At 35.2% G+C, this 72,089-nt stretch overlaps 1 protein-coding gene across 1 annotated transcript; it reads right to left on the reverse strand.

The window, feature by feature from the left end:
• Positions 1–3,547: 3,547 nt before the first annotated feature.
• LOC129256291 (homeobox protein Hox-A10-like) lies at positions 3,548–19,787 on the reverse strand. The gene is made up of 2 exons (XM_054894535.2): positions 19,115–19,787; positions 3,548–4,056 (listed from the first exon to the last, which is right to left on the reverse strand). Exons 1-2 carry the CDS (start codon positions 19,632–19,634, stop codon positions 3,548–3,550), a joined length of 1,029 nt encoding a protein of 342 aa, XP_054750510.2. The 5' UTR covers positions 19,635–19,787.
• Between the last annotated feature and the right edge of the window lie 52,302 nt (positions 19,788–72,089).

The following is a 72,089-nucleotide window of genomic DNA, read 5'->3' on the forward strand; positions in this document are numbered from 1 at the left end:
TGTTATATATTTTTATTGTTGATAATTATTATACATTTAGTTACAACCAGCACCATCACCAAAATCATCATCATCATCATCACCATCACCATCATCATCCTCATCGGCAGCAGCAGCATCGTCATCGCTAATATTAAAGGACAACTTATGGGGGATCGTACTTTATTCAAACGATATCTTATATATTAATTTCATTACATTTCAAATCACTCTGTATAATATGGGGGACATTTATTTATTTCGTTGATATTAAAATGTTTTGTTAGAGTATTTTGTAATCAAGAATTTGTCTTGATTAGATAAAAAAGAGACATCAACCTCATGGAAATAAGATTATTTTAAAACATTACACAAAACTGCTTCATGGTGATCAAAACTTTAATAGGTCATATACATGTATACATTGATACACTGCCTATAGACTAGGCAAAATAACATACGTGTTCACACACTACAACTTTTTACAAGATGAGATTTGTTGAAAAGTGGAGACATTATGTACCTGCCGATACATAAACTAAACATGTCTTTGGTTTTGTCACAATGCAAGGTATAATACAGATCTATCTGATTGTTTATCTTCATTTATACGAACTAAAAAGTAACAATAATATTATGTAAGTTCAACTTTGAACGTCATTTTCAATGATTTTTTTTTAAACAAAATGACTCGCAGTCAATAAATACAAAAAAAAAATTCCCCAGCCATCCGGCGCGGATCCATGAATGACAAATCGGGGGAGGGGATTGGTGGAAAATAATTTTGTTTTGCTAGGCATCCAAAAGAGGTCAACGGATAAAATCATATAAACAATTGCCCCCCAAATTTTGATAAGTATAAAAAACGGGGACAAATGGGGTGGGGGGGGGGGGGGGGGGTAGAGTTTATCTCCTCCCAGAATCCACATCTGCCTGGCATTTTACACAAAGAAAGCCTATATGTGTCACAGGATCGCATGTTTTACAATACATCATTAAAACAAAATATTTTTTTGTTGTTGAAAGAGAAAATCTCCAAAACTAAACGGATATTCAAGTAACCCTATTACGACATATAAATTCACCCGTATCAAAGGAAACATAATGCTCTACAACATAATCATATTCATAGTGTTATATCGTGTTGTTTGTCTCAGGGTTCAGCCAGCTAACAATCCTCCAAATTTATCATTCAAATAGATATATTAAAAAACAACAACGGTTTACCGACGAACCACAAATGCTACTCTACATAAAAACAAAAAAATGAATGTTAAACAATCACTCCGTTGCATTAGAATATTGGGAAACAATCATATGAATAAAATACACATTTACAAAAGTCACTACATCTATGTAGTTTATACATCGACCAATGGCAAGAATGAAATGAATGAAACATATTTATTTAACAATCAGTGATGCAAAAATATCAATTTTTATAGCTTAGTGGGCAGCATATTAATGCTAAATGAAATCGCAATAATAACTGGCGGGCCCCCACAAAAACACCTCTACCTAAAATATTGAAGACGAACAAATACATCAGAATTGACATGGGAAGTGAACATATCTTTAAAAAAAATGTCAGGTGCTATGTAGGAGATGAGAGAAAAGAGAGCAGATTGTGGTAATAATTCAATGTAAGTATGGATGTGATACACTATTTACATGATAAAGGAATGACAATGGGAAGGTGTATTCACACTTGAATTCATAACTACTCCCTCCACTTTCTCCTTTGAACCATTCTAAACAGTATAAACAAGCAGCGAATATGATGGTGATAAAAAAAACCCTGCTTGCTAAGTAAGCATGAATGCTTGCGCATGAATGCTTGTTAAGCAAGCAACCACAGGACCTAAGGTTTAGGGTCCTCTCCAAGGGACCTGGTAATGAGGATAAATGCATTTCCAAAGGGTACAAGTGAACCAAATGAGAATTTGGTTTATTAATCGAGTCTACACAACTAGAAATGTATTTCGTCGGAAGGCCAGTTATTTCTATCATTAATGAAATCTAATTAAAATCGTTTTTAATTGACTCTATTAAGCATGTTAAGGTCATGAAACTAACCTATAAATTTACATTTTTACAACCATTTTACCATGATAGTGTTTATCTTCGAACAAAAATATTCATAAAGTATCTCCACAACTGAAATATGGCTCTCTTCATGATATATGTGCACTTGAGATTATTATTTGAATGCTCTGAGCACCGAAGTGACAGCCTCTGGTATACATCTATTGGAGAAAGTCTAAGAAAAATATATTTTTAACATTTAAAGGGGCAATTAATGTGACAACACTGGTGCATGCGCCTACACCATGTTGACAAATGTAACTTACTCCTATCAGATCAAATGGTAGACAGTTGCATACAGATGTTCTCAGCATACCCAGTGTGATTAGTAAAGTTAAAAAGTTGACCCTTTGTTTTTTAAGTGTGGATGACGTAACAATATCAATCTTTATAAAATAAAATAAGCTAATCAGTTAAGAGTTTTGTTTACAGATTAAAATGTCACATCGACTACTTGCATCGCTCATTCTCTTTATCAATCTATTTTTTATTTTATCATTATTCTATTGCGAGAATTTGATGGTCTCAACGAGCACGGTCAATTCTCATACATATTGAAATTATTCATTTAGCGTGACAAAGTAGCAAATAAGTCATAATTGTCATGATAAGAAATATTTTTATTAATAAATCGTGACTACTACCATTTGCTAGTTTTATTTTATACATCATATATAACACTATTATAGTGCCATTTGAATTTATAAAAATATTGATGAAACGACCTCTCCAATTTGATTTATAATAATAAATTTTAAAACATAAAGTGTACTAAAAAGGCTACATGTCGTTATAAAAACTGTAGAATGCTTTGTTAAACCATACCAAGGAGTTGCTTCTTGACCATTCCTAGAAAAAGAAATTAACTGTAAACTATAAACATAATCATACACAAAAATGACAAATGCGTAACACAGTTATCTACTGTAACTGCAAAACATGTTGATTTTGTGGCATGTAAAATGAGAACGACGAAAGTAAGAATGAAATTCTTTTATTGAATTTCCGCCAACCATCCTTAATCGTTGAGTGAAAGAAAATTGATTTTCTGTGTATTCTTATTACGCATTCATTCATACAAATCTAAACAAGCATTCAAATAAAACTTCTACTCCATCCATTATCGACAATACGGACGGGAGTTGTACCAGCATGGATAGAGAAGAGTATGTTGCTTGTGTATTAAAAGAAATCTTGATAGTTTCAATTAAATCAAATTCAATTTTGTCAATGATCTTTCGTGGACGATGGTGAAAATAACCAACAAGCTCTTCAATGTTCAGTCACACAGGTTATGCACACCCAAATCTATCGATGGAAATAAAGCATAGATTTGGCCGCTTGAGTCAGTTTCGTAGGTCTGACTGTAGCATATTGGTAGAAATCTGTATTTTATTTTAGTCACTATTTTTGGTCTCAGGTTTTATGTTTATTTTTTCTCAGCTGTGGTCCATCTTTGATTCGCATTCATTCCGTTCGATGATTAGATAGCTGTAATGACATGATGTTGTAAAGCACTGTGCTGCTGTAATTCGATCAACGGGTTCGATTCGTGTGTGCCTCCACCGCCACCGCCGCCACCGCCCACATAGGCATGGTGGATAGCGTTGGGTTTGTGTATCAGCTCGGTGGCGCCTGCGATCGTGCAATGGTCCCCGCCTTTCGACTCTAGATGGTGGTGGTGGTGATGATGCTGTCCGGAGGGGTGGTGCGTCTGATGTTTCCTCTCGTTATCCTCCCTTGCCCGCATCTTCTTCAGTTTCATCCTCCTGTTCTGAAACCAAATCTTGACCTGTCTCTCGGTGAGGCTCAGTGCTCTTGAGATGTGGGAACGCCGGTCCCGTGTGAGGTACATGTTGTAGAGAAACTCCTTCTCCAACTCGAAGGTCTGGAACTTTGTATATGGTTTTCGTTTCTTACGTGTTCGGACGTTGGGTGGTGGCGCCATCCAGGTGTAGCTGGCGGATACAGTCTGGTGACCCACACTCTGATCTAAAGTATATCAAGCAAACAAACAAGAAGGAAAATCAATTAAATAATTAATGACATTTTAGGGTATATAGCAGGGTAGGCCTGTTCAATTATGCAAAACTGCTTTCCAAGGGCGCCCTGCAGTGCAACACATAACCCATCATCATAGCAATTCAAATAATTATATGACCATGATGAAATCAACATGGTTTTTCTAAAATACAACAATCACGAAGAAATATTTATGAAGTCGTTGATTGCAAGAACAAGGACTATCGTTTGATGAATTATTTTAACATAGGTGCGTTTTAGACCGTTTCATATATAAATGTTATAAATGCATTGGAAATGTTAATTCCAATTTGAAAGAACGAACCAAGTCGTTCGGTATCTGCTTTGTTTGGGTTGATTCGGAGCTTGACCGACCTTGGTATCTGAGATTAACTTTTGTAGTCCAAAGTCAGAGAGTCTTTTTTTTTAAATAATCCATCAATCTAAGATTATTTGACACTGAATAAGATACTTAAATACATGTTAGGTTTGATTAATAATACGTATGATGTTTTGATAAGGTGAAAATGTATTACGCAACCATGAATATGATTAGTCCAGAAGACTGTGTGTATTCTTTACAAAGACATTTTCCATACTGGAAATCAGTAATTAATAAAACATATTCTTTAAGAAATTGTTGGTTTTAGGTGCAAATAAAAGACAGGTGTGCTTGGTAGTTAAGGCCTTCCTAAGTGACTATATATTTTAAAAATTTGAATTCAGATCAACTGAACGAAAATCATAAAATTCAATCTTATTATTGTGGGAAGGATGCACCTCTTTGCAAATGTGCAATTTTTGTACTTTCCGATAACTAAATAGGTAAGATGGGTCTTCAAATTATTTAATTTAATGAGAAAAATGAAAACATTACTAAGAAAGAGCGGTAATTCAATCTCATTAATGGACAAATTGAAAATTTCATAAAGGATCATCACTTGATAGTCTTTACAATGTTGAAATATCGGATGATCGCAGGGATTTTTTTTTTGCTTTTGCTTTTGGTTATTGTAGTTCAATATTATTCACGTTTTCTAAACTTTACCAGTCGTGAACGATGAAACTGGGCTGGAAGTGGGCAGGGGGGTTTTGACCAAAGTGCCTGGAATGAAGTACTATTTTTGGCTATGAATAATGTAATCATTTTACATTACTTTGTCCAATGCATCGACCTAAAAGAAACCCATATATTTTTATGATTCAACGATTAAGTTTGTACGATTATCAATAAATTTGATAATTTACCGAAAAGCTCCCTGTCATGTAAGCCGCAGACTGACACGTGAGTTTAGATCTTCCACCTAAACAAATTTTGTCACCAACGCTTACAAAGGAAGTCAGATAAAAGCTACATTGACAAGTTTTGATCACCATTTATATTTTTGATTAACCTGCAATGAAACCAGACGTCGGTGTATATTACAAAGGGAATTGGACCGTGCAATTTGGGGAAATTAAATAGGTCAACCACCTTATTTGTCAAATCCGTTCTCTCAGGTCAATCGGCCCCAGTCGTCCAATTAACGCAGAAAATAGAAGCAAGAAATTATCTGTCACGATTAATTATCCACCATGATCGTCAGTGAGAGGATGGGGATGATGTCAACAATGATTAGTGATGAAACTGTTCAGGAGTTTTACCCGACATTAGGGGTAATGCGACACCCCTCTTATTCAAACTGGGATTCATCTTGACACCTCTCCTGGGACCACTCCCTTGAGAATGAAGGGTACAGGCTACCGGAGATGTGGATGTCTGACCAATCCACGGACCAATGAAGCAACAATTGAAAACATTAAACTGCCTGCAAGCCACATCACATGCTATAGGGGATTCCCCATGAAAATACGTGTATGCTGTAGACAGCCGATTTCCACTACCTGTGATTTGCAGACATTACTTAATTAGGAGAAGGTTAAGAGCAATTGGTCGAAAATGACCTCTATTTACTGTGAATATAATTTACGATACGATATTGCAGAGTGGGGATGAAAAAAACTTCTAAAGGTTACCTCATACACCTGCATGTGTAGGCCTACACATGTTTTTGTGTTTTGTTACACAATTGAAGCACTCCTTTTTTGTTTTTACTTTGAGTCAGACTTAGTAATTTGTGGCGGATAAAAACTTAAAAACTATGAAAAATATGATAAAATATTTACTTTGATGTGAATGTCTCTAAACAAAGATACTCAATTCATTTGTATTTATCCACCAAGTGCCATTTTTACCAGTTTTATGACTAAAGGTGTTTTTCGCAAAATTATAACACCATTACAACATAATATTTTTTGAGTGAAGATTTGATTTAAATGATTTGTCTCAATGCTGTAAGACAAAACAAAACAATACAATTTTTTCGATTAATAACACAACATATATGTGATAAAACACGTGAGACGACTTGAGAAACGACAAAATTACCAAAACTCATCGCTATTTTGACTAATTGGATTAAATTAAATTAAATTCAAATAAACATTTATTTAATGACTTTAAATCCCATGAAAATTAAACGCTACAAGTATCTCACTATAATCTCTTCATTCGTTTCCATTTAATTGATAAAATCATAAGTCACCACCAACAAACTATATAGGCTCGATAATTAAAGAGTGTATGTATGTCCAAATGCAGTATCTCGATAATTTCGGTTATGAATAGAGTGTGCTACTTAAATGATCTCATCTGATATTTCCTGTGATGTCCACGTGTCTTATCTGTGTCTTATCTGGTATAACCAAAGCATTACTCATTTTGTTCATCACATCATGACACAATGATAACTCAGGTGACGCTCGAGTGATCATGCATCGTGAAATAAAATTGCAATTATTATAAATGTGTCATGATTTTTGTTCCGTGCTCCAAATATGGGGAGGGTTATTAATTGTATATAGGTTGTTTGATTAGAGCAGTATCAAATGTAATCGTCGCGATCATCTGATCACAGTGTAATGATTCTACACATATGCAGCTTCCTAATATAAATTATCACTATAAGAGGTTTATTAATATGATAGCAGAAAATGAAATTTCATAAGGGACTGTTGAAGGAGTTTTAATTTATTTCCAGGCCTAGCCCTCCCAGTTAAAAAATTGCTTTGAATAAAAATGAGGAAAAAATGCATAAGAAGCAGAACAATTAATACACATCATTAAAAACTGATTTAAGATAAGAAAAATATGAAATTTTATAATTGTGCTTTCATAAAAACAATTATGCATCTACTCCGTCATTTGCATATTCCCTTCACATAATGAAGCTAAACTCCAAAATGTCATATCTGTTTTACGGTTCCATGACACTTGCTCCGGCGACAATTGCTCCGCTCTAAATACAACACACTAACCTACTAGTCCATGCCTTAACCTAACCTTAAACCTAACATAAAATAATATTGCAACCCTAACCCTACATCTAAGACAAAATTAAGCCCAGAGCAATATTGTCGCAGGGGCAAATATCGTGTCACCTATTTTTACAGCCGTTAATTCATGAGCATCTTTATGATCATTTCTAAAAATTAAAATATTTGATAATTAATATGATGAATACAAAAGAATTAATGAGTATATTATATAATCAATTTTCTAATGTCATTGTTCCCAGTTTGATAAAAGAGACTCAAAAGTAATTTCTGTCGTCTATATAAGGTCAGCCCCTAGCGTTTATCCGCCACTTTTTCACCCTAGAATCATGATCTGAATCATGATTCAAATCACGATTCTGCAGAATCACGATTGCGTTTAGTCGAAATTGAATATAATCATGATTAGAATCACAAACATGAAACACGAAAAAAGGGGCGTTTGGAAAGACGTTTCTGCAGAATCACGTACGAAAATGTTCGAATAAACGATATCGTGATTTGAATCATGATTATATGACCTCACTGTGTCGGGCTACTTTCGGTTCGACTCTTGCCAAGCTCAGCTCATTGTATGTACATGATTACTCTGCATGCATTTCTTGTCATGTCCAAGTTCTGTGTTGGTCATCGCATCGTCCACTACTTTTCATTTTTTGGTCATGTCTTCAACTTCAAGTTCTAGTAAATGAATTAACTGGACAGACAATGATCTCAGTTGTTGTTGAGTATAGAGTGTCAATATTATATTGGATCTACGCTGAAATTCACTTCCGAACACCATTTTTGATAAATTAACAAGATGAATAGAAGCACATGGACCCTATATGATAGAAGTAAATAAAATTAGGTATAGACTGAATTCTGGAAGCAAAAGATTTTTCGAGAGCCGAAGCACGTGCGAAAAACTTCCTCTGTCAAACTGCGCACTAGTGATGCGCACTGGATTGGCCCGAATCTGAGGAGAAACAGCATTGGAATGAAGGTCGTCTAAACGCTGATTCTGTGATATCGTGATTCATGTTTGTGTTTTGAATCATGATTCGAATCATGATTCAAATCATGATTCTGGCTTGAGGTCGCATAAACGCAGCCTTAGACATGACATGTTCCTATGTAATTAGTATTATGCCAGCCTGGCATTATATCAGCCAATAGCTGATTCTTCGATTGTTCTTCCATACTTATGATTATGTATATATCGGCCTACTCATGCATATCCATATTTGTTTTGAAAACAACTTGTAAAGTATGGGATGGGGCTTAAATTCTAGAATACATTACTTGCATATATATATATATATATATATATATATATATATATATATATATGCAATATATATATATGCAATGATGAGCCGTTGAAAAAATAATTTTACTTACTGTACCGACAGAGGGCGCTAAATCTGATAAAAGAAGGAATCATATTTTCATAAAGAACCAGTAAAAAAATGATATGTTAGTAATACAGGAAAACCTGAATTGAATAAAAACAAAATGACAAGGAGGAAGGATTCTCTAATCCCTTTTTAGTCCATCAGTTCAGTTCTTAGAATAAAAGGATGATCAACGAACCGGGTTCGCAAAGTCTACGGTTTATCCACCCCAATCATAGAAATATACACTGTAAAAATGAAGTGCTAATTTAGCACTTACAGTGCTTGTATAGTGACTGCACTACGAATGCTGATTTTCTAATTTAAATTTGAACTAGAAAATCAGCACTTGTAGTGCAGTCACTATACAAGCACTGTAAGTGCTAAATTAGCACTTCATTTTTTACAGTGTAGGACACGTGCCAGAGAGGATTGGATGCTCATCTTAAATTTGCAGTTTTTAAATGATATATCATTCTAAAAATGCACTAAAGTAGCACTTGAGGCTGCAAATCGTTTAGCATATTATGTATGCATATACCACAATGAAATATGACATTAAGTTGCCAGTTTACTAAAACTTATAAAACCCTAACAAACAACGTGATTTTCAGTCACCCTTTGATCATGATCTGAAAGGTAGAAAATTCAATGGAATTAGGCAAAGTGTTTCTCGAAAATCGCATATACTGTACAGACGATTTGATATCTCGGACTACCATGATATCCTTTGATATTGATTAATACTAATGATAATAATAATAATAATGATAATAATTATAATAATAACAACCATAATGATAATAATAATGATAATAATAATAATAATGATAATAATAATATTAATAATAATAACAATAATAATAATAATAATGATATAGCTGTTTTAAAATAGCGATTATATTATGTACGATATGTTAATCGCTTAATAGGTAATTATACCGGTCGTCTAATTTGCACTATACTAAATCAAGTAATTTTCCTACACTATGTTAAGACAAAATAGTTAGAAATGTCATGGTGTAGTAGTTTGAGTTTCTCTTCTTATAGTCAGAGGGTTGTGTGCTCGAATCCTACCGCTTTGACAAGACGTCCTTTCCACTTAGCCAAATACCCGGGTGTTAAACGGGTATTCGGTATGATAAGAAACCCATGCAATATCAAATCAAGATATCCAATGAGTTCCTTGTATACCCCGGCCTTAAACAAATTTGAAACCATTTTGTCAATATGGCACCTTAAAAATGACGTTTGCCTTTACCCATGCGTGTCACACAACTCCCGTTAATATCTAAGGTTATCGAATTTTACGACAATAATTATCTTCTTTTTTTACAAGGGTCATTAACCATTAAACCATAATTACAAGAATTACCAAAGTCATATACATTCGAGTCGACTACCCAGTCCAAATAAGAAAAGGTAAAGTATGAAAGTTGCTGAATGTTGTCAAAGTTTAGACATCTCCGATTGATTAATGTTATTGATCAGTTTCTCCAAAAGTGATTTGACTCATTTACATCATCAAGTTACATGACATTACTAAATCGATGACATATTCAAATTATGAATGTTTACACTGATTGGGATTTGCGTGATATGACAGACTAAAATGTGTTAATATTTCACCCGTCGAATGTCAATGTCCGTCACCACTGCCATAGATCTATATATTTTGGGGGAAATTGGACTTACCAATGTTTAAAAAATGTCAATTTTTTTAATCCGAATATAAATTTAATGACTTTCTGTGCAATTTAGGTAATATACCCTTATACCCTTAGATCAAAACCGAAACACGGTGCATAAAATGCAGTAAAGTAAATAATAAAACATCCTTCCACGTCTAAAAATGTCATTCTATTCTGTCATGTTTCAAGGTTTTTCACATTTTCAATGAACATTAACTGTCATCATCTAAGCTGCTATCCCAATAAATTGAAAGTGTGTATGATGGATATTCCTTTCCCATGCACTGAGTGGAATGATAAACTTTCCCCTCTATACCAACTCCACAAGGGGTTGTTGCTTGGGTTAAACAGGTGTAGAATTAGGGCACTTCTGCTGAGCCCCTTTACTTCACACAGGGGTACATGATATTGTGATATTAAATACAATCCCATGATGTCCCCATTAGGCCATCTTTAGTAAGGGACCGTGGTAATACCACTGTTACACCAACGAAATCGACTCTTTTAACAAAAAAGAGCACACCTAGTTACCAAGAATGCGTATAGCATTTTCATTTAGCTGAATGCAGGATAAGAGCATTGCCGATTAAAAATGCCTTACGCATGGGCATATAGGTGCTGTGGCCGGGGATCGAACCTTTGACTTCCCACATATAGTCAGGCGCCTTAGACCACTCGGCCACGGCATTTCCACTCTAGACCGACGACAGTTATCTTCTTATTTCCGATGACATGCAATCGGTCTTTAGTCGGTTTCATTGGTGTAACTGAGCAAGACTAATAACTCCGAAGAGTCCAATGAACATGATAAGACAAAGATATAGCATCAAACAGGGATGGGTACATCGCCCTATCGTGGTCTAAGGGGGTGTTGCAAGAAAATATTTGCAATCAATCGCAAAATATTCTGTAGCAATTTTACAATTTACTGATCACTTTTAGCCACAGCAAATCAGATTACACTCCGTGTTTCATGGAGCGGATTAGCAATCAATCGCAAATTTGTAATTACTTGCATGGCAAATGCTTGATTTCAGGAACGAAAATACACTTGCAATTGATCACAAGTTTCTTGCAACGCCCCATTATTGTCCGTTATCACAACATCGATCAGTTATTAGTCTGCAAGCACATACCCCGATTGAAATTTTGATCAACAAGTGGGTCTCCACGCAAAGACTAGCACATACAAAACGAGCTGTTTCAATTCTGAGCGAGAGGGCCTTCGGTACACAATGAACTATAGGCTGCACATTCAGACCCATAACTCGAGTGAAGGGTTTGCACAGCAGACTAATTAGTTATTACCATGGGGTACCCTAGTCATTTTCATTTTTACGGACTGGTTTTTCTCTTGAAAGTTGGTAGCACCTCACATGTCTTCCGTGTTTTGGTACGCAAGTTCGTAACCTTTATTTGCACTTGTCCTCATATCTATGTCACTATGTAGGCCTATAGTTCTGTTTCCTCCATTTGCTTATTCGCGAACTCTCCATTCCTCAGGGTTGCATTACCCATGTCAATCTATCGATTTAAAAGTAAATTTATCTTGTCATAAATATCAAATAAATATTTATAGATATTTATTCCAATCCATAAAAATTTACACGTGATATGCAATTTCGGAGGGGTAATAAAAATAGTTCTCTTCAGAATTGATAACAGTCCATTCAATAGCATCTCGAACATGCAGAATGGAAGAACGACCATAATAAATGTTGAACAATAAATATCAATCTAATTGTTTCTTGTGCCATAAGGGGAGAACGAGGTATGTGCGATGATAAATTTGACTATTGTTCAGAATAAGAATATGAAATAACTGATTTACATTCATTGGTCTTTTCCTAAATGATTTTAGCGAATTAACGACCCTTTAAACTCTTTGATTTTTTTAACTACATATACTATTCGACTGCTATTTTTTCAATATCTATAACTATTTCTTTCACATAGCGAATATCATTTATGGCATTCAGGACAGTACTTAGAGGTCAAGTCTACACCATGAAAATACTGACTTGAATAAATAGAGAAAAATCAAACTAGCATAGTGCTAACAATTTTATCAAAATCGGATGTAAAATAAAAAAGTTATGGCATTTTAAAGTTTCGCTTATTTTCACAAAACAGTGACATGCACAACATAGGTGAGTCAGTCGATGATGTCCATCACTCACTATTTCTTTTGTTTTTATTGTTTAAATTATATAATATTTCATTTTTTATAAATTTGACAATAAGAACCAACTTGACTGAACCATATAGTATTAAACAAGGCTAATTATGTTCAGGGAGGAATTAATCGTTGTATCACTTGACAATGAGGAGAAAATTAGAATATTTCATATTTCATATAATAAAATAAAAAAAAATAGTGAGTGGGTGACGTCATAGTCTCCTCATTTGCATACCAGCCAGGATATGCATATATAACTGTTTTGTGAAATTAAGCAAAACTTTAAAATGTCATGACTTTCTTATTTTACATCCGATTTTGATGAAATTTTCAGTGTTATGTTTGTTGGATTTTTCTCTTTTTATTCAAATCAACTATTTGTTGGGGTGGACTCGTACTTAAACCATATCAGATGATATAGGATACTTTGATACAAGTTGTGTGAATTCAATCTATCTATAGCCATGATAGTCATTTAACTATAAAGACATATTCAGTTTGATATGAATATGATTCGTATGATGGTAGAGAAGAAGTAATCATTGTGATTTTTAGTTTCCACAATTGGCAAGGTTTATCTTGTCAATTTTTTAATGGACACGAGTGAATAGACAATAAAATTATTACCTAAACACAGCTAACTGTAAAACAATTGTATTCTTCATAGTCCATTTGGTCAAAAAGTATAGTTTAGTGAAACATACAGACAAATCTAAATCATGTGGTATTAATGATATCAGATCTTTTCTCAGGACCAATGTCATTTTTTATCATGCTCTATCACTTGACACTTATAAAAATCAACAGCAATCCGAAATATAAGAATATTTTCCAAACCCTCCGAGTTTTAAGTTTGGGTTTATAATTCACCCATAAGTGTGTGGTCATTACATTACCGTGGTATTCAACGTTCAAAATGAAAATAGGCCCCTTACATTTAAAATTCAATGATCAGTGTTCAAATGGCCACATTTTAAGTAATACAAACCACGATAAAGTTGAAATAGTGTTAAAAGTCGTAAATGAATATTATCATTTTGATTTTAGATGTTGAAATAACCCTATACAGTGCGTATCAAAAAAAAGTTTACACTTTGAAAAAGCCCTGGGAATTCAAAAATATACAACATGAGGGTAATTTTTTCACATATTATCTTGGGTTTGGGTCTCATCCATCCAATGAAAGTAAAAGTTTTGACAAAATGTTACACTTGAGTGAGCACTGTCCATTTTTGTAAAGCTCGCAGAAATCTGTTTGCGCAGAAATGCTCGTTTTCACGCTGTGTCAAGGGGAAAGGGCGAAATTAAACTTACCCTGCGAAACATTTTCATACATTTCCCTTGCACTTTTGGTCAATTGAAATAAAACGAATACATTCAAGCATTTTGTTACAATTTTGCCACCCAAATTGAAATGTCAACACTTAGTAAGCACGACCTTTACCCTTTTTGTGCCAGCTGGATCTGAGGACATAACTGAATTTGAACAAAAGTTTATATCAGACATCTCCAGCATTTTTTTCACTGAGTTTTTATCATTTAAAGTGGGTTTACATTTCATTTTTCATTAATACTTGTTTCTCCACACTTTTCCCAAGCTTTACGATGATTAACAAAATGAAAGTGAAGCCTAAGCCATTTCATATAAATCCCCAAACTTAATATTTATTCATTTTATTCGCAAAGGAATTATTGAGCAACTTGTAACAAACGATTAGGTACAACATTACAATGTCATACATAAAATTGTACATCATTTCTAGAGCTTGCTCTAGATTTACCAATCTTTAATCCTCGTCATGTAAATTAAAAATAAATACTTGCGTTTATATCGTAAAATATATATTTTTCGGGGGAAAATTACAATCAATATAAAAGTTTAGGATAAACTTGTAACTGTGTAATGAAACGACCTATTGTCATGATTGTGTTAAATATGTTAAATCAGAATATTAACATGATTAGAATACACACCATTTGTGTCAATGCATCTTTACCAAAGCAGACAGGGGATGGGTTATCAAAAGAACATGGGGAGCGTTTCATGAAACGTTTTGCCAGTGATTTTCTCTGATTAATTGTTTCTCAGTCAGTTGTTCTTCTGAAATGAAAATTAAAATCCCACACTTCAGCTTCTTATTTTGGAGGTTGGTAGGAAATTCTCCACCAGCAGAGTACGAGTACCCCACCACCCCCCGTTCCCTATTTCAGAGTCCCTATTACTTGGCTATCTTTTAATGTCGTATGGGTGTTAAGTTACATGCTGTATACTCCGCAGATTTGTTGCTTTATTTTTTTTTTTTACGTGTTTTTAGAAAATTGCCATTTGAATACCGAGAACATGGTGAAGGGGGCCAAACCTTACCGGCATCATGAGCAATAGTTCCTTTGTCTTTGGCATACCCCGTCATTTCCATTCCTTTTTTATACACTGTAATACCATTATTTATTTTGTTGTAATATCAAACAATATTGTCATCCATAATGCATCTGCCCACTAATAATTTCTTGCATAACGATACATTAATATACTTGGGAAATATCTAAACATGCATGTCTGAAAACTAAACTAAAAAGTCCCATAAATCTTTTTAACAGACGTCATTTTCTTATTGCTGTTATTGTCGCTTTCTTAAAAAAAAACACTTCTTGCAGTATTGCAATTTAAAGTGCACATTTCTCTTTACTTGATTCGCTTTAAACATGTTAAAACAGAGAAATTATAACCATCGAACCCCTTGATAATCTTTTCCCGGAAGGGCAAACACTTAAAAAGCAAATGAATGTTGAGAATAACTTCTGGGCGGAGGCATCAAAAGATATTTGTCCAAATACACACAATTCACAACTGGTGTAGCTTTCTGTTTGTTTAAATCCCCATTTTATAAATCATTTTCAATTAAAAGCGATCCAACCTCTTTCCGTTTTGGTCTGATCCGATTAGAATCGAGTGATTGATCAAGCAAAGAAGAAATAAGCATGTTTAAATCTCAACAATAACGATTTTGCCATCGTTATTCACTCAATTGTGTCAAAAGTAGGAATTCAGTGGTATGTTGGTCTTAATAATTAGAAACAACATTATTATCATGAGAAGTTAGTACAGAAAAATTGATAATGATTGTATGTCTTAATGACGGGCATCATACTGTGATTGCACCCAAAAGCTGAGCTGTGATTATCACGACGATGGACAGTATGTTTAAATGAATACATTGATACTGATGATATATTAGTCGGTATTCTTTTTCTTTCGATCTAAAATGACCGATTCGAATGTAATGCTACTTGGATAAATGTGGTTATAAGCATTCAAAGCTCAGTTTGCTCAGAGAGTCAAAATGCACTCCCGAATATTTTGAAGCATATTCAAGATAAATCAGATAAAATAAATATCAAACAAAATAAATATCCAAAGTCGATATACATAACACATCACATTCTTACATGCAATGATTAAACATGGAATATTTCAAGTTAAACGAAGGAATAGTAGGCCCATGTCAAAAGTATATAAACACATGGCCAAATTTTAGGGATAGAACAACATTTAGACAAAAAATCTGGAAAAGAATAAGTAAATAAATCTGAAGAAAGCTAAATTTAACACAGGTTGCAATTCATTGTCAGATGAAACATGTAAAATGAAAGATTTTCCATATTTCATAGTGCCTTGTGAATAATGTAATCTCAAAACACATGTGTGAATCGATTTCTCTTTAATTCAAAGGGGGAGGGGGTAAAATATAATACCAATAAAAAAAGCCCTAACCATTAGTTTTATAATGACCTTAAGCAATGGTTGATAGGAAATATATTTTATCTATGTATTTTGGTAACGATTACAGGGCACTCCTTTAACTGTATTTGAAATTTAAAAAATAATTATTATTGTGGTATTGTGGCCTTTTGCTAAACAATTACTCATACACTTATGTTTGAATTGTTAAATTTAACATCTTTAACATTGCATTTATTTCATTGCACCATTACCCCTTTAATCTGATTTTGGTTTCAATAATTCATTGTTGCTGTTGTAGTTGATTTGTAATGACCAATGCTATGTGAGGGAATAATTTGTTCTTTGAATAAAAAAATGTAGTATGAATTAAATATTTTTTTTGCATTGAACCTTTACCAATTCGATTTTTTTTAAATGTAGATTAGATCTTACCAAACATATCTGAGAAACAAAATATATAAAAGGTAAAGCCATGATCACTTACATTACTCCAATCATGTTAGGGCACATGCTCCGATACTATAATTCAAATTCCATCATCTTCTTTATTTCTCTCTCTTTCTGATTTTTTGTCTCTCTCGCTTTCTCTCCCAGCCCATCTCACCCTCTCTCCCACCTCTTCTCTCTATCATGTATATCCATATATATAATAGCCCAGAAAATACAGCTAATGCTAGATTCCAACGATTTAATTTATACTGGAATCTAGCACCGGTTTCTTGTCTATTTTTATTGTTGAAGGGATACTCCAGGCTGAATATATTTATAACTAAATAAATAGAGTAAAATTCACAGAGCAAAATGATGAAAATTTCATCAAATTCGGATAATAAATAACGAAGTTATTGAATTTTAAAGATTTGCATTATTCCGGTGAACATTCATTAGGTGGGATGATGATTTCACATCCTAACTTTACTTTTTCTTATGTTATTACATGAAATAATAATTGTTTCATTTTTTCATAAATGTGTAAATGATGTGTCTCCATTATGATGAAATAAGTTGCAGCACGATATAACAAATGCATTTAATCAGTTGTCAATACAATTGTTTTAGTTCTTGGTAGAAAAAATTTGAATAAACCTAATATTATATAATACAATACAAAAGAACAAGTGGGGATATGACATCATCAGCCCACATAATGAATATTAATGAAGACATACCTAGAACTAGCTGTTTCACCGGAATAATGCAAATCTTTCAAATTCAATAACTTCATTATTTGTTATCTGATTTTTGATAAAATTTTCAGCATTTTGCTCTATGAATTTTACTATATTTATTGAGATAAAAATATCTTCAGCCCCGTGCATCCCTTTAAATCATGAAGCCTATATATCAATAATTCTTTACAGAATAATATAACTCATACTTATACCTCTACCAATTCTTCTCATGATATTATAAACAAATATACATAGCACTGTATTTCCTCCTCCTCGTCAACCATTTATCAGCCATCTCCTCCCCCAACCTCTTCAGGGCCAGGGTACACTGCAAGAGGCTAGATGCAAGAGATGTGACTCGAAGGGCCTACATTTCCTTATTCGTAAAACATACACATGTATGTTTCAGGTTCATCATAATCATTAAAAGAGACCAAGTACTGTATATATGTCAATGTGTAATTGCTGAAGAAAATATCGATGAATCAATATGATGTATTAATTGGTGACAAAAGAGATACAACAGAGATGTTATTCTGATTAGCAATTCGTTTCATTAAATCTCATTGGGTATTCTCCCCTCGTAAGAGAGATTGTCATTAGATAAAACAGTTACATATTCTGTAATTTGTGCATTTTCTTTAGAACTTTGCTGAACATGCTGAATAGTAAACTTGCATCATAGTGGTGATTGTGTTACACAATTTCGTAAGGGAAGGAAGAATCTGATTCTGTTATTATTGTTGAATTTATGTTTAGAATATGTGTGCCCCACAGTGCCTGAAATGTAAGACAGGTTTATCACACCTGAAATAAAAACAAATAAATACGTATAAAAATTTATATCCTACACATGATGCCCACGATATGGCATCATCGACGAAGAACACACAGGCATTCTTGATGTGTGTTGAGATTTGCGTTTATCATAGTGAAGATTTATAACATTAAAATCATTTTTTTTTTATTGAATAGTATAAGCAAAACATGGCACATGAACCCCAATATGAGGTACATCTCTAATGGTGTTTTTCAAATTTCTTTACTAATTTTGAAATATTTCATAAATTTTTCGGTGATGTCTTTTTCTTCTGTTATATTCTGCCTTGTAGATTAGTTAGAAAAAAGGATACCTGTTGAAACCGTCTATAAGGCTTCATGTTTGCGCATTATTCATTTCCGTTGATGATTATATGCCATCAACAATTGCATAAGGTGTAACAAATTTAGATTGAAGAAATCATCCATGAAATAGAATATCAAATTGCGTTTAAAAGATAGATATTTCCCTTACATAATATAAATTGAGAAAGAAAGTCATCCGAGTGTGACGAGGAAACGAAAATGATGTTAGATGCTAAATCTTAAATATAATTCATGTTTGACTGTATTTTCGTCATTTTCTAATAAGAGAAAATTTGAAAATGATTAATAATGGAAAGGAATGCAATAGAACATAAAGGTATGGGCCAACCTTAGTTTGTGTTACTAACCTGAGTCGCTATCTGGTCTTGCCGGGTCTTCATCGCCGTTCCCGCAGGCGGGATGAGGGTTACCAGACCCGCTCGAATACCCGTGTTTTCCTTGAGCAGCCAGGACATGGTGACCTAATGATGTCGGTGGACTGTGGTGAACACCCGGCGTGAAAACTTCTTGGTAAAAGAAAGGAAAATGTCCTGCAGGCTTATCACCATGATTAGGGGGAGGTGAGGTCCATGAATGCCCACCACTGTTGGGACAGTTCGCCGGCGTTACTGCCGCTGTCGACGAGCAGCATCCCGCCGAAATAGACTCCGAGTCGACGACGCCCACTCCTCCTCCGCTGGCACTGCCCGCTGGACTTGGGTAGCCTCTCAAACAGTTTGTGCTGCTGTGGTAAGAAAATCTGCTCATTAAACCAACATAACTACCATCGTGAGAAAGGTTATAACCATTGTTATGACCATTGGCAACCGTGTCATAAAATGTTCCAATGCTATGTGGGAAAGCACGGGGAGCCTGTATACCTTCCATTTGGCAAAGTTAGAAAGAATCTATAATCTTTGGTCACTCCTGGTTAATCGTTCACTGTCCAAAATCTAAGTAACAATCACAATCTCCAATACACTTTTATCGAGTTTGTGCTTTGTCTACCATGTTATCGAAAACGTCCGATTTGCTTATGCTTCGGTAATTACACAAAACCTATATAAGCGTAAAAGAATAGCTCATCTTCGTTGCGTTTATCTATTCAGGCAGACGACGTTATTATCGTTTCCCCCAGGACATTCACGATTGTCATAAAGTGCGTCCTCATATGGGTGTAAACGGTAGCTGACAACACACACCTCTTGCGAAGATATTGAATCGAGGGAGGCAGGGTATCAATGCCTTTGGGATCATCAAGTAAAGACAACAGACTAACATGACCTGCGGTAGCAGAAGAGTATCGAGGTAAAAGGTCATCATCTAAGAAACCACTTTTATCATTCTTCAAGAGATTTAAAGTTTAACTGTTTCAAGTGATTATAATTCCAGTCTCTAATGATCTTATGATCCGACGGCCTTTGTTCGAAATTGGTAATCATTGGTTAGTCACACGACGAACATTTCCGAATCGATATTGGTGAATGGGACGATGAAAAGTCAAAACATAACACCACGTGCCAAATTTTGGACCAATCAAAAGCTCCGTTCGTGCGAGGGCAAAATAAAAAACTTATTCAAGGACAGCCCGGTTGTAAACGTTTCTACTTTCTCATCAAGCAATATCTACAAACGATCATCATGATCATCGTCAATTTATAAAAGAGGGCGAGACAGTAATACCCGGTGAAGTCTCAAAAAAGGTATTTATATTGCTTAAAGGTTGTAAAGGATATGAGCGAGGTAGTAGGATTAGATTGCGTGGATAAATCACGCCCTGTTAGTATATATACACTTACCTTGATACATGGCGCTCACGATGAGTTTCAGAGCATGTATCTTTAAAGGACAAGTCCACCCCAACAAAAAGTTTATTTAAATAAAAAGAGAAAAATCCAACAAGCATAACACTGAAAAATTCATCAAAATCGGATGTAAAATAAGAAAGTTATGACATTTTAAAGTTTCGCTTAATTTCACATTTAACTGTTATATGCACATCCTGGCTGGTATGCAAATGAGGAGACCATGACGTCATCCACTCACTATTTCTTATTTTATTATATTTCATATTTATATTTTATTATATGAAATATTATAATTTTCTCCTCATTGGCAAGTGATAAAACGATTAATTCCTCCCTGAACATGTGGAATTAGCATTGTTTAATACTATATGTGTCAGTCAAGTTGGTCCTTATTGTCAAATCTATACAAAATGAAATATTTTATAATTCAAACAATAAAAAAAAAAAAATTGTGAGTGATGGACATCATCGACTGACTCACCTAGTTGTGCATATCACTGTTTTGTGAAAAATAAGCGAAAATTTAAAATATCATAACTTTCTTATTTTACATCCGATTTTGATGAAATTTTCAGCACTGTGCTAATTTGATTTTTCTTTATTTATTCAAGTCAGCATTTTCCTGGGATGGACTTGACCTTTAACAGAGTCACGTGACTGTCAGAGTTCATTCTGTAATGGTGTTGCCAATGAAAAACAGGACCAGAAATTCTTGTCATTCTGTAGAAAATAATATGAGATTGCGGTCATGTAAATGCTAAGAAGACCTGTTATAAGATAAAACAATTGAAACCTTATGCTTATTTCAAAGTGTTGAATTTATTTTTATTTTTTATTTATTTATCATCATGATCATTTCCCATAATAGCAAAGTTCGTGGTATCGGAAAACCTATAATTCTTTATCTATTCGAGTGTATAAGACGTAACTAACTTAGCTAGCTATTTTAATTAAACAATATATTCTTCTGGCAATGATCCCGATTGTTTCTATCCTTCTTTCGTTCACAACATCTTTCAATCTACGCCTCTCTGTGTATTTTGCTTTCTATCGTTCCATCCCTGTCCGTTTATTTTCTTCCTTCGTAACTAGCTCACTGTTAGTCTAACATTCATGACATTAAAAATTGGATACTTATTTCGAATCATTTCTGCTTTGTCATGAGTAAGGTAACACCCAAATACTTTTACAAAGTTTAAGGTTACCATTGATATATGAATCTTGAAATTATAATATAGCCATTCATTTGCCGATTTCACCACTTAATTTAACAAGCACACTTTGATTATTTTGATACAGAGCTTTCTAACGAATTAGAATATACGATTTCAGTAAAACACTGTATCTTTAGGGATAGACATGGCCGAAAGCACATTATTTTTTCAAACTTTTTTTCGAGGGAAGGGGGGGGGGGGTCACAAATAAGTAAACACAATGTAAATACGAAATTAAAGTATAACCCAGCATATAGAGGCTCAACATTTTCTCTTTCTTTTCCATTTCCAAGTTGAAAGGGACAAAAATTGGTGCACAGTTTAAGTGGATTTTTTTTTTTGGGGGGGGGAGTTAAAAGAGAAAAAAGATCAATTAACGAGTATATAAAAAAATTATGTTATAACTGCCTACAGCATAACCTTTAATGATAAAAGAGTAATTGAGCCATTTTTTATGCTGTAACGATATTTATGTAGTATTTTTATTTCCTTGACCGCTGGACAGATCGATGAAGTTTATTTTCCCAAATATTTGATTGATTAGTGTTTCCTATTAAAATTCCGGATTAAAAGTATCAAATGTGTCTTTAATAATGAGCAAGGTAGTATCTAAATGCACGGAAAGGCTTGATTTTAATGATTAGTTAGTCGATAGTTCTCAATAAGGGAACAATATTGTTACTTTAACATTTGGCATTATTTATTTCTATAGATGTAGGCGTTATTATGATGAAGCAACTTTTCACGTTACTTTCGATTTTGAAAAAGCAATTTGAATATGATTTCATGGAGTCAAGTCAAGAAAACAGCAGAGACAAATTAGTATATAATTCGTTGAATCGAAGGTGGAATGAACTGAATACTAGCCGGGAGCTCGCCGATGACCAAGCATGGGTCTCCCGTTGAACTTAATCACCAATATCCGCTGTCGTCTTACATGTTGTTCCAAATCCTCCGATCGGCACGTTCTACTAATGACTACCAAAAACTCATGAAGACTTCTTCCAAAACACGAATATCACACTCTCTGGGATGACAGAGAAGGAAAGAGACATCATAATCGAACATGGTACTCTTATTATGTCGAATCATTACACAAACGCAAGAATCATGGATTCCTCACGAATAATTAAGTAATAATGAATCTTGCGCTGCGGTGATAGCTTCATCTGTTCTAGTCTGTCGTCGACGCCTGAGCTTGTCCGTCTATTGACGACAAGCGAGAGCTAGCTGGTCTTGGTACTTAGCAGCTCCCAGAACAACATTATCAGTCAGGGAATGTGTTTGATTGATTTGACTATCAAGTTGTTCATGATCTCTTTTCTTCAACCATCATTGTTTTATGAGAGTAGGAAAAATGATTCATACATAGACATCGACTAGACATATGCGAGTTCCCATGTTTGAAACGATGATGTATTTTGCTCATACAGACAAGGCAAACTTCTCTCCGATGATCTGAATGTGTAATTGAAATTCCCAAAGGCGATATAATACCAAACCATCATTAATTATCAATTTGCACACGCCATAAAACTTCTCAATTATGTTTTCTTTTCTTTTTCGTTCCGGAGCCTTGCATCTGCGAAACATCAACATGTCAAGAGAGTCTCTCATTTATTTTTAAATATACATTTCTCTCTCTCTCTTTTGTCTTTATCCCTCTCTATATCATCTCTTATCTATCTGTCTGTTTAGTCTCTTTTATCCTTAGTAATTATATGATGTCACTGGTTAAATTTACTTATCATTAAATTTCAATCATTTATTTCAAAGCCTCGGTATGTTAAGAGTTCAATGAATCATCGGTCGTTCTTAAGGTAACTTTTGAAAACCAAATGACAAATAACACTTCATGTTCAATGTCACTTTTAACTAAAACATAATTAATTTAATTCATAAAAAATACTCTCGCTCTTTCATATACGATTTGCAATCATAAAATATCAATTTAACATGGGTGAGATATACCATTCGATGTAGTTTATATCAAATTTTGATTGTGATGAGGCGGATAAACATCCAATTGATTTTATGAGTAATTCTTTATCATCGCCATCTTCAGACAATTACCTTTAACCTTCCCAGAAAACTAGGGACCTGCCATAAAACTAGCAATTTAAACTAACCAACGAGATAACTATCAACACCAGTTTTATCATGTGTTTATAAGAGGGTTAAGGTAAATGATGTTATATTTTTTAGAAATTTCACATCAGCAATGTCTGCGAGGAAATCTAATGAATGAAAAGACATGAATACTATAGGGAAATAACACCCATTGAAAAATTTTCAATATAAAAATGAGAAAACTAAACTAGCCTCATAATTCTGTATATTTATTACCATTATATCCATGAAGATAAAAACTTTTTATAATAATGTACTTAATCAAATTTATATCACTTTCCCAATGTTGTTTCCACAATTTGTCATTTCTTATCCTTAATGTCATGATTACAATTCGGCTTAATATACATGCTAGTCCAAAATAACATAATATTCATTCTACTTTGATGTGAAAATTAAATAAGTTATTTAATTTGTGATTTCATAGCTATTCTGGCGGATTGATGTGCAATTGTACACTTATTTGTTAACATTAGTATTATCATGAATGTCCGAATAAAGGGCGGTGCTGGGGTTTTAAAAAATATATAGGAGCGACTTCTAAGAATTACCCTTCTCCGGCCCCAACTCCTTTTCTGAAATCAAGAGGACCAAACAAAAATACTTTGTCTTCCAAAACGTCACATGTAATAAAACATATAATGAAAACAAATTAACAACTTGAGAAAAATCAATTCAATCTAATTTGTATAATCATACACTCTTAAAAAACGATTGGTAAAAATAACAATTGTGTTGGTCAAAATGTTTGTGACGGAAATATTTTCATTCAGAACATTTTGTGGGTCGGATACAGAAACTTACCTACAATAATAACACATTAGTTATTTTGACCGATAGGGTATAATGAAGGAGCATAACACATCTATATAGGCCTATCCAGCATGCACTATTCAAGAAAGTCCATTACCTTGTTCAATAACGAGCACCAAAAATGGAACATATACATGATATATATAATTTCATGACCCGTTAATTTTTTGTCTTAGTGCTGATAATAACTAAAAACTTTTGTCAACATCCTTGTAGGAGGGAGGCCATTAAAATGAGCTTTAGCGGTCCATTTTCAGCTTCCAATGAGGTCCCGAGGATACCATACTCTAACGATGTCCATGCCGACACCTCAGGCTGAACATTAGCTAAAGACACGACAGAAGTTGATTGGAGCATTGAGCAAATAAAAAAATACAAGAGGAATTCAATAATGCGACATACAAACTTGATTCTTTCCCTAATGTCATCGATCTAATTTGCGATGCAATATGTAAGGCAAAACGATTAGAATTTAAGTTAAATCAGTCATTTAGAACAAATTAAAAAATATATCATCCCCAACGGATGAAAGCTTTTTGTATCACTTACTTAATCCTTATTTGTATTTTGTCGATGGATCTGTGGGAACAAGGGAAATGATGTTGAACTTGTAAAATTGTACTTATAAAACAAGATACACCTTGGACTGATAATTTATGGATTTTATCAATCTCTTAAAAATATGTTTTCTAAAATTCCATTTTCACACCTTGTAACAACAAATTTGATATTTTACGCTTACCGTGAATAGTTGAAACAATATACCTGTATACCGTCAGATTTAATAATACATGTTTTCATAACAAAATTACGATTTTTTTTTTGGTTATATGATACTGAAAGTATTGAAAAATTATGATTGTTTGATCATGTTGTCATCGAAATGTTTCTATCCTTATAACCGGAGCATGAAGACTTTATTAATTGGCCCTAGATTGCATCCTCCTGAGGACAACAATACAATGTGCTTGTAGACAAGATGATCTATTGTGTGTTTATAGGATAATAAAGAGCAGGTACAGAGTCATATAGGAAGTCATCAAACTACCCCATGGGAACACTAAAACTGCGTAAAGATTATTTCAAGATGACAGATGCATTCCTTGAAAATGGTAACTGTATATTTACCTCAGATAGAATGTCGTGTGGAAAATTATCTTGAAATGAAATTAGCATATCGGGGTTTCCATCGAGATAGAAAGAGAGTTTTATGAATGGTTCCAGTCATTCAAAATATCATAAATACATATAAAATACATTCCTTAAAAACATATTTTTTTTTGCCCTGGGACTAAAACAGGTTCCTTATTTATGTTAATAATAATAATAATAACGTTTTATTTACCCAGGGTAACCACTTCAATCATAAGACTGCTCTTCCAGCGGGCCCTGCATAACATAACATATGTTGACTCATATAACATGAAGAAAACTGATAAAAACTAACTTTAAAATAAAAACAGGCATGTGTGAAAACATACGAAAATGTACATGAGGATAGGAAGATGATAGAGGACACATCCCTAGTAAAAGCAATGAAGTTACTGACAGTAATAAATGATTTAATGAGAAAGTTTCTAAAATCAAGTTACCATATCGATATATCTGGTTCATCTGCATACACCTAACTCTGTAAAATAATGAAATCTAAGCTGAGAATTGAAAAAAAACCGATCGCCAACACAAACAAACATAATTATGTGGAACAATGTATTTGTCTTGCTTGGAAAAAAAGAAATTTCATCTGGGTGCCTATTTCTCAGCTCATTTGAAAAGTTGTAAGATTTTGTAGGCTGACATTTTTTTTCAAAAGATCCATATACTCAAGAAGAAAGGAAAGTTAAGCAATTGTACTTCAACGGAATAGGGTAGACGATAAACACTGTGTACCTTTTTTAAAAATCGAAGATAAAACACAAACTAAAGTCACCAGCCAATAATTCATATCAAAATACATTCATTTAGGGATGGTAGCGTTTACCGGTAAACAAAATTCTACTTTAAAGTTGAGCAAGGAATGTTACATTTAATTTACACACCAATTCCTGAGCGTGATAAAACCAGAATTGATAAAAATGTTGAATGTAACCTGTTATTATTGAATAAAAGATTTGTTAGTTTGTATTAAAGAAAACAATAGAACACTTGTGTATCTATCACAAAATCAACGATATAACTATTGTTCTGATTACATGACGGATCTATCCTAATCATTGTAAATTGAAATCAATATCTGCATGTTATGGTCATTTAGCAGCAATATTGTTGCTCGAATCTTGAATCTCATTATAATGTTACTTTCACACATGTGAAGTTTTTTTCCCGGTGTCAATATGCCAATCCTTCAGTCCTAGATAATTTGATAATGGTATGCCTATGATTCATTCTAAAACCTCCATATTCTTATTGCTATGATTAAGCCCATATGAACAGATGAACACACAAAGTTTGTCAGAAACAAACGAATTTAACGAATTGATACACAATGTTTTACAGATTACCCTCACGTTTGACTTAAAATAACTTTTTAAATTTGTCAATCAAATTAACTCAAACTTTGCTCTGCCAAGAATTGAAAAAAAAAATGTGTGTAATACCTACCTCTAGTCATCATGGTCATGGGGAGGTAGTTAGGATGATGACAGAGATTCGAATTCTCGTTAGTACGTTTAGCGCACGCATTGAACAAGATGGCGTATGTGATAAGACACGATTTGGCTGCCATTTTCTTGTGTTGGTCATTATTTTTCAAGGATTACAATAAATCAAAATGGCGGTGCACCTGCGAAAAATGTAACCGAGCAATGACATAGTTGGCGTCATTAATTAACTTTACGACACCATTAACTGACCACTTCTCTGTAGAGAGATTGGCTTTTGAAAGTAATCTATGAGTTTTGATGATGGCTTTAAAAATGAGAACAAAATCGTTTTTTATAGATATGAAAATTATATTCTGAAGATGATTATATATACCAATGCCATGATATACTTTTCAATAATGATATCATTTACAAGGAAAACAGGGCACACAAATAATCGTTCCTTACTAAAGTTGACGAAGATATGTTACTAAATATATGAAAATTTGAAGACTGAATAAAAATAACCTCTCTTTAGTATTTTAGATACCTATACAGTCAATATGAGCTGCTTTTCATGTTTATATTTTTGGGCTGCTCAATCATCCGACCTTTTGGTTGGAAAATACCGTTTGCATTTCGGATTCAAACTATAATCAACACATAAAATGATGCTGATAAATACTATAAACATAAAAATGATTATTAAGGGTGTGCCAAATTTGGTCATGACTATTGGCCAGACATGTATAGTCGCTGGTAAATGTAAAGTCAACGAAGTGCAATTAAGCCGATTTGAAATACCTTTGTTTTATTCAACTTTTTACGGAAAACACACACATATCACTGATTCTATTTCTGACCCCGTCCTCTTTTAATAATTAGTCTGCTTATTCTACATGCATATTTTTTAAGATATGACGACAGACAAGGGAAAAGTAATGCTTAAAGGTCAAGTCCACCCCAGCAAAATGTTGATTTGAATAAATAGAGAAAAATCAAAGTAGCATAACACTGAAAATTTCATCAAAATCGGATATAAGAAAGTTATTTTAAAGTTTCGCTTATTTTTCACAAAACAGTGATATGCACAACTCAGTGACATGCAAATGAGACAGTCGATGATGTCCATCACTCACTATTTCTTTTGTTTTTCATTGTTTAAATTACACACTATTTAATTTTTTACAGATTTGACCATAGGGACCGACTTGACCGAATAATATAATATTAAACAATGCTAATTCCACATGTTTAGAGAGGAATGAATCACTGTTGCACTTGACAATGAGGAGAAAATATTTCATATAATAAATTACAAAAGGAATAGTGAGTGGATGACATCATAAGTCTCCTCATTTGCATACCAACCAGGATATGCATATAACTGTTTTGTGAATTTAAGCGAAACTTTAAAATGCCATAACTTTCTTATTTTACCTCCGATTTTGATGAATTTTTCAGTGTTATGCTTGTTGGATTTTTCTGTTTTTATTCAAATCAATTTTTTGTTGGGGTGGACTTGTCCTTTAAATAGATTTCATTCCAATATATCATAATTTTTTACTCAATGATTTTCTGAATTGAGTTTATTCCACTGTATCTTAATGAACGATTTGATATCACGAGCAGATTCGACAGAGTTGGCTCCGGTGAATATTTTTAACATGGAAACAATGCAGTTTATCAAATATTTTTATATATTTATTTACTTAATATAAAGTAATATTGACCAGCAGCACAGACTGAATGGGTAAATTTACAAACCCAAATACAATCAATATGATTACGACGCAAAGTGACATATAGGTATAGTATACAGAATGCCAATCCAGGATCAAAACGTAAACCAGAATCTATACCTGAAATAAACTCAATATAAAATATCTTAATCCAACCCTATATGCCCGTGGACATGTTGGATGAAAAAGGAGCAGTTGTCAAAAACCTTGTCTAATATCACTTCCATAGTCAAACCTGTCAAATCAGATTTAGATCAGTAGAATACATTAGATATCGTAATTGGCGAAGGTAAATGGATATCATTTCATAACGTTGAACCTTACCTCATCATGCTCATAGAGGTAATTTTTTTTGGGGGGATAGGTAAGAATATTATGCAATTATAATTCTTGCGATGGATGACACTGCAGTTACCCACTGCTGTGAGCAGGGTTAGTAGAGGGCTTAGCTCGGTTAGGAGTCTGCATCGTCGTGAAGGTTGGTATTTAGGTCCATGGATTAAATTTTTTATTCCTTATTTCTAAATTTCGGCAGAGAATGTAAAGCCGGGAGTTCTCTGTCTATTCTAACACATACAAGCAATCCTCCTTTTTTATAAATCGGGTGCATTTTAATTCATACAATAATAATGATGTCATGATAATTATGTGAATATTCTGTACAACCCTTCACGCAAATAATGCGTATATTCTTTATGACAAATTGATAAATGTTTATATGAAAATGATGATACATTTACGCTTTACACATGCTTTATACAATCACGTTGTGTTCTTCATAGATCAATATACTCCGCATCTTATCCTTATGTATGTTTTCACGGAAGAAAGGCTTTGCAACATCCACTTCTTTTGTTCGCAACCTGATCTAATAAATTCATTTTTTATCTTGTGGTTTGAGAGTTTGTAAGGACATGAGAAACTCGTTTCAATCTGTATCCTGATTCTAACAAAGAGAGCAAGCATGTTTATTGTGAACATTGAATTAAAGATGATCGAATTAGTATATATGTATTGAACGGAGAGTATGCATGGTATGTGGGAGGGGTATACTGGTATACTGGCACACGAAAATATTTGTCAGCTACATTCAAGCATAATCATCATAATAATAATCAGTTATCATTGGACTTGGATATGATTACCCGGTTTAAGCTTGGTGACCGCAATAATTAACAGCGCACACGCATTTCAAGAAATTAATTCCTACCAGGTACCCAATCACCTCACATGGATCGATAGCAGAACAAAGTGGATATATTTCTTGTTATAAGAAACTAAGCCATGGCTGAGATTTGAACACACGACCATCTTTTTCAAAATCTAGAGACTAATCCACTAGGCCACAACGCTCCACACAATATCATATAGGCCTATGCACTTTTTAAGAGCCTGTAAAAATACAGATTCACTATCAAACTTTCTTCCCACGCCCTTTCTCTTCCGAATTTTGAGACAACCCTGTCCATTTTGCTGGGATCTCAGAGGTGCATCTCGATGTATAAGCGTCGATGACGATGTGTAGAAAGGATGAATATTTGACGGTGTAGAATATATCAACTTCAGCATAAACCAACAGTCCCACGTGTTGATATACTGTGGACTAATACATTCTCAATTTCGTTACATCCATGACAATCACACACGAAATTTATCATGAATGGTCACAAATAACTAGTAATTCATGATTTACCAATATGTCCAGGTGGACATAAACAATTACATACAAATTAAAAACAAAACTGACGGGACATCTAGTCAGGATTTTGAAATATCTAATAAATTCAATTTTCAATTTCCTCTACCTGAATGTGAATACTAATAATAATGATAATAATATTACCTGATAAGCTCCCTGGAAAATGTTCCTGATGTTATTCCGTTGAATATTTGCTCCCAGAAACACAATCCTGCCAACAAGCAGCTGGATTTATACTACCTCGATCAGTTTTCAACAGGATCATTGCCAGTTGGAACACCTTGTAAAACTTTATATATATATATTTAACGGCCCAAACAGTTGTAAAATGGCATCCGCTCGTATAGAGAACTATACGATATATCGTAAAACGGGAGGGCTTTAATCTTCAAGTAGTAGAAATATGAAGGATTTTATCTCGCCAACAGTGGTCCAACGGGAATTCTATGTGGCATTTTGTTCGTTTTATGGAGAGGCAGCTTGGCAATGAATTCGACAAAGGATTTTTTCCCCTTTCTTTTCTTTCATTGGAGAGGGAAGAGAAAAACTGTTAATTACTCGAGTCATGAGGGTAATAAAATTGATATATCTGGCTAAACGGTGGGGGATGAGGGTCGGCGGGTTTAATGACTCTGACGTAGCTGTCATCATTAGGTAGCAATAACCATAAACATGATAAACTAGAATCAAAACAACCACAATGGATTACGTCATCTAGGAGTTACACAGCTAGTGTCGAACTTCTAGTAATTGAATTACTGACTACATTAATGGTATAAGCATGGACCTATAACATGTATAATAAGTTCCATGACCATGGAGGTATACCCTCTATACATGTCCGTCGTCAAACTCTCTGAGGCCCAAATTGGATTGTTAATTTTCAAGTAGACTTCTCAATGACTGAATGAATATTTCCAAAATCACAAGGAGTCCACGGGGAGTCCATAATGCGTAGAGGATTTTTTTTATGTCTTATTTCCGGTTTATTGCATATGCATATACATGTAGGCCTAGATACAAACATCATGTTGTATAATGAATTGAAAATGACCAATCAAATCTTAATTAATAATAATAATAATAGCTGGATTTATAAAGCGCTTTTTGCCTGAGGATACAAAGCGCTGCTATTATTACCCCGGCTTTAGCTCGAGCTACCATCACCGGCGCTCAGTGCATGCAAGGAATTACTCCTGTCGGGTACCCATTCACCTCACCTGGGTCGAGTGCAGCACAGTGTGGATAAATTTCTTGCTGAAGGAAAATACGCCATGGCTGGCGTAATTAATATATGGAAAGGATAAAACCAAAATGAATATAATAAAAGGGGCTTTAGTTTTTTTTCAAGCATCTATGTAAAATTTCGCCTTGAAAATATAATCTGTTGTCGAGGTTTTAATTTTCTCTGCATGTTTGTCATTCTGTTTTTTTTTCTTCAAATCATGCCTTAAATTCAACTCGGATAATGCGTTTTATCAGAATAATTTTATTGTGCGTAATGCAACCATCCCCAATAAAAAAGTAGGATGCTGAATTCCTGATTGCACTAAACCGTAAACTATTCGTGTAAACAATACCAGTATACAGAATGCTTAAGAATAATCTTAATGCCGTCAATTTTGCAAAATAAATCACGTGAATACAAATGTAGCAAAATATAACTTATTAGTTTTTTATCCTGATACTCTTACTACTTTCTTAAAAGCCACGTTTTTTTTCTTCAAAAATACTTTTCTGCACTTATTATGCTTAGTGTTTATTATGTATTATTAACAGCAAATTATACTCGGCAAACAAAATGACAAAACAAAATAATATGCGATTATGTCGTGGCTTTATTCAATAGAGATGAACACTTTTCCGAATCTGGTGTCACAATCACATAAGTATAAAACATGGATATGAATACCTCTGATTAGAGACTTACATTCATGTATGTCTGGAACCAACCGATAGCCTTGGTTTAGCTCCCCGAAGGGGGGTTAAACCCCCGGCTAGAAGGCCCCCCTCCCAGAAAATTCAACGTTAAATTTCACGGCTGCTTTCCCACTGGTTCTCTGCTAGCCGGACAGGAATACCAGCACAGCTATTAACTACATGTATGAGCTATCGGCAAATCGGTGGATTACAGATGGCATACTTATATCATATAATATACATATATATACCAGCCTTCCCGCATGAGAACTTGGGTGAGGCCAAAATTTCACGAAAAATATAAATGTATACAGAATACCAGCCTCCCCGCCTATGAGATCAGGTGAGGCCTAAACTGAAAGTTCGAGCGTGACACCCTTACATTCAAATTACAATTGCGTTCCTAAAGTACTATGTAAAGTTATAAATAAATCCCCTTCGTCTAGGTACCGAATGAGGACCCGATTCAATATGAAATATTAATCAACGTACATGGCATCAAAGTGGAAAATCTAATAACTAGAGGCTAAAATATCATTCACTGCTTTACACACCTTGCAAAAGTGACCATTGTGGATTAAAGAACATATGCCATGCCTATAATATGAGAACTCAATTCATGTGAATTACCAAAATATAACGAACACCCAGTCCCAAAAACGGGTAAGGGCGAAAACCCACCTGACCACAGACCAAAATAGATCAGAAGGATAAAATTCCCTTACGGCCCACATTTCTAAATACACGACAATCTTTATATTGTTTTGATGTGCGACCAGGCAAACTGCCCCCGGATTTGAGTTCGTGTTTCGTTATATAAATCAACATTAAATTCATGTAAGCAAAATTCAAATGTCCATATTATTATACAACAATTCTACATCCGTTATTCCATTCATAACGAGCTATACACTCCAATAAATAAGAAATCAACTCTGAATGATACCTAGAGTATCTTCATTCTCGACCTTCCCCATTGCATGTGTTTAAACATTCCAACATTGTTTGACCCAAACGTAACATTTACATGGATGGTTGTTGGGGAGGAGGTGGGAAAATTACAAGCGAATATTTTTTGACGTTCATCTCCGTTGAAAGCCAAGACTAAAATGAAGGATTTTCGCGCCTTCACCTAGGCGCGCGCGCCAAAATATGGGAGCTCCTTGCGCCCAGTATAAATTATTGTCATTGTGCGCATAAACAATACCGTCTGGCGCGCCATTGTGACGTATCACCTCGTCAACCGCGCCATTCCAAATTACAACACCTTCATGACCTGGCTTTGTTCGCCGACCTATAAATCATTTTAAATCGCCGAGTCGTCTTTAAAATACATTATACTCGGCAAACAAAATGACAAAACAAAATAATATGCGATTATGTCGTGGCTTTATTCAATAGAGATGAACACTTTTCCGAATCTGGTGTCACAATCACATAAGTATAAAACATGGATATGAATACCTCTGATTAGAGACTTACATTCATGTATGTCTGGAACCAACCGATAGCCTTGGTTTAGCTCCCCGAAGGGGGGTTAAACCCCCGGCTAGAAGGCCCCCCTCCCAGAAAATTCAACGTTAAATTTCACGGCTGCTTTCCCACTGGTTCTCTGCTAGCCGGACAGGAATACCAGCACAGCTATTAACTACATGTATGAGCTATCGGCAAATCGGTGGATTACAGATGGCATACTTATATCATATAATATACATATATATACCAGCCTTCCCGCATGAGAACTTGGGTGAGGCCAAAATTTCACGAAAAATATAAATGTATACAGAATACCAGCCTCCCCGCCTATGAGATCAGGTGAGGCCTAAACTGAAAGTTCGAGCGTGACACCCTTACATTCAAATTACAATTGCGTTCCTAAAGTACTATGTAAAGTTATAAATAAATCCCCTTCGTCTAGGTACCGAATGAGGACCCGATTCAATATGAAATATTAATCAACGTACATGGCATCAAAGTGGAAAATCTAATAACTAGAGGCTAAAATATCATTCACTGCTTTACACACCTTGCAAAAGTGACCATTGTGGATTAAAGAACATATTCCATGTCAATATATCTTATGACAACAGTGTTTAGGCGGCATAATTTGACAAATTACCGCCAAACGAGAATATATTTTATATATATGATCGGCCGCCAAAACACTTCATTCATTTTTAAGCGTTCGTTCATAATTTACTCCAATTTTAATAGCTGGTCAAGCTAAATCAGTTATTATGCATAATCAAGAAGGCTTCCAAGCCCTCCATCAATAAATTTAAATGAATAAAAAATATACATCTTTGTACAGCCTTTGACGTCGCTGTCTTCCATGACACAATTACCAATTACCTGAAGGCTTGCATTTTTTTTTTTTTTTTTTTTTTTTTTTTATAGAATATCTGCTTTGTACCCTCGACCAACATACCAGCCTCCTTTTAAACCAGCATGAAATGACATTTAAAAACCAGATAAAAATATTCAATTCAAGTATATGAACAAATATCCATCTCAAGTTTAATGAGAGCATGGAAAACACTTATATGTATTCAGTTGTTGGAAACAATCTCCCAATAGAAATACATTAAACATAAACCGTGTCAGAACTTCCTTCACAATTAAAATCTGATTACCATGCACAAAACTAAACAAAACATATGAAGGAAGACAAGATAACATGCAATTTTAAGTATCATGGTTTTGATACAAACCTATTGCAAGCTGCAAAATTGAAATTCATTGCATCACTAATTTTGATAAGTTATCATGGTGGCCGAACGCCATCGGTTTGACCTTATAATTAACAAATACTAGCATCCCAACATTGCTAAACTAGCAATGCATGCCGCGTGAGGTACTGCCTCTTTCTTGTTGCCCCATTTGCCATAAATTTATAACAGTGCATGATTTAACACTATGCACACAAATAATTCAATTGTGGACAATCGATCAATAAAATCCAACCACGGCATTTAGCTAGTCACCTCACACTTAATTCCAACAAATACATATCATACCATTCCTGAGTTATAGTTGTATTTTTATGGATTTTGTATACTGTTCTGTTGGAAATGAGATAAAATAAAATCTGAAACTGAAAACTTGAGTAACATCCACAGAATAACCCCATTGGATAATGGGGTATAACCATGATAACTGAAGGCACTAAAACTAATTTGATGGCCGAACGCCATCAGTTTGACCATATAGTTAACACATAGAAGCATCCCAACATTGCTAAACCAGCAATGCATGCCGCACTGAGGTACTGCCATTTTCTTGTTGCCCCATTTGCCATTTATAACAGTGCATGATTTAACCCTATGCACAAATATAATTCAATTGTAGACAATCGATCAATTAAAATCCAACCACAGCATTTAGTTAGTCACCTCACACTTAATTCCAACAAATACATAATTATACCATTCCTGAGTTATAATGGATTTTGTAAATTGTTCTGTTGAAATGAGATCAAATAAAAACTGAAAGCTTGCGTAACATCCACAGAATAACCCCATATAACACATGGAGTATAATCATGATAATTGAAGGCACTAAAACTAATTTGAATATGAAACCTTCCCGATCAGGACTATTCGTAATAGGTCCATGGTTAGAGCTACACTCCTCAATTAAATATGCTGTTAAACTAAGAACCAGTTAACATAAACTGGAATTTTACCCGGGATGAATCATTTCGAAGTTTTCACATATCAACGTAAAACATGACTGCCTTTTTATTGTTTTATCATCCTCACCACATCCATGAAATAATTATTTATTTCAAAAATTAATTAACATCCGAACAAGTAGTCCTTCAAACGATAATGAATAAAATTTGAAGTGCCTTATTATACATTGATACATTCATATATGCTTATCCTGAACAATATGTTCCATTCTTGTTGGCAAAAGCATACGTACAAAGGGCTTTCTTCATATGTTCAACATGTTCATGTTCCAATCCCATCCAAGTGAACAATATGGGGGACCTCATAAAAGTCTGAAACTGAAATCATGACGAATTCATCCTCATATTATATGAACTCATTATTCAAGACAGCCCACTGTATCATGATGTTTCAAATATGATCTTTCCCTGTTGCTTGAAGGCTAAAATGTTTGTTCACCAGCTTTTTGACTGAAGAAAAACCTCTATTCCTTGGAATACGTATTAAAACCACCTTGTCGGTAAATTAGTTCTATGAAGATGAAGACGATGACCACTGCTCCAATTAGTGTCATTGCTGGCAACAATACCCAGTTCAGTTCTATTTATTATAAGAGCGTATTAACGCCCCAAAATGACATCCTTTACTATGGACTCTAAGCTAACTGGTCAGGAAATAGATCCAACCAAAGGGGAACTCTTTGGCAGCCAGTCATCAGACTTTCCTGCCAGCCTACCTTGCCTCGCAGTAGCCCACTTGAATCCCTTTCATCCAAAGATCCGGCACTGCAAAAGAAAAGAAGAAAAAAAGCCTGGGCAGAACACCAAATTCTATATCTAGTACCAAAACGGGTCTGTCCCTCTGCTATCCTTTTCAATGTATCACTCTTGTCCCTCTTCGCACCTTGTAGGCCCGAAAACCGAAGGACGTATTATATATAACAGAGGTTATGAAAATTTCTTCATCTACTGCAAACACAAAAGCACTAGTGAAAAGCATATTAAATAATTTGGAAGATTACAATCCTCACCAGTATTGGGGGGGGGGGGGGCTCAATTGAACCCCCTAAATGCCTATGGAGTTGTACCATTTATTCAGAAACAACAAATAAAATATAGGCCTATATCCTTCGCCCCCTTTATCATAGCTTCCAATATACGCGTACTTAAATTTTTAGCTTTATACGAGACGAGCAGCTTCCCGAAACATCTGAAACCGCCTTCACAGAGTAATCATTAGTCCTGCTCCTTATGTTTCATTTATAACTGCTATTTTCCAATTCCTTACAGTATAACCCCAACCAGTGATGCAATATCATCTGCATATATGTGCGTGTTGCAACTTCGACAATATTTCAAAACCAGATTCAATAAGCTTCAAATAATCTGTTCCATTTTAGACTATAACTTCTCTTATCATTTGTATTATTTATTATTCTTATTTCAGTATTCGGTTTTACCTCTACACCACTGCAGAAATAATCAAGCCAAATTACTGCATCCAGCCCATTAGATACATTTTCATAATCAACGGGCCACCAACACGAATATTTCACACGCTGTCCAATTCCAAGAAGAAGATATACTTTTTGGAACCTGGTTTCTGATTGGGCAATCGGTAAATTTCGTTTGATTGGCCAGTATAACTATATGGCTTATTGTATTATTAAGGCATCCGTATATCGTGTCCCCCGAAGCAACAAAGGGGAAATGACAGTATGGTACAAGATTTCAGACACTTTCCAACACAGGCCCATGCAACACAGGCCCATGTCAATGGACTACATCAATTTCTACTGAATGCCTTCAAGAAATTAGCTCATAAATATAAGCTCATCATCATTATTTATTATTTTATTTGCCGCCTTGATCATGTATACCAAATCTATAATATATTATCATTATTTTAATTGATACTATGATAGTATCGATATTATCTCAGTTCAAATCATTGACTAGCCAAATAGGCCTATTTGATATATATTTTGAACCATGAGGTGTAAGGTTCAATTCTGAAGCGCTTTAAGCGGTTAGAGGTTGATAAAGCGCTAGGTCCTATACAAAAACAAATTCAATTCCAATAGGGCCTAAGCATTTATATTTTTTCATTTCTACAAGATATAAACCATACAAAATCATAAAAATTAAGGTTCCTTGTTAGGAGGCCCATACTATTATACAACTGCTCGTTGAACCCCTTTACTTCAATCTAAACTAAATTGGGGATTCCAAGCTAATTCGAAATTACATCCGATTATCATGTGCATGGTAAGTTTACTTTTACATGTACCATGTTTCCTCGAAACTTCGAGCTCACAGTTCTACCAAGCATCGGCATTTAATTCATGCAAAGTGAATTCCCAAAACCAACCTCCTTTCAAGGCGTACATGTTTAAACAGAACTGCTTGGTGCAAGTGGAGGTATTTATATTTATGATTATCAAAGTGTATTATTACAAAATGCTAATCACATAATCATGATAAGCATCATCTGCTACTTTCCAAAATAATGACTGATTCAACAATAACATTTGAAAGCTGAATAGAATCTATAATTATTACCACTACCGGTCTATCCACATAATTTTGCGACCAAGAACACAGCTCTCGCTGGCCCATAATCCAGAAAACGTCATAGAGGTCAAATACTACTTTAATATAGGCCTAACTGAACCATCTGATAATAGGGTCTATCCCCAAACAGACATGTAAAACCGCGTCTACTGTAAGTAGATATAACGCTATGCCGAGCCTAGTTTCACTCTGTGGTGTCACCATGCACTGCTGCAGTGCAGTCCTAGACTACTTGTAAATTTATAACAACGTGACATTTCCCACTCAATTATTTATCAATAATACCGAAAAGTTTGAACTTTTCCCCAATCACTAGTAGACCCTTTATTATTCCCACCATTTTTCAAAAACGGTGGCTTAAAATCAATCATGGTCCTAAATAGATCTTAGCTTAGACCATAACTAGGCCTTAAAATAAGCTGTTAGTGTTAGCGCCAATATAGACTACAATTTCCTTTTGATTTTCCATCGTATATAGGCCTACATTAATATTATCGATACTAGCCGAAATTTTAGAACCGCAATGTTGGCATTCACTGGGCCAAATCTAAACCACCGGCTTCGAAATTGTATATTACAACCGTAAGTCCGTATTAACCATAGGCCTAGATCTAACTTAGTCATGCAGATGCACTAGGGCCTACGCCTATAATACGCTACGGTAACCAACGTTAAAATTCTTGAACTCATTCTCAAAACCTCCAATCTCCATTAATTATGACACACCTGGTTCAGACACCAAAACAAGAAGTACTAGGACCAGGTCTAGGCCAGGCTAGGCCTGTTCTTAAATTTTGAAGCTAACCCCTCCCTTTTCCATCATGATCGGAATTAAAACACTTGGACCAAGTTTAAAATTAATTCCAGGCCAAGTCCAAGTTATGTCTAGGATCTATGGCTTGACATTTGACCTAGGGCCTACATGTAAATCCCCAATTGCGTTAGCAAGCCAAATGGCAAATAGACCCCCCCCCCCCCCAGTTTGCCTGACTACAGTACATTAACTAGGGCCATCATTTAATTTGCCTAGCAGTAGCACATGGGAATGGGATCTTCGCGTGCTAACGTAAAAAACCGGGGGGGGGTATTGAAGGGCCATGAAATTGATGAAAGAGATTTGTGTCACTGTTTTTTTTTTTTTTTTTTTTTTTTTTTTTTTTTAAATCTCAGTCAGACTAGGGCCTAGGCAGGCCTACCTGCGCTAGTCTAAAGAAAACTCCACAACACAAGTTACAAATCACCCCGATACTAGCACTACTACTACTTGTACTACTAGTACTACTAGCACTGTACTCTGTTACTCTGTAGCAGGCCTCGATCATTCAACAAGCCTAACAATAGGCTTAAGGTAAGTTAGACCTAGCCCTAGGCCTACTAGTACTAGTACTAGTAGGCCCCCTACTACTAACACTAATCCAGACTGAGTCTAGCCTAGATCTAGATCTATTCCTGCTTCCGTACTCACCGGATAGGCTAGGTCTTGCAGAGACTGGAACTTGTAAATTGTCTGGTACCGTTCCGTCTGCTAATCCAGACCGTTGCCTCGGCTCAGCCACAGCACAGGCTTCACATCATACTCGGTCTCGGGAGCTAGTAGTACCGTAGTAGGACCTCTGACTCGGGCTCTGAGACTGAGTCTGACTACCGTAACATTCAATACTCATAATCATGATGAATCCCAGTCGACCGTATGTCGTTGAACGGAATTCCATCTAGCAGCTCGAGTCAATTTCTCATCGTTGCTGAAACCAAAAAGTTCTAGGACCCAGCCGATCTGCTACTAGTGAGTGCTAGTGTTACTTATAAAAGTTATAGCGACAACACGTACACGGAGCGTAGCTCCTCGTACCGTCGACGTCGTAACTCGTATAAAACTCGGTTCAAAGCAGACGGTTAATCGTTAAGCCAGGCAAGAAACAGAGAATCCTCAAGTAATTCGGACAGCATTTACAGCTGCATTAAGCAAAATTAAGATGATTCCCGATCGATGATGGTTTCAACAAAAATTCTTGTAGATCTCGTTGTACTTTGTAGAAAAATTACAAGCGAATATTTTTTGACGTTCATCTCCGTTGAAAGCCAAGACTAAAATGAAGGATTTTCGCGCCTTCACCTAGGCGCGCGCGCCAAAATATGGGAGCTCCTTGCGCCCAGTATAAATTATTGTCATTGTGCGCATAAACAATACCGTCTGGCGCGCCATTGTGACGTATCACCTCGTCAACCGCGCCATTCCAAATTACAACACCTTCATGACCTGGCTTTGTTCGCCGACCTATAAATCATTTTAAATCGCCGAGTCGTCTTTAAAATACATTATTAACGTAACGTCCTTGTTGTCTATTTGAATACTGTTATACAATGTGGAAAATAAAACAAATAAATCCGAAGCAACGAAAAGTAGATTTTGAAGGGTTTCGTATTTCGCGTAAAGAAAAGCTTCACTATTTTGTAGTAACGAATTTAACGTAAAAAATGAATTCATTTCTTATGCGTATAATTTTATAGATTGATATCATATGTGACTTTTTTGTTTTTAGGGTTTCCAATATCACTTGGTTTTCGTATTTTAGTATTACACAAGTTTGAATAGCCTTACACTCTTAAAAATGTTGGGCAACATACTGTCCACACAACAATTGGTTAAAACTTAATCAAATTCTTGTTAGTTTTAAACCAATAATGTGTGCTTTGGGTGAAAACTACACAGTATTGGTTGAAAACTACTCAGAGTTGGGTAAATTTGTTAACCGATTGTTTTGTGGACAGTATGTTGCCCCACATTTTAAGAGTTTAGGTAGTAATATGTCTGAATCTATTAATGTGATATGATAATCATTCACCTATTTTTAAAAGACCCTTTTCTTTTTTTGTTCATTATCATGATTATGATCGTTTAGCTTTACACAATCTTCCGTCCCTCGTAGTATGACAACCAACAGCGACAGCCTTGTAGATTCACTTATAATGTCAATATCTGATCTGTGAGGCAATCACTGGTTGTTATTTTCTTTAATCATTTGATGTTTAAATCTAAACGGCGCATTTTAGACATGTTAAGTAGTTCGATAGTTTATCAATTCCTGTGTGTATAGAATAAGGGATAATGATTGTGTTTGCACAGACAAATTTAATCCTTGACCATATAGGTCTGGTCCATGATACCACCAACTATGCTCATACTGAAAGACGTGACTCTAAAGAATTCTACATGTATAATGAGTTGGCGTAGATCGGTATATTGACGTATATTGAGACATCTTCTTGACATTTTGTGTCATGAAGCAGGACCAACTTCTGTTCGTATTTACATGAATATTAACAAAAATGTTCGCGTTTACAAAGTTTGCAAAGTTCGATTAAAAATTTAGGATGAAGTCAATAACTACATAAGCTACTTCGGTGGATATTAACCACAGTGACATGGACTCAGTAACTAAAGTTTATTCGTTCAATGAAAAGAGGATGAGGTGATGGAGAAGAAAAAGAAGAAGAAGAAGTGGGAGAAAAGAAGAAGAAGAAGAAAAAAAAAAGAGGGAGAAAAAGGAGGAGGAGGAGGAGAAGAAGAAGAAGAAGGAGGAAAAGAAGAAGAAGAAGAAGATGAAGAAAGGGAAAAAAGAAGAAGAAAAAGAAAAAGAAGAAGAAGAAGAAAAATAATAAGAAGAAGAGACAGATGAAGAACATTATAGTTGATGCTGGTTGCTTTTTTTTCCTGTTGTAATGATATTCTTCTTTGTTTATTTTTGTTTTGATTTTTTTTTCTATTTAGATGTTTGTAAACCTAAAAGAAGACGTGCTTATATTTACCAACGATGAATTTTGAAAATCAACTAAAATCTTGCGTACAGTCTATTATAGACTCTAGGCCCCTATTATAGGCAGATATGTGGCAAGATTTGTGTTGCATTGCGAAATCTTCGCAAATAGAACGACACGTTCAGTCCAAATCAGAAGTCCAAATTAAAAAAAAGTGGATCAAGGTGATTTATTTAGATAGAAAAATAATGAATTATATCCTACCCGTATATATTCAGTTCAGTAAAATAAAAGATACTGGATAAGAACAGGGAAATATTGGTTCGTCGAGGCATTTAGTGGAAATTTGATTTCAAAATTTATGACATAAGCTGTTGTGTTACAATTAATTACTGTACCCACATCTGCCGTGTTTTCTGTAGTCTCTGCATGATCATCCTCTTCTCATCCCTCCCTTATATCGTGTTTATATGCTTTTTTCTCTCTTTATCCATTCCGTTTCGCCTTGCTTTCAGAGTGCTCAACAGTTCCGTTTATCGCTCCTTCTTCGTTGATCTCTTTCTGTTTTGTTCATCATGTTCATTACCCCTAATGGTTTTCCTAGATCAAGTTCAAGTCTCCCAATGCCATCCCATGCCCGCACGTAACATTATGCCACCTTCCATGGTTTCCCATCGTCGCCTATACTTCAGTACACGCGGGGTTTGAAATAAGGTATCTCTCTTGTCCATCCTTAAATCCAAACCATCTTCATGGTCCAATGGCTCATATAGTTTTATTTTATCTGTTCATTCATTTAAATTTCAAGAAGTTCGTAAATCATAAGTCAAACGATAGGTGTTGGTCTGGAGCAAAATACATATTTTAAGGGGATGAAGGGACCAGGATTTGATAGGCATACCTGTATGGTAGTATAATGGAATATTAATTTTGAGAATTAATATATTCACAGAGTCGAATTCGGAACGCGATGCCATTGAAAGGGGAGTACATATAAAAGGTCATTTTGTAATGATAAGTCTTAGAGCCCATATGTATACAAAAGCGGCATCATGCAAGGGTATACGGGGCAGGGTCGGAGAGAAATGCTAGATGTAACGATTTCAAAATCACTTCATACAGGATCCAATAAAATTACCACCCAAATGTCTGTATGTATATGTGCCAATACAAGTAATTCTGGAAGAAATTGTAAAATTAAGCATGATATTTCACCAAAATGTCGGGATTTTTCCAGGCAATAATAACATGAATAATACATTGTCCCACATGTGCTTATTTAAGTTAGCGATCTTCAGTGTGATCATTTTTCAGCTTAGATTTAATGATTTCACAAAGTTCAGTTTATGTATATTTTTCAGATAGAGATCTGGTATGGTATTTTGACAATCAACCTTGGTTTTACAGACTTTCTCATGCAGTCTTTACTGTAGCTACATTCCTTTATCTTTAATCATGAGTTAAAGTCTTTATAAATATCAGTTGAGAATATTCAATGAACCAGAAATTCCTCCGCTTTCCACTTTTCCGGACTTTTCCCCCGACATATTAATCCTTTTTTGTCTTGAAATCACTTTGAAAAACACAAGGGGCATTCGCTCCCCGCCTATCTGCACCGCCACTATGAGTTGCTAACTGTATTTTTCAATGTACACCCGTGAACAAGGGAGTGGTTCGCTGTAATATCCTCGGGAACATGGAGATCGTAAAGCATTTTGAATATTACTTAAATTCCATAAATCTGTCAATTATGCAAATTATGTGGGTCTATCCAATCAATATTTTGATTAAAGTGACCATCATGGAATATGCCAATAATGTCAAAAATTTCTTACTTTTAATATAATTATGTAGGTCCTAATATTAATTTGTAATATTAACCAATGATATCAGTTAATTATGTCGAACGTTTACCCGCTTGCGACAAAATACCTAACCTTTTTAACTGTCAACAACGTGTAAGATATGAACGGCACTAATTGAAACCTGAATGGGAATCTAATATACTGAAATATCAATCTAACTCAATGTACATGCCTAATATTTGCTAGAAAAAAAGGTTGATAACATTATGCATATTAGTATTTGTCTTCGGTGAGTGTGTCTCTATTTAAACTAGAATGTCGCTATATGACATGGATATTGGACCGAAAATTGTATATTTATGACACCGTGACCAAATGCCGGACAAGGGCAGATAGTTCAAAGAGATACCGCCTCGCTTCGTTTTATGGCCATAGTATAACTTACAACCGGTGTGGTTTTTAGCCGAGTTTTACCCGTAAATTTAAAGAACGACGTCTGCGCTTACAGATCTACCGCGCAATGCCGACATATCGAACGTTAGGTACAAAACATGCAACATGTACGTTTCCCCATTTTTAACCATTATGAAACATGATATGATACATTGTTCAATGAGTTGGTTTAAACAGATTGACGTGGGAGGGCAGACCTAAAGGTTGTCATCGAGATGTGATTTGGGAAATTCATAGTTAGCCGTTCTCTATCATCCCCTCAGTAAGCGTTATTTTACATCATGTATATATTTTCATCTTACTACCTCTTTCTCACTCCCTCCGTTCTTAAAGCCATCCTTCTCCTTTTACCCCTCTCAAATTATTTTATAAGGTACACTTCCATTCAAACAGTATATATATATATATATACATATATATATACATACATACATATACGTATATAAAGATAGCCCATTCGTCCTTTGTGTATGGGAAAGGATCCACCATTCACCTCGTAACTTTCGGTGTTGCCTTTAAAACGATAACAATCAGGCTCCATAAAATAAAGCCAATATAAACAAAGAAACTGCTATTTCGTGGCGGTATCCGTTGACATATATATATTTTTTTTTGGGGGGGGGGTGGGGGTCATTATAGGATTTGGCACGTATGAGGACAATCTGCAGCATGCTTTTGTCCCCCCCCCCCCCCCGAAAATAAGAAAAGATATCACCAGAATAATTAACCCACTCTCCAAGAGAAGAGGATAAACTAGTAGGATTGACATGAGGGACGAATCTTGATGTTCGTACGAATTCTGGAGTTCGTAAAAAATCGCAAATGGGGCATAGGTTATTACGGCCTTCTTAAGAACAAATCAAGACCTTCTTAAGCAACAAAATTAGTTTCATGCAGTTACGCAATGGTCCAAGAAATGTCATGATTGTATTTTTGGTAAGAATGTTTTGAGTTATTCTTCAGACTTGCGGCCATCTTGCGATTTATGTTGTCACAAAATGGTCAGATGTGCAACTCATGGCACTAGTAAAAGCCCCTTTCACAATTGACGTATGACCTGTTTACGACCACCTGCAACAGTTTTTTCTTGTTTTTGCACGATCGATCCCTTGGTGTCTTGCGAGCACTCGCAGTCGTTGTAGACGATCGCACAAACTCGAGGTGGTCGGAGGTGATCGTGACTGGTCGCATCTGAACTTTGAACATGTTCAAAATCCAAACGCGATCAAATACGATTGATTCACTCGCAAAAGGTCGTACCATCGGTCGGGCGATCATCGTGTGAGTGTTGTTCAACGTTGTACGACTTGGTGCGAGAGGTGGCACAACTAAGTATAGTCGCATTTAGTCGACTGGAGGTCGTACAACACTTGCACATGTGCTGGAGACCTACAGAGACCAGTCTTGCGACTGGGTGTGATAATATGAGACTGTTGCAAGACCGATCGAAATTACGGCTTACTACATTCCACTACCGTTGCATTCGCATGTATGCGACCGTTCAGCCCCTTTCACAATTGACGTCCGACCAGTTTACGACCGCCTGCAACAGTTTTTTCTTGCTGTTGCACGATCGATCTCTTGGTGTCTTGCGAGCACTCGCAGTCGTTGTAGACGGTCGCACGAACCCTAAGGTGGTCGTGACTGGTCACATCTGAACTTTGAACATGTTCAAAATCCGAACGCGATCAAATACGATCGATTCACTCGCATCAGGCCGTACCCGGGGTCGTACCATCGGTCGGGCGATCATCGTGCGAGTGTTGTTCAACGTTGTACGACTTGGTGCGAGAGGTGGCACAACTAAGTAGTCGCATTTACTTGACTGGAGGCCGTGCAACACTTGCACATGTGCAAGCGACCTGCATGTACAGAGACCTGTCTTGCGACTGGTTGCGATAATAATATGGGCCAGAAGACTGTTGCAAGACCGATCGCAACGGCTTACAACATTGCACTACCGTTTCATTCGCATGTATGCGACCGTTCCACTCGCAATCACTCGTGCAACACTCGCATGTGATCACACGAGCACAATAAGAGCATATGCGACTTACTCGTGCAACGGGGTTTACTGGTTGTTTTTTAGATGACTAGCGATTGATGCCTGTTGCAGCCTGTCGCACGACCAAAAGGTCGCAAATGGTCGTACGTCAATTGTGAAAGGGGCTTAAGCAACTCCCTGGTCATGCTGGTTATGGCGCAGTCATATTTCTCCTACGGCGGCCGTACGGCGAGTCAAAAACAGCCGTTTTATTCATTATTATTCAGAAACATCTTTATGTAGCGGGTACAAAAAATGTTAAAACGACTGTTTTCAATTCGCCGTACGGCCGCTGTAGGGGAAATGTGACCGCGTCATTAGACTTAAACATGATTATATTTACAGCTGGAAATACAGGCTTTGAAACAAGCATTTGTGAATAAGCTCTATTTACTTGAAACTCATACCTTCGAACAACGTTCCAAGCTGAGACTAGGAAGAAAAATGTTTCAAACATGTGCTAAAGAATGTTGGTTACTGGATATTCATTGTAATAGACAATATATAGATTATTTTACACAGGGAAATGCGAGTTTTGTAATGGTATACCACTAGTGTAAATCCAGGGAGAAGATGAGATACCCCCCACACACGCTGAAGATTTAAGTATCTGATAACAAATAGCCATGTCATCAAATTTCAAAGTTTAGCAATATTTTGTCAAAACAGTGGTCATGAATATGCAATAGGTGGGTGCAATAGTTGAAATCAGTATTTCATATTTTCATACTTTTGTGTATAAACATAGGCCTATATGATATGTCTCCCTTGTAACAAAATAATAATTATGCAGCAGTTCATATCTTACACATTTAATCAGAATTCAATATAATGATATTTATTTAATTCTTGGAGGACACATTTCAAAGGGAATTCCATACAATAAAATACATAAGTATAAGCGGGGACATGGTTATCATCAGCTTATTCTTTGTATAATAAAGGCCTGCATAGAATTGTTTCACCGAAACAATGAAAGAAATAGAATGTCATAACTTTGTCATTCCTTGTCCTGGTTTGTCTGATTTCACTAAATCTCTTAAAATCACATTTTTCAGCCTGGTATATCCCTTTAAGATTATGTAAGATCTATTCTTCCGCGAGATTTTCCTTTATTTTCATTAAAGTAATCAATATTCTAGTATAAGTGTATTTTCCCTTTTGTACAAACAAAATTAGCCTTTTCTGCCACTAATGTATAAGTCTCGTCTCCTCTTTTTATTTTACACAGCCTATATGTTTCATGTGCTTTTTCCATCTTCATGATATGGAGGGATGTTTATATTGTGGTCTGTGATGTCATGTAACTCATTCAGAAGACACCCTTATTCCTGATAATTATGATCACCTCTTCTCCCATTTTATCTCACCTCTGACCTTATCACTTGAATAAATATCGCATTTGTCATCTCTATTATAGCATTAGCTCGTTTTGAAGTGAAACTTTGTTATTCGCTTTTCCCCCGAAATTGCACATCGTTATTGGTAAGTGGCCCTTTGATATCACTCTTAAATACATGCACTTTATTGTGAACGCCTAAAAGCAATTTCGTAGGCTCGCTCACTACGGTCACTCGCAATATTAGAGGCTGCACGATAGATAATGAAAAAATGATGTTGAAGGCTATCGATCGTCTTCAACATGTCCTGTCATTACCCCCCCCCCACACACACGCACACATAAAAATACCGCCAGATTGGAGGGGGATAGTGAGGTCACCGAGAATAGCCGCTTTTAGGAAAATTACTCCTAAGACAACATCCCCGATGATCCGTACAATTATTACGAACGACTGGAACATGTTACTAGTTCAAAGTCAGCTATATTGGAATATATCATTTGGCACAAGAAACGGTCACCAATCGTTTGTAAAGTCAAACGTAACTTAGGTTACAGCTCTGTGAAACACCCACCAGGAAAATTACCCCAGGAAAAACGGAATAAAAAAAAAACGAAAACAAAATAATTTAAACAAATGAAAAAAAAACCTGCCTGATTTCCCTTTCAATATACTTGGTGCCAGCACAAGTCAAATTCTTTGTAAGTGTAATTAGTAGGTCTGGAATTCGATAATTTTGTTATACTTACCTGGAATAATAATTTTCATGATTCCATAATCGCATCTTTAACTATCATGGCGTTGCGTGTGAAACTTCTCTCGACAACACACGAGGTAATAAATCTTCAATGTAATATCATACTCTTTATTCTCAATCACGGCATCTGGATGAAATAAAGAAATAAAATAGTAATGAGAGTAATCATCAAGTTCAACCTACAACACAATTCAATCAATGACCACCAGCAAGAGAGCAAACAGCTATTAATTAGGACTATGATTTTTTTTTAATGATTGATGATTAGGATGAAAGTGAAATGAATCTGAAGAAGACGCAAAAAGCGGGTAACAATATTTTGACGGGTTATTATAAATCAAAATAAATAATGGCAATGACTCATATTTTTAAACTATTCAGTCATTCGATTTTCTTTCTTCTTATATTTACTTCTCATACGCAAAAATTAACCATGATAATCATTCATCACATCAACATTCATTCTCATCTTTTAGATTTGTATTAATGGAATCTAAGTTACTTGGAAATATAATAATGTGTACAGGGGCGGATCCAGCCTTCGCCAATAGGGGGGGGGGGGGGCCGGATTTTTTTTTCAGCCATATTTTCCCCGATCGGCCGCTCGATGATAATTTTTGGTTTCTTTGAAGGGGTAGTCCTAATAGTTACTTCTTAGCTTTATTCTTATAAATCAATATGAATAATATCATACTTCTTATTTATATAATGCGAGCGCGAAGCGCGAGCTAAATTTTTTTGGAAATCTTATGTATTTTTTCCTAAAATTTGAACATTCTGGGCAATGTTTGTTATCCTGAAAAAGATGTGTATGCAACTAAATAATTACTACGAACGCGGAGCACGATCAGAAATGAACTGATGCAAAAGGTGCCTGTTAAAGACTGCATGCAGTTAGCCATGAAGACGTTACATATTTTAAAAATCAAATAATGCGAACGCAAAGTGCGAGCTGAAATTTTTTGACATTTTTACCTAAAGAATGGAAAGCACTTTTTGTAACTTAAACAGAATAAGTAAAAAACTAAACAATAATTGATGCGAGCGCGAAGCGCGCGGAAAATTTCGAGATTTAGACCTACTGAACGAGACAATCTATTCATGTTTTGTAAATCATGAAAATAATGAATAATTGGGGATCTTCCTTACATTAATAATGCGAGCGCAAAGCGCGAGCAAAAAATTGTATATGCGTTTTTGACCTGTTTGAAAAGGTACTACTGCTTGCACTTAGCCATGAAGACGTTACATATTATCAAATAATGCGAGTGCGAAACGCGAGCTGAAAATTTTTGACATTTCAACGTAAAGAATGGAAAAGTTTAATCAATTTTTGTAATCGTGAACAGGATAGATATATAACTAAACAATTGATAATTTGATGCGAGCGCGAAGCGCGAGCAGAAAAAAATTGAGATTTAGACCTAAAAACGGGACACTATTCACGTTTTATAAATCATGAAAATAATGAGTAATAGGGGATCTTCGTACATCAATAATGCGAGATCAAAGCGCGAGCAGAAACTTTTTGATATTGTGTTCTGAAACTGGATAATGATTTAAATTAAGAGAACAAGTTGAGTATCTGTATAAACATACGCGCGCGTGTTTCATATTTGGACCTATAGAATCTAGGCATTCTAAATAATCTTTTATCAAGAAAATCAGAGCGAGCGCGAAGCGCGAGCTTAAACTATTTGATATTCCAATCTGAAAAAGAGTTTTGACATAGGACCGCGACATCCTTAGGACATGTCTTCTTATGAAAATAATGACTGTCTTCATATTCCTCTTGCTAAGCGCGAGATGAAACAAAAGGGACAATTTAATTATTAAATCAATATCTTATTTATTAATGCCTAATGAGGGCGCGAAATCTGATGATATTATGGCCTGAATTTTTGTAATTATAATCAGATGCACCAGTTAATATATTTACACCATTAAAGCGAGCGCATATTGCGAGCCTAAATTTTTATACACTGTCATGAAAAGGGAATTTTAAGTAGTTTGTTGTATAATCAATATTGAGACATACATAACTCGCCAATCAAAATGCGAGCGTGCAGCGCTAGCTGATACGTTTTTACAATCAGACCTGAAAAGGGATATTTTGAAAATTTGTTGGAATACTCGAAAATAAAAGTACCTGATAAATCAAAATTTGCGAGCGCGAGCAGAAAATTTAATATTCAGACCATAAAACTGACTATATTACAGAGCATTTTTTTTAAATCAATTTGTAAATCAAACAAAATAATGAAAGTTCGATTTCCGAGATGTAATATATTTTGTATATTGACTTACAGACTTGACTCCTTATTGAATAAGATATGAAAATCACCTAACAGGCAACGCGAGCGCGAAGCGCGAGCGAAAATTTTATAGTGGCATATTTTCCAAGTCTTCCCCTTATCTTATTTTATTCACTCGTCTTCCTCCGTTTCTTTTCTTCTCCTCTCTTTTCCCTCCTTTTTTTTTTCCTTTTTTTTTTCCCTTTTTTTTTTGCTCCGCCAATAGGGGGGGGGGGGGGCATATCGTAGACCATATCGTAAGATCTTCTCAAGAAGGCCGCGTACAAAACCAACATTCGCAGACCGTTCGTACATCGTTCGTAAGTTCGCAGCTTGGTCGATGGTCTTCTCCAAGGTTTCTTTTAACGTCGTACGAAACCATATATTCGTAAAACACAGTTCGAATGCCATAAGTACGTCGTAAGAACTGCAAAAAGGAAAAATTATAGGGTTCATAGACAAGTTTTGAAGCCTGAAATACTTGGGACGATCGTGATAACGCCTTGAAGGTAAAAGACAGTAGTTGCAGCATCAGTTATTTCGTAAGAAAGTATTTTAAATCAAGGCTAATTGTCAAAATATTATCCATCTAAATCCGGTACATTAATGTAAACTTATCGTTGTACGATCATGAAATCTTAGTTCAAAATCGATCATTCTGATGATCACTAACACAGAAAAGCACATGTGGGACAATGAATTAATATTGCTTCCAAAAATCCCCGACATTTGATGGAATTATGTGCTTAATTTGCTAATTTCTCAGCAATTACGCATTTTCTTCAAGAGCTATTTGGCATATATATTTTTTTATTTATACCTATAAACACTTTGGTGGTAATTTAATTGGATTCTGTTCGAATTCATTTTAAGATCATTACCACAACTGGTATTTATCTTTAAATCGTTCATATAGGGCACTTCCTGTGTCCGGCGTTCTTACGAACGCATTGCGAACTGAGAGTCGTACGGCGTACTTACGAACAACTCTCAGCGTTTGTAAGGCGTTCGCAAGGGACACGTAAGGCGTACAAAATATATGCAACTGTCAAGTAAAATCATCTTACGAATGACCTCTCCATTATGGAAACAGGAGACCGTCAAAAACACGGATATACGTCGTGTCGTAATTCAATTTACCACACGACGTAATTATTTACGTCGTGTAGTAATTTCAATTACTGCACTACCTAAATAATTACGTCGTGTAGTTAATAATTACTACATGTCATAATTCTTTAGGTAGTGTAGTAATTGGAATTACTACACTACGTAATTATTTACGTCGTGTAGTAATTCGAATAACTACACGACCTTAATCATTTGATGCAGCGACACTAATTCATTTAACGTCATGACATTAAATCGTTGGGCAGTAATTCGGAATTGCGTCGTGTAGTAATTCGAATTACTACACGACGTAAATAATTACGTCGTGTGGTATTTCGAATTACTACACGACGTAATTATTTACGTCATGTAGTAAATTGAATTACGACACGACGTATATCCGTGTTTTTGACGGTCTCCTGCTTCCATACTCCATCTTACAAGTGCCGTGAATGGCACATACGACTCTTACTAAAACCGTACGAATTCTAGGGCCATTGTAGTCTTAAGAAGGCCTTAAGAATCTATGCTCCATCTACGAATCTCTACGAACTCCAGAATTTGTACGAATATTTAGAATCATACGAACGAATCGTTCACTCGAACCTATGTGACCGTAGCTTTAAGGTATTTCTTTAAAAGAAATCAGCCTGTATACACGTGTCACAAATTTGACAAACATCACGGAGCTATCTGTTTTACATGCTAAACGATAAAAGGAAATCTTTGTGGTAAATTACCGATTCGTCTATTGCCAACTCTTCCACTCATCACATGGTCTACCTTCATTTACTCTAATGCCAATCTGTCCATCAACATTTCCCCTAACAACCATTTGGTCCATCGATCATTTCGTCTAATCACAAGTTCGTCTAAGAACATTTCGTCTCATAATCAGTTGGTCTAATACACATTTTCTTTTCATTCATTTCCCCTAATTTACAGTCCAATTAGACCAAATGCTATATGGACTAAATTGCTATTGGATCAACTGCTTATTAGACGAAGTGGTAAATGGACGAAATGGCAATTAGATCTTGTTGGTAGTGGACGAACTGGTGGTAGACCACATAATAGTAGACGAGTTGGTAAGTGGACGAATTGGCATTAGACAAATTGACAATAAACGTTTTTTTGTTACCCCCCCCCTTTTTATTTTGTCCCCCATTAGTTGAAATATGATAAGTAGCCCAGCAACTGGTTTGCTTTAAGTTCTATAGCTAGTAAAGTGCTGCAGTTCCGGCATTATTTCATACAATCATTAAAAATGCATGTCAGAACTTTGAATATTTCCCCTCTCCCCTCTTTTATTCTGTATATATCTCTACCCATGGACCATGCTCTGCCCCACCCCCTGTGACCATGGTGACACTGTACACAACGTTCTAACTTTAAAAACCTTTACTAATTGGTTCTCAATTTTACAACATAGTGGAATGTGAAGGTCACTGACCACCGATGTTGCAAGCTCCATAAAAAAATACTGACCTGGTTGGGGCGGCATCTTTTATATTGAGACATGCACAGATTGTTGAGAGTGGTTCCTGGCCTCACGTGTGTGACGGTCAAGCCATGGTCAAGCGTTTGATCCAACCGAGGATGCGGCTCTGGACGTAAATCGTTTGATGTTTGCCGACGATTGCGTAATGTCTGGAAATATGATTTGTTATTCGTTATGTTTTCGAGGTCTTTAGGAAATAATATATTACTGGAACAGTAGGCTACTAGGGAGTGAGCTGAGTGATGACATCTCGTTTAGAATTAATATTGTCGAATATACAACTAACAGTGAAATTGTAAATGAAGATCAATTGAAATAAGAAGAAATTACAGTGTGTTTCTCAGGGGAATCCAACCTTGGAAACAAAGTGAATGAGGGAAAGAAAACAGATAGAAAAATCAAATTGGCGAAAGTTTGACCTTTTAAGGGGGGTGTTCTCCAGAGTCTTTTTTTTTTCTTTCAGAAATACAAACATGGCATAGAGAAAACATATCGTGTCTTCAAACATATATAAATACAACTTTAAAAAAAAAGGTGACAATTATTCATGATAATTTTGGACAGCTATGAGTCAACACGTGAGTAAAAATGGTCCTAGGAATTACTCCTGTGTGCAAGGGCGTCGATCCATTTTTCATATTGGGGGGGGGGGCAAAATCATGAATCAAGTTCCAAAGGCGCTCGATCACACAAAACAAACAAACAAACTCACCCATACACACACACATAGGGCTATATATATATATATATATATAATGTAAGGGGGCCCTCATCACCACGAGTAGTGCAGGTCTTCCAAGTATATATATATATATATTTATGACTCATGAGAAAGAGACAAATATCTCACCAACAAATATCAATGCGAGCGCGAATCGTGAGCTGATTTTTTTTAGAATACTGACCTGAAAACAGGAAAAGGGTACCTGTTTAGGACTGTTTGTAGTAACTCATGAGGAGGATACATATCTCACTGCACAGATAATGCGGGTGCCGAGAGCAAGCTGAAATTTCTTTATATTCTGACCAGAAAGCTTGATATTCTAAGCATTTTCGGGACTAATGATTAAAAGAACAATAGATGCGAGCGCGAAGCGCGAGCTGAAACTTTTGATTTTTCGATCTGAAAAAATTACAGTTTACTGGACGTTTTTAATAGAGAACAAGATATATATCCAACAAAAGATTATTGTAAATAGAAGCGGGAGTTCTCTTGAGGTTTAGAACTGAAAACGAGACATTCTATATACCTATTTTAATCATGAAAAGTATGGGTTTTTGCTACAGAAATGATGCGAGCGCGAAGCGCGAGCTAAATTTTTTTATATTCCAATCTGAAAAGCGGACATTTTGAGCACGATTTTGAAAAAAGAACGAGTTGTGTAACTCAATGTCGCTTGCTGATTTCTGTGAAACATTACAATCTTATTTTATTTGTGCACATGCGGAATTATTGGGGGGGGGGCAAAACGATATGTTTGCCCCCCCAATATTTTGATTGGTTGGGTGATCGCGCCCCCTCCCTCCCCCCCCCCCCCCCTGGATCGACGCCTCTGTGTGTGTGCCCTCCACTCTTCAGCGGACGATTTTTTCGACGTACAAATTGAATGAAACCCGAGCACGAACCGTCGACTGTACGCGTTAAGCCGCTTGGTGGCGTAAACACTAGAGTATATTTACTGAGCTGAGAAGGGCTATGACTATGTTATCCCAAATATCTATGTCATCCTTAAATAAAGGTAATTCATTTCTATTGGTAACTTTATACCCGCATTTCAATTAACAATTTACATCATAATTAAGCCCTGCTGTGATTGTCAAAACAATCATTAACATTAACATACAGGTTTGCAAGTTGTTCATTCTCATTTGTCGTGTGCCAATTTTAAGCTTGTCAAAATTATTGATGATGAAATGAAAAAAAAATAAACAAAAAAAATTGTCACTATATCATTCATGATATTAATCCATCATTTACTTAAACCGTATTTCTGTCGATAAATCTTTAAAACGACATTTTGATCACTTCAGATGTCGTTCACCTAGTTATTTTTGTACATAATTGTTGGTTTACTTGTGACCAACGTGAACTCGGCTAAATTGGTAAAATAATTCAAGTCGAATGTAGGGCTTTCTTGAATAACGCCATCTATCGCCGTCATCGAGGATTAAATGTGGAGAGTTCTCGCTGAAATACGTCCACTGGACATGCTACTGACTGCTCCTTGAGTAAAAGCAAGGAGCTTGAAGCTCCTTAGTAGGAGTGTATTTATCGTGTAGAAGAGTGGAAGATATATACAATAAGAGCAAGAGCTGATTGAATTGAGAGAAAAAATATGGAAAATGTAGAATAGATACAAAGAAAGAGAGGACGAGATGGAAACAAATAGAGTGGGTAAGAGAGGTAGGGAGAGAGCGAGGGAGAGTGAGGAGGAGATAAGGGTTGGGGTGAGTAGAGGTGCACCGAAACAAAATGACCAGCAGGAAAAAAAACCTTCGTAATATTTAAAATGGTATGGAGATATATACATGGGGGAGAGAGTGGAACGGTGAAGGGGTAGATAGGAGAGGAGGTCGGTGATTAGATGAAAAAGAAGCGCCCGTTACTCTTCAAAAGAGAGACTATACACAAGCAATCGCACAGTTTCTTTATGTTTAATAGCGCCATCTTGTGTCAGCGAGCCTTGAGGGCTCGCAGGCCTAATTCATTTCCCATAGACTCGTGTGTTAAAGTGGCACTTAAAAAGAATTCATAAAAAATAAGGAGGAAATTCGAGGGTTGAATGTTTACTACCAGTGGATAGGATAAATGTCTGACATTCCACATCTGACCAGAAAAGGGTACCTCGACCGGCTCATTTTTAAAATAAATCAGCATTTACGAAGACTACACCTGACGGGACCAAATTCATCACTTGAGAGAGTAAAATGACCCTAATTCTTCCGCCAGTAAAAATATAGTTCCATAGTGGTGAAATATCTTTCCAATTTGGAAAAAGTAAGTTCAGTAGGTACCCTCCCTAGAATCAGTGTTAGATTGTCAGTCATATTCATTCATTTTTGTCAATCAGCAATATCAAATTTAAAAATTGAGCAATGGGTTGGCTCGAATGAATATATTTTGCCTGCCAGTTGTAATTAGGCCCGTGCGACCTTGAGTATTAAACTGACCAAGAGAAATCAAATTGACAGAAATAGATACATGAAATTCATACAATTTAAGTATAGGGGAAGGCGGGGTAAGTTGTAACACTTTTTGCATTTTGCATGTTAGAATTGATATGACTAATAATATTGTAGAAATAAGTACCTTGCCTTTAAATTTGATTCTTGGGAAATATTTTTCACCTATATATAACTTTCTACCCCCACACTGATATTTATTGTGACCTTTGAAAAAAAAAAACGATGACAAATGGCTAAACTTGCCCCATCTGTGGGGTAAGTTGTGCCACCTTCTGGGGTAAGTTGAGCCACAAAACTATGTACAAAATGTATGCGGGAAGAACCAGCATGTCAATTTTTTATTTCAAATCTTTTCACTTGCTAATTCTCTATAAATATTAACATCCTCTAAAAGTAAAAGAACTGTCATGTGAATTTGCACCTATCTGCCTGCATATCAAGGTTCGTTTTTTATTATACATTACCATAGAATTACCATGGCTCAACTTGCCCCATGTTGGCTGGCTCAAAGTACCCCAGTCCGAACTTAATGCGATATTTTCACATCCACACATTTCTTATGCATCCATCATGTAAAAGACTATGACAAGAATGAAGATCCATACCTGGACTAACAATATTGTTCTTATTTCTTTATTATATTTAAAGACATGTGTGGGTAAAAAGTACTGATCAATTTTACACCCTTTTTTTACTTTTTTGGCTGAAATTTGTATTTTTCCCTCTAAACGCTTCTTAACACTTCGGAAATATTATTCTCGGTTAATACATGCGTTCCCTAATAATTTATCTACCAAGGGAGGGGGGGGGGCACTGAAAACCCCATTCCTCATGTCCTCTGTAAAACCCGCAAAGTATCTTAATTGTGAAATTTCTCTCTTGTAAGTAGGAAATTTTCTCACTCGTTCACTTGGCCCACTGGCGTATAAATGATTGGAACGCCTTGAAAAAAATAACAGACACATTAGATCCCTCCATTGCCAGTCTTGTCCCGCTTCGAAATCGCATGTCCTGACGGGTGTGTTATGCATGAAGATGAAATTGTTCGGAAGTACATTCGCAAGTAACTTGAAAATGTCTTATTTTTTTAGCTCGGTTCGTCCACTCCCTGAAACTATTTTTTCCACCGGGGGAGAGGAGCAGGCTGAAATTGCACACACCGATTCTCAGCTGCTTAGTCAGTATAGTCTCCTACATATCCATGCAGACCATAAATGAGCAACATCAAAAAATTTTCACGCCCCTAGAAGCCACCCCCCAAAAGCCTACACTGTCAGAAAATTTATCCTTAAAATAAAATAAAAGAAGTTCCTGCAGAAGAGTCTCGAGAACACCTGTAATCTTACAAGATTGCGTAATCTTACATTATATCATGTAAAATTACAGGAAATTGGTGTATGGAACCTTACAAATTTCCTTGAATAAAACACAATTTTCCCCTTTTTAAAAAGACATGTTCTGTTAAATTGTAGAAAAATTCATGTTTTATGAATTTACAGAATGATTCTGTTATTGCTTTCTGCAAAATCTTGTTTTTTTTTCTGTAAGGGCAGTGTTTTTTTACAGTGTAGAACCGTACCTTTCTCCTGTTTATAGTTGTTGTTGCTGTTATTATTATTATAAAGATTATCATCATCATCGTCATCATCATCATCATCATCTTCATTAGAGTATGAATGTCAAACATGCTGATAAATTGAACATCGAACTTGGAAATTCTGTGCAGCATTAAGTTGTGTCTACCCATTTAGTTAAGCGACAGTTATGTACTGTTACATTGTTGATGGAAGGAACTATACAACATCAACGGTAAATTTTGTATACATCATAAACAAAAAATCACTCTTAAAGGCAGTGGCGTAACTACGGGGGTCATGGGGGGCACGTGCCCCCCCCCCCCCCCCCCATCGGCTGGCCAAAAAAAAAAAAAAAAGGGGGGAAAAGAGAAAAAGAGGGAGAAAGTGAGAGAAACGTAGTGGGAAGGAAGAAATTATTGTTCGTTATGTTATATTATATCATGATTATGTTATGTTATATTACATAAAAATAAAATATCATAACTTTATGAAACACAATTTGCTCAGGGCCTATGTCTTCATTGTTCCTGATGCTCGCATTGTCTGTTTAACGAGATATATAATCCTGTTGTACTAAAACCTGTTTTCAAGTCAATATACACCAAATATATTTCCTCGCACTTCAAATTATTATTGTTTTATGTAGTGACATATCATTTTAACTTCTTAATATAAATCATTTCCCGTCCGTGCTTACGTTCGCATTAGTGGATTAGTGAGATATGCCTGCTCTTCAAGAATTCCTAAAATCAGTCTTTAAAATGTCCCTTTTTCTGATCTGAATATCAAAAATTTCAGCTTGCGCTCGCATATTTGGTTAGTGAAATACGCATGGTCTACGTGAATTCCTACAAACAAGCCTTAGAATGCCCCTCTTCAGATCTGAATTTTCTAAATTTTCAGCTCGCGCTCCGCGCTCGCAATATTTGATTAGTGAGATGCGCATGTTAATCATGATTACAATGACTACAAGTACTTTATGTGTTTGGATGCATATAATTCTAACAAAATCAGCAAGCGCTTGGCACTCGCATTAGATTACTATGGTGAGATATGTATACTCTTAATAGATTCCTAAAATATAGTCCTCAAAATGTCCGTTTGGGGTCAATATATACAAAAATTTCAGCTCGCGCTTCGCGCTCGCATTGTTTGTTTAGCGAGACAGGTAAATATCATGAATACAAAAATTTGCTTATAATGTCCCTTTTTAGGTCTGAATATCAAAAATGTTCAGCTCGCGCTTCGCGCTCGCATTATCTGATCAGTGACATACATATCCGTTTAATGACACTGTCCTTAAATGTCTCTATTAGGTCAGCATACCTAGCAACTGAGCGCGCTTCGCGCGCTCACTAGGTGACTCAAAATTTTCGCTGGTGCCCCCCAATGCTGTGACCCACGGTACGCCACTGCTTAAAGGTGTTTTTCTATCTTTGAAAGGAAACTTTTAAATATAATAGGACAAATTTGTGATTAAAGCAGAACAAAATTTAATATTTATATGCATTTTTTATTTGATAAGAGTACATTTTTGATAGGTTACTTCAATATTTACGAGGTCTTTTCACTGACTGCATTATTTGGAAAACTGCTTTTTCCCAATATCTCATAACCCCATGGGCTTATTTTCAATTAGCTTATCAAATATCTCATCATTAAAAGTATACATCAAATCATTTGATTTAACCCCTCTTCTATTCGTCAAACACGGAAAATAATTTAATTATGAATATCTAAGTCGATGTGTTTCATGCATATGTCTTATGTCTGGCTGATCGTTGTCATTATCATCATCGTAAACTAACATAAATGAATATTAAAATCAAATTTTCAAGTTTATACATTTATGCGGAACCCGCCCCCCCCCAAAAAAAAAAAATAATAATAATAATAAATAAATAAATAAATAAATAATACAAATGAAACAAAATGATAGAGTATATCATTGGTGTTCACTTGCTTTGTTTCATAGGTTTTATCATGGACGGTTATATGACACTTAAGAGCCAGCATTTGACCTATAACAACATGAACAATGCACATTCAATTCAGGAGCCCCGCCGTCGGAAGTACAAAGCCGCCTCCGCCGAAACTTCGGGGACGTCTTCTCAAAAACAAAACCCCCCAAAATCGCTCCAAGCTAATTCACTGTCTCAAACAGTCAGTCGAAAAATGGTTCAACCGCATGTTTAAATTTCTGATATTCTTTTGAAGAAATTGAGATCAGGTTATATCTGATCTACTTATTGTTTCAAAGCCCAGATTTAATATTTTTTCGCTTTAAAAAGAAAAGAAAGAACACATATCCTTTATATTTTCTAATGCATGGGGGGGGGGTCGTGAGGAGGAGGAGGAGGAGGAGGGGATAAAGAAGGAGGGTTATTCGACTCGAGAAGAAAATGAAATGTAAGGTTTCTAGATTCCATCGTAAATCCACACGACGTGTTTATTGAAGATGGTTGATGTCACTGATGTATTACGCACGATCGGTGTTCTTTTATCAATGTATTTATCCCTCGCCATCCCAAAATAAAATGGGATGAATGTACGAGTTGATTGTTTTAACTTTGTCATTGCAAATCAAATGATGATAAATTTTAACCCAGTTGTTTATTATTTCATCTAACAGAAGGAACGGTTCCCAAATTATAAACATTTAATCGGGAATTAAAGCGAATTGGTTCTTATAAGTTTTGAAAATGTAAGTATGCTAATTATTAAAAAACAAAACACACACACAATATATTACAGAATTCAAACTGACGGTGGAAAACATGACAAAACATTATTCTAATATTATTATGTAAATTCATTGAGATAAATCAAATAATAAAAAAACTAAAACTGATGTTGACCACACAATTTTAGTTTTGTTAATAAATTCATGTCGCATTTACTGAAGTTAAAACACTCTCCCTCTTTACTTTGGTACAATATTAAATAATATTGCAGCGAGATAGTGATCTATTATGTAAAAGAGGCAGTTGAAGTAAAAATCCGCTCGATTTTGATAACGATGAATTCTCAGAAGTTTGAAATGACTTACCAGACGTTATCAAACACTGTCAAACACTCTCATTCTCATGAATTATATGCTGTATGTCTTAAGAAATGAAACAAAACGTTCTTATTTTGAGTTACCGATAAATGCTCCAACTCATGCCACATAAAGTTAGTAACTATATCAATTAATTTGTATGATGAGAACTTGATTATTAGATATATAAATTAATAGAATAATTTACTGGCCAATTAATTAGTGAATAAGAATCTTTAAAAAATATAGATTATGAGTAGGTCATTTAACATATCAAATAAGTTACTTTTAGGAAGAAAAATGAATCAATGAACCTTTACAAAAAAAGGAATAAATAAATGAATTAAAATATATGATAATAAATTATTAGAGAATATGATTCAAACTTAAAACTTCCAAGTTGCGAAAATTGCAGATGCTGTAGTATTATTTTTTTCTAAAAATTCTTTATGAAATTAATTTTTAATCAATAAAAGAATGAATGCACCATATATTTCTAGGTGAAAAATAAATAACTTCACACGGAAAGAAACTGGCTATAGGCCAGACTATATCACTTTCTGGTGATATGGTTTTCTCAGTTATAGTGTTTTCTTTTCGAAAGCTTTCTGGTGAAATTTGAAAATAAACTGTTTAAAGTAATACCCATTCAACCTAAGCAAGCCAGTATCATAAATGTTATAGATATCAATGTTTCTTTAAAAAACCGCACAATTTCACCTCTGGTCAGGGAAAGAAACGAGTGACTAAGTCTACACAAAGTCATGGGATAAACTGCCATAAGATGATTGATAAATATGACTTTTACATCGATATTCATTTAATATCTGGGTATTGATTTTCCCCTGATTTACGATCATTGTCCATGAATAAGTTAAAAATAATAATCAGCTTTAATTAGATAAATATGTTTTCTTCTATATAGAAAGTGGAATATTCGTTCGATCTACTATGACATTTTATTCTACAGAACATATTACGACACGGAAACTGATCGCAAGTTCAACGGGACCCTGCTGATCATACAAGCCGCATTCACTGGCTTCATACTTCACCTTGATCCGGACCATATACATGTATTACGACAGTCCGTGAATAATACTGCCAAAAAAGGGAGATCATTCAAAATCAGTGAAGAAATGTTCCATCTTCAAAGATGTTTCTGCTGTCGTATTTACTCCTATTAAATATCTCATTATCAAAATTATATATCAAATGATTCAATGCAGCCCCTCTTCTATCCGTCAAATAGGGAAAATAATTTAATCATTAATATATGTATGTTGTTGGTGGTGTGTGTTATCACGCATTTTTTGTTTGATATTCCTGCATATGGTGTGATATACTGTAACCAGAAAATTATTGAATTTGAGGTTAATTCTAGTGTAAGAAATATAGCTTTTTGTTCTGTTTCTCAATTTCATTCTGACAAATAATAACTGAAACTTCGATTTGCTGAAGAAAAATCAAAATAAAATGAATCAAAATTACATTTATTCCGGTAACATTGCAATCACATATTTATGGCTTCTTATATATTCATAAGATAAGACGGGAAATAACAATTTACAATTTATTGATTGAAATATATTTCAAATTTGTAGGTCTTTGTTTATTCCATTTTCTTTGCATTGATAAAATGTCAATCATGTTATTTTTAAATCCGTTATATTTTTCTTATATTCTGTATGATATAATTCATATACATGTATATGAGTTAGTCCTACTATGGCGAAAACAAACATTGAGAAAATTGTAAGAAAACGATTATTTATTTTAATTGAATTGAGTCGCATTGACTTTGTCAATTCACTACATCAAACTTTTTTTTTTCTTATTCTCACTTGGATCTCAGAACTATGTCTCATTCCCTTTTTCTTCCTGTTTTAATTAATAATAATAGGCCTACACCTTTACTTCGCCTTGAAAGCCAAGACATCTCATTGTCTCGAGGTGTACGTAATCATTTTAGGCCTACACCACGATGACGACAGATATTAGTACAGTAATTATCTAAATAATGAAACAACTAGTAAGACAGCGTAGGTTATCCTGTTAATAAGCAAAGGAACCATATCCTTTGTCTCCTTCTGCTTTCATTAACTAATCTTTCGCCACCTATTCATAACAAAGTATCCTGAATGCTTAGAAGATTATGAGTACCATCCCAGATAAACAATAATTAATGAATAATAGTAATAATAAAAGAAGTTCAAATCAAGTTCAACGTGGAGTCGACTTGGACTCCAGATGACACGGATGTCTAATACCTCCCTGCATTAAATGACACATTACTTGCACGTCAAATACAATAGTAACCGTAAACTAAACAAAAACAATGACCCGTTTTGTCAACACGTGTTTACGAGGTGGTAACCTCAATATACCAGAGCTACATATGACTTACCTTAACCGCATGATAAACAGTAGCCGTTAATGAAGACATCCCTGGAATACCGTTGGATAGTAAAACAATGGTCATATCCCTCATCATTCCAACCAAATACACATCCTTCATGTTTGGTAATATAGAGGAATTTGAGTGGGCAGGGTGCGAAAATGATATCAAGGATGACAAATCGAGTCTTCTTTTGTTCCATCAAGAAGCTTTTTGGTTCCATAGAGAGAACAGAAAGAAAAAGGTTGATTTGTGAATTCAGTTTAAGAAAGTTCATTCAAATAATGCAATCATGGTTTCAAACAGACGTCAACAAAACCATGTATTCATTTACTCTTTGTGGAAAGAAAAACTAACAATTACCTCCACCGAAGCGAACAGTGAAACTCGATGGCGTTTTCTTTAGATCACATTCCCGGGTTTTGCTCATCCCGTTTTGTTCAAAGCGTCACAAAATTGGGTTTTAACAAAAGAAGTGTATCACATTGAATAGGAAAAATAATAACCGAGAGAAAAATAATAAAATTGGATTTATTAGGCGCCAATGGGTCGATAATAAAATCTCCATCATAAAACATGAAAATTTCTTTAAAGGGAATTCTTGCCTCTGGCCTCGCTATCTGGGGGGCGAGGTGAATATTTTAATATTCAGGGGTCATATAAAAATGTACTCTTATCTGTCTATAGGTCTAGGGGATTATGAGGTATACATTTCAAGGAAATTACCCCTCTTCACCTTCTGTGTGTAGCTATTGCCAGTAGGTAATAGTCACAAAAACATCTTTTTGTCACATGCGTAAATAAAGGGTGTAAATAATTTTTTTTTGTAAATGTGAGATATAAATTTGGGAATGAGAAGGGGGAAATCAAAATAAATATGGGTACATGGGGGGCAAAGAAACTCTATCCATGATACATTTGAATGAAAGATTCAAATATCCGAGGGGGATATTACAAGGGGTGACATTCTTCTACTCCTCAATAAGCAGATACGCATTGTTACTGATGAATATGCATTTTTAAACACGTTTTAAAGCCTGTAAAACTTTTATTGCCAGAATGTTGTCAATTGTTTTGAATTGAAGTTTGAATATCATCTGATTTTCCATTTTATACCTTTTAAAATCTCGATCATCAGTTTCATTTTTTTTCTTCGCATGATTGTTTGAAACATTTTGAATAAAGAAATCTAGGGTATTTGGCGCCTTAAGTCTCAAAGAAATGTTTCTATTTTAAATTCGTATGTCCCGAACGTATTTTTTCCCTGAAATTTTAGCCCATTATATTCCTGAAATAATAGGGCTTTACAATGGAAGAATGTGCAGTGGATTTTGTTCTCTTTTATTGTAAATTCAGAAAATACATATACTGATTCACATTTTATTGGAATTCATCCACGCCCTAACCACTATTTACGATTTTTGCCATAGACATTCATGTTCACAACAAGCATTGATTACTTGTGGGGTGGGTGTGTGTGTGTGTGTATGGGTGGGTGTATATGTCAATGTATGTTTATATATATATATATATATATATATAATATATATATATATGTGGAAGCTTAATATAAAACGAATTATGGAACAATGATTATATTTTGATTTATTTTTCTCCAAATCATTCAATATTAATTTCAGGGTCGGGGCTAAGTTCATTTTTTTTACAAAAATATATATCGTTAAAGGCATTTCATTCCATTCTGATTTGCCTCAGTTTTTGGTAAATATTTTTCTAGTTGATGTAAAATTTAGATTTGTCAATTTTGTTTTATTCATATTGAATTTATTTGAGTGAATAAAAACATGTTGAAAAAAGTGCGCGCGTGTGTGTGAGAGGGTGTATGAGGGTGTGTGTGTGTGTCTGCAGGAAAGGTCAAATGTTTACTGGGGAAAGGGTTATTAATGTTTGCATAGCACTAAACATGCGTGCATAAATACAATGAATACGGATATTGACCAAGATAAATACAATGAATGGAGCAATACATTGAATATCATTGACCACAATAACATCATCTCCATGCTTTGGACAATCAAGCGCAAAATAATCCAACGTGACATAGTAGTTCTCGTGGTATCCGTGAATTATTTAATGCCAAAAAGCAAAGGAAGGAAAGGATGGTTATTAAAGAGATCTTAAAAGTTAAGTGGTAAAATGATCTCAATATTGAGGTTCTTACGGAAGGTATGGTAGCAGTTTTGAAATATGTATACTTCCTGTTTAAATAACATTCTCACGAGAGATATCAACTATGCTTGAACTATCTCTTTTAATTCTTATAATAAAATATTATAAATAATCATTATTTTATTCATTGATAGCAATCGTTGTCATTAATGTAAGTATTCAGGCAAAATTGATTTATACCGTGTTTGTTATTCCTTTTTTTTAGAAAGTGGACTATCAAACAAATTTACCGAGTCTGTTTAGGACAAGAGTTTGTGTTTACGAATTTAGGAATGTGTATTGATTATGTGTGCGTATGTCTCCATTTAAAACCATACGTTTGTATTTTCGTTTTTGCTTTGTTTTGTAAGTATAAAATTGAAATGTATCTAACTTCACATAAATCGATCAACAGATAATTAATCTCCGATAACTTTGCTATATGTTACCATGAAGTTTTATAATTATTAGCAAACGGAATTTTCAGCCTTTTCACTAAATCGGACTTCAGATGTTATATATTTTACGACGACCACCATGATCACAATCACTGAAAATATAATGCTTAAATCCCATGAAGATGATTTCACTGATATTTAATACGGGATGAGATCGTGAAGTTAAAAAGTACTAAGGCAAAGAAGGAAGGCAAATTTAAACAAACATAACAAAGACATCAGATAAGGAGAGAGGGGGGAGAAGGGGTATATAAACAACAGCAACAAAAAAACCATTTAATAATAGTAGTGAAAATAATATTTTAAATTTCAGTTTCTTTTTCACTTCAAATTTATTTCAATTTGAAAACCTGATTATGTTATCTTTATATGAACCAACTAATTTGGAGAGCATTCGATCGAGTTTTCAATTTCGTTCATTATGGTTTAGGACTTAAGGGATCATTGTTTTATTTGCTGGCGCTCAATATTACTTAATACACTGTTCATGTCTGTGTCGACCCCGTGATGTTTTCTTTGTTCTTTTTGTTTACCTCCTTGTTTCGAAACGAAATAGGTTTTTTTTATGAATAAAATCAAATTCTCATAATACTTATGTGCCGTGCATTAAACCTGCATCGAATTGTGATCAGATAATCTTTGGTAGCTCGCTCTACGAGGTAGCCAAAACCCTTATCAAACTCGAGTGCATGATCAATACACGTTGGTGACTAAAATGATGAACGTCTCGCTTGGCTGGCCTCCATCTTCCAAAGCTCATCACCGATAATAAGAAAAAGGTTAATCATTGTATCTAACTAATTAAGAGGATAGTCGCTTCATTAAGAGAGGGAAACCCCAAGATTTTAGCAGCGATACTCGAGATTCCAAGCCTATTAGTCATGAATTGCTTTGGAAGAAAATTCGGAGTCTGAGCAATATGGCCTCAAGTAGTGGGATTAAATCTTATTAAAAAATTCATTAATCATTAAAATGGTGAATGGCATGATTTTGGGGTAATTTAGTTAAATGATGCATGCAAAATATAATAATTAATTGATAACGTATTACTTTTCTATATAGCGCGAAACATGTATAGCTTCTTTTGTCTTCTTTGTTTTCTGAGGATACTCTTTTCATGTTTACTTAAATGATGAAACTTTAGGTAAATTAATTTACCTAATTCCGATTGCCTGATAGCCACCCCCCCCCCAAGAAAAGAGAGAGAGAGAGAGAGAGAGAGAGAAAATATATATTTTGTCGCTTTGCCTATATGGCCCTGGATAACACTTTCATGGTCCAAAGAGTAAAAGTCGTTCGTTTTGAAGTTTTTATATTTCATCACAAACTTGAGTCATAAAGTTTACGGTTGACGCCTGCAGAAATCAATAAAATATGGAAAAGGTGACAAAATGCGATTCGTCAAGGTGGCAGAATGTGACGAAGGTATCGGAAGACCACCCACTTCATGAATATGGTCTTGAAGATCTGACATGGGCCTGGGTCATGTGATCATTCTTGGTTTATAGAGTTATAGTGTGTCAACCTGAATGATAATGACATATGCTTCACGATGGGGAATTTAAATGAGTTTATTGAAAATTCGGCATTTTAATTTATGACTTTTGAGGTGAATATTTAATCCAATTCAATTCAAATAAACTTTTAGTTTCTTCAATTTCACAAATTTCTACATACTGTATTCTTATCGTTATGGTTTTGTTCTAAAATTGATTTGTATGAAGTAATATATATATATATATATATTACGTGAATTGAATTTAGCTCCACCAATAAAACATTATTAGATGGACCAGGCGCGGATCCAAGGGGGGGGGGCGAGCCTTTTTTAACTTGAGAGAAACGCTGAAAAACATAAAAGTTCGAAGGAGGTATTATATCCATGTTTTAATTTACGGCCTCGTAACGGCCGATCCGATCCACATAGGCCTACTCGCAGTGGCACCGCATTCTGTTGGTTCACAAGTCATGTACGCAAACCACGCTACCGCAACTGCGCGCCATCGATGAAAGACATTCTCCTTGCACATAGGTTTCCTGCACTCCATCAACGGTCGAGTAGCTCTGCATAGGAGGATTACCATTTGTGCTCAAGTATGCCGTAAGACAATATTTAAAAAAAATCCTCAAAATGTCCAATTTTCAGGCCTTAATATCAACAAATTTCGCGCTCTCATTATTTTAAATTAAAATAGCAGTTTCATTCCTATAAATGAAATAATTCCTTTTTTCAAAATGAAATATCAACAAGTTTCATCTCGCCTTTGGGAAGAGGAATAGAAAGATAGTCATCATATGATGACAAAATGTCCTTACAATGCCCCGGTGATAGGTATAAATAACAATAAAAAATCGGCTCGCGCTTCGCGCTCGCATGATTGGTTAAGTGCGATTCACAAAATATGAACTTCACAATTTTCCTACACGGTGCTTGAAATAGTGCTTAAAATTTCAATTTTCAGATTCAGCTCGCGCATTATTGATTTTGATAATAAAAGAAATGTATTTAGAATGCCCAGATTCTAGGTGTAAATCCAAAACACACCCGCACAGTCATGTTAATTGAGATACTTCGCGCTCGCACTATTAATGGAGGAAATACCCATTTTTCATCCTCTTCAAGATTTACAAAACATGAACATAAATATGTCCCGTTTTTAGGTCTAAATCTAATTTTTTTCGGCTCGCGCTCGCATTAATTATTTAGTTATATACCTATCCTGTTCATGATTACAAAAGTGCTTAGAATTTCAAATTTTTAAGTCAGAATGTCAAAAAAATTCCAGCTCGCGCTTCGCGTTCGCATTATTTGATTGTTGAAATATGTGTCGTTTTCATGGGTAACTGCAAGCAGTCCTTAACAGATCCTGTTTCGATCAGGCAGAATTTTAGGCCTATTACAAATTTCTGCTCGCCATTCGCGCTCACAGTACTTATTTAGTTACATACACATCTTGTTCATGATCACAAACATTGCTCAGAATGTTCAATTTTCTGGAAAAAACATGAAATTTCCACCCAAAAAATAGCTTGCGCTTCGCGCTCGCATTATTCGATATAGGGCTTATATGATATTAATATTTATCTATGTTTTGTAAGAATAAAGCTAAGAAGTGACTGTTAGGACTATCCTTCAAAGAAACAAAAACAAATCAACTTTGAGCGGTCTATCGGGGAAAATATGGGTAATTTCCCCCCCCCCCCCCCCTATTGGCGAAAGCTGAATCCGCGCCTGTGGACAACTAATTTAATGCATTAGATATTCATTGCTGCAACTTGTTTTATTATAAGGGAAACATCATACACATGTATAGAAAAAATAAATATCATAACATAAGAAAAAGGAAAGTGTAGATGTGACATCAGCAGCCCAATCCACCTAATGAATATTCATGCATATAATGGCGACGTACATACGACTGTTTTTTACAAACCTTAATAAAGATAAAACATTATTTGTGTTATCATATTTTGATGAAATCTTAGGCATTTTGCTGTGTGATTTTTACAATAATTTTCAGCCAGGAATGGACTTGATCATCTTGATGAGGACAAGTATTATTAAGTCGATTGACCATGATGACTGAGTATATTTTGGAGTGTATTTTTGTTTTCTAGTTTTCTTGTCTTTCCAAGGAAACACCCACCGTCGAAAACACCCGAATGACCCGATCACCATGATCAGTCCAAAGTGATAGGCCCGCTCGGTGTAGCCCCGTAAAGGCGTAAGGTGATCGAAGACGCTTCGGACTCCTACCTCGGATGTCGTAGACATGTTATTAATTTTCGAGTAGATAATGAAAATAATATCGGTGGAGGTAGACTGACGACGAGCACGCTGTATTACATTTCGATTTCTCAGGCGAGCTGGACCAACCAGGACCGGGCTAAATGAAAAAGGAAGTATAATGAACATGAATGACTTACCTGATTACCTGATATTCTGTGACTGAAATAACTTTCTCCCATCATGACATTCTAACAGACAAAGGAGGTAACTCCGTAATCACACTAAAGATATGAATTAACAATACGTTACACCTTTAGACGGAATTTGTCACAACTGCATGTTTCTCTCAGTCGAAATGAACTGAAAAAGACAAAACACTGTCCTGCAGTGCTTAAACAGGTTTTTTTTATACTGGTTTTAGTACTAAAGAACGGGGAAATAACGGTCGAAAGATTGGCTTTTATTGACTTTTTGAGGGACATTTGAAACTACAGTGGAAATGAGCAATAACTTTGCTGTTAAATTGCCACATAAAACCAGTAAAGTCCGAATAAAATAGGAAGCCATGAGACTTGTGACAAATACCTGAACACATAAAGGTGGCCCTGGTGTAGCTTGACCTGGGACGGTAGTTTTTGTTAGTGGAAATCTTTTCAGACGAGTTACATAATCGCATCCTAATGTCCATGGCAATACAATAATGTTTTGATATTACTTTAGAAAACCACGCTCGTGATTATTTTAAAACTGAGATTTCATTTTAATGGCGTGATAGACATAGGATAAAGTGTAATGCTTCATTTACCATGTTTGCTATGTTGTATAAGCCTGCATGGTAATTATGTTTATTTGATTTCATATCTTTTTATATTTTTACCCTGTGCAAATAATCTACTTCTATCTGCCTACTGACAGAAGTATAATTTTACATTATTAGTCATGTTATTAGTAAGGGCATTTCATTACTTGAAAATCACCCATGCCCCCACCCCCTTCGTGCCACCACCGCGCCCCTATCTTTAGGTTTATAAAATACAAGTTCAGGTTTTTACTTATCCCCCACATAAAAAACACCCTTTTTCAACATGTTTTTATTCATAAGGATTCCATTCAAATAATTAAACATAAACTCAAGGTAAGTGATTATAAAAAATACAAATCTTCATTTTATATTAAAACGAATCTACACAAATATTTACCAAAAGTTGTAGCAAATAACGATGAAATGATAATATACTATTACACTAAGAAAACTAAACTGAGCCCCGATCTTGGCCCCGGCCCTCTGTGGAACCCTAATAGTATATAAAAATTAACATTCATGAATGATTTGGAGAAAACAAGATTCAACATAAAAATATCGTCGCATACGCACACATCCACCCACGTGCGCCCACGCAATATTGATCCTATCACACCCTACCAGAGAGAGAGAGATAGGTTGGGTGGAGGGGATGGAAAGAGAGCGAGTTGGGGAGGGGGTACACACACACCCACACACACACATCCCAAGATAGAGAGAGAGGGGGGGGGGGGAGAGATTCACACGCACACAAATTCCTATCTCTTC

This window comes from Lytechinus pictus, chromosome 3 (genome assembly GCF_037042905.1).
Source record: "Lytechinus pictus isolate F3 Inbred chromosome 3, Lp3.0, whole genome shotgun sequence".
Classification (NCBI taxonomy): domain Eukaryota; kingdom Metazoa; phylum Echinodermata; class Echinoidea; order Temnopleuroida; family Toxopneustidae; genus Lytechinus; species Lytechinus pictus.

Bases quoted from the DNA above. Each gene is read 5' to 3' on its own strand.
- LOC129256291 (XM_054894535.2), bottom strand. From the start codon at position 19,634: ATGGAAGGTATACAGGCTCCCCGTGCTTTCCCACATAGCATTGGAACA. The intron at 4,057-19,114 runs GTTAGTAACACA...GATATACTTTAG, and splicing joins AAGACCAGATAGCGACTCAG to ATCAGAGTGTGGGTCACCAG.